Consider the following 62926-nt stretch of genomic DNA (forward strand, 5'->3'; position numbering starts at 1 on the left):
GAAAAGAAGACATTAAATCTGTGAAGATCTCAGCAGAGGAGGATTAAACAACTCCACAAACAGCATTACCAGCTTCACTTATTACTAACCAGACTGACTTTATTTCTGTCAGACGTCTACAGAAGTTTTTATTGAGAATTAACAGAGGTTTAACTCTAATGTGTTTCATTTGAAGTCACCATAACAGTGAATAGTGTTTCCATTAGTTGGGCTCTTAACTCGTATTATATCTTTTATCTTTTCTGGCCGCTGTGACAGTGTGTTTGTCAAACACATTTGCAGCAACAAAGAAAGTTAAAGTGAAATGAGATCAGGTGATGATGGTTACCTGTTGATGGTTTTATAATCATCATGAAGTAACCTGTTTCACTGAGGTAATTTGAATCTAACAATTGTGTTGTACCAATAAAATATTCTCATTACATACCCTGTGTTACTGCAGCATGAGTTCCAGCAATATTATAACAATAAATTAGAAGATTTTAACAAACATGAGCACGAAAAATTACTGTATCGATAACAAACACAGACATCAATAATCAACGTATGAATCTCAACAATGGTGACAATCTAAAGTACCTTTCTGCAATGCATGCTGGGTACCATCATTGTACAAAACTCCCAGCATGCATTGCAACATGAATAAATTATGCAGCTGAATTGTCCTATTATTTTAATTCTAAATATGTGCTTTTATTTTTTGCTGTTGTTTTTTTTTTGTGACATTTAGTAGCTTTTCAGTGATGTTATGAATTAATCTGGTTATCTAAAAAAAATATATATATTGTCACCCTTGTTGAGATTCATGTGCTGATTTTTGATATCTCTGTGTGTCACGGTGGATTCATTTTTCATGTTTGTTAAAATCTTCTAACTGATTGTTATAATATTGTTGGACCTCACGCTGCAGTAACACAGGGTTTGTGATGAGAATATATTATTGGTACAACACAGTTGTTAGATTCAAATTACTTCAGTAAAGCAGTCTATTTCATGATGATTATAAAACCATCAACAGGTAACCATCATCACCTGATCTCGTTTCACTTTAGCTTTCTTTGCTGCTGCAAATGTGTTTGACAAACACACTGTCACAGCTGCCAAAAAATATAATAAGAGTTAAGAGCCCAACTAATGGAAACACTAATCACGGTTATGGTGACTTCAAATGAAACACATTAGAGTTAAACACCTGTTAATTCTCGATAAAAACTTTTGTAGACGTCTGACAGAAATAAAGTCAGTCTGGTTAGTAATAAGTGAAGCTGGTAATGCTGTTTGTGGAGTTGTTTAATGAAGTTGGAGCCTGACATCAAATGTTTAGACGTCAACCTAATTTTCATTTTCAACTAAAATGTTCAAATCCAATAACATTTATAGCTGGGGTGACCTCATATTGTGGCCATAAAATGAGCACACAGCGAGTGCGCTGTGAGGTTATACTTTTAGCTCACTGTGAACTCACATTGTGGTCATATGGAGAGATCACTGTGAGATCAACGTGTTGACTGGGTTGTCTCCTGGCGCGTTCATATGTAAATTGCATTATAGTCCTTCACGTCTATTGCGATCTCAAAATTCCGGCCAGTTGATAATAGCTAGAATATCAAAATCGACTGCTGGCGGTAGATCCTTCTCCTGTTTAGCACCAAAACTCTGGAACAGTCTTCCTAACATTGTCCGGGAAGCAGACACACTCTGTCAGTTCAAAGCTAGACTAAAAACACATCTCTTTGACCTACACAGCAAAAACTCCAGTGTTAAATTAACACTCCTGGGAGTGTATATGAGTCCACACTCAAAAGTGTAAAGTGTTAAAATATGAGTGTTAAATTAACACTCAAGAGTGTTAAAGTTAATGAGATAATTAAGTGATTAATTTAGTGATGATTGAGCATTATTGAAGACACCTGATGTTAACAAGCAGAATCACTGAAGGAGGAAATCACTAATTGTAAGTTACCATTAAGGTGATGGGTGTTTGCTTTAGTTGGGCTCTTGACCCTTATACATTTACTTTAAATTTTGCTTGTCTGCTGTTATTGATTTATAACAGTCAGATGAACAAAGAGACAATGTGATCTGATGGTGTTGGTTATGTTTTGACATAATCATGTTGTGATCTGTAAAACAAAACTTATTGAGATGGCTTAACTTGTTAGTTACAGCAGCTCTGTGATTCTACAGCACGTGATTTTCAGTATTTTTCATATAATCCAAAAATATTTCATAACCATTGTTCTGATCAAAAGACTTTCAAATGAATTTATTTAGAAACACAGACATCAATAATCAGCCTGTAAATCTCAACAATGGTGACAATAATAAAGCATGTTGCAGTCGCTGCCACCAATCACAACTCATTAATGGCTCCCATCATGCATTGCGGTATGAATAAATTATGATCTGAATTGTCTGTGTAATTTACTTTTCCTAATTGAATATTCTGCTCGTCACCATTGTTGAGATGCATAGACTGAATCTTGACGTCTGTGTGTGCCTAAAAGAAAGATTTTTTTTTTTTTTTTAAACAACTTTTAAGAAAGCCTTTGTATTATATCTAAAATTCTGGATATTTATGCAGATTCACAGTTATGCTGTAATCAACAACATAAATCTAAGTCAGAAATAAGGATCTTAATGAGTTCAGTGATCAAGTTCAAATGATGATTGTCATAATATAATCAACACCATCAGATCACTTTTTCTCTTTGTTCATCGGGCAGTTATAAGATACAACAGCCAAACAAAATCTAAAGTAAATGTATAAGGGTCAAGAGCCCGACTAAAGCAAACACCCATCACCATAACGGTGGCTTACAATTTGTGATTTTCTCCTTCAGTGACTCTGCTTGTTAACATCAGGTGTCTTCAATAATGATCAATCATTACTAAATTAATCACTTAATTAGCTCATTAACTTTAACACTCTTGAGTGTTAATTTAACACTCATATTTTAACACTTTACACTCTTGAGTGTGGACTCATATACACTCTCAGGAGTGTTAATTTAACACTGGAGTTTTTGCTGTGTATGCAATGCAACCTTTTTCTCTATTTAACACTTGAATGTCTCCAAAATACACCAAAATGAACATATTCGTGAAATTATAGACCAAAAATAAAAAGCAGCCCCTAGTTGAACAATTAGACATAATAATAAATAAAAAAAACAACAACAAAAAAAAAAAAACACAAATTAAACTAAATAAACAAACTTCCCAGGTCTTTTCGACCACCCTTTATCCCTGAATTTAACTTCACTAGAAACAACACGGGTCCACCGACTCTCTCCCTGAGGAACCGTTCTCCTTATGTCAACTCGCGCCATCACTTCCGTACTTAGCTCTTAGTATGTAGCAAACTATTTACACTGATAGGTTATGCGAAAAAATATCAGTAAAAAAAAAAAAAAAAAAAAAAAAAAAAAAGGGTGGGGGGGCAAAATATAAATTTCCCCACACAGGTGAACATTGTTCAACTGATTGCGTTTGCACTCTTTAGACGCATGCCCATGCAACAATTAAATAAATAAATGAATGAATGATTGACTAATAATAATAATAAAAATGATCAAAACAAGTGTATAAAGTGGGCATTATCAAAGTCTAAAGTCTCTGGCATTATATTTTTAATCCAGTTCATTGCATCAGTGACTCACCCTATTTCTATTGGATTCTACTCTGGTGGATTGTCCAAAAAGGTTTCAACTTCTCCAGGGTTCTCAAAAGTATAAAATGTTCCATTAAAAGACACCTGTAGCCGTGAGGGGAAGAAGAATCTGTAATCCAAACCTTTTGCTCTAAGCTTTTTCTTGACCTCGTTGTAGCGCTGGCGTTTCTTGCTGACCTCGGCTGAAAAATCAGGGAAGAGCATCACTCGCTTGCCTTTGTACAGAACCTCTTTTTTTTCTCTGGCCGCATTCAATACCCGGACTTTGTCTTTGTAATTGAGGAACTTCATTATTAGTGCCCTCGGCGGTGCTTTGTCGTCTGATCTGACACTTGCGATTCTGTGAGCTCGTTCAATAATCAGCGGGATGCGAAGAGGTTCCATCCCCAGTGCGTCAGGAAGCCAATTTTCCAGAAAACCACACGCGTCTCTGCCTTCAGCTTTCTCCGGCAACCCCACCAGCCGTACGTTGGAACGCCGACTGCGATTTTCCAGATCTTCTGTTTTAGCAGACAGCGACTTTATTTTGTCTTCCAACATTTTAGCTGTAGATTGCAGTTTGTTAACGGTGTCCTCGGTCTGAGATATTCTTTCCTCTGCTTCTGTCAGTCTAGCGGAGCAGTCACCTATTTGATTCTTAACGTCAGTCAAAATGGTTAACACCGATTCAAATTTAGCAGAAAACTCGGACTTTAATGAGATGATTGCTTGGAGAATATTATCCAAGTTTGCGGGATTACTTTCCTTCGATGTCTCTGCGTCTGAAGACTCCCGCTAACTTCACCTCCTCGTGGTCTTCGGAGGCGGAGAGCCCTTCATCCCGATCTGATTTAGACGTTTTCCCTCCTTTATTTTTCGACAATTTAGGTGCCATATTTGTTAGGAATATATGAAATATCAGTAAATACTTTCTATTAGTAATGCAAGAGCGATTATTGATGAAATTAGATGAAAGTGGAAGCGACGCAAGATAACGTTACCGCTTATCTCCACGCCATAACCGGAAGTCAAGAGAAAAGGCTTTAGTAGTTAACCAAAGCTAACGACTGTGGTTACATACATCTTCCTAAACTCTATTTTAAAGGTTTAAGAGCTATAAGTGAAGCAGAACAAAAAACGATGAGCTGACTAACGTTAGGCTGTCTAATAGGCGGAAATTAGACCAGTAGACCTACCTTTTTTCTCCCATAAATAAAAACCTTGCTACCCAGCTGGCATTCGACTGACCTTAAACGTTTAAATGTGGTTGAAATAATGTCAGTTTATGGAAAAACATTATTTCAACGTCAAAACAATGTTGAACACCAAATGGTTGAAATGGTGTTGTTAACTCACTGTGGATTCAACATAGACATATAAATCAAATTTGAGTTGTACGTCAAATCAACATTATTTTTACAACCATGACTTTTAAACATTTTGTTGAAATATATCAGTAGAAAAATAACGTTGTTCCAACATCCAAACAATGCTGATCAATTAACTGTTGAAAAAGTGTTGATGCATGAATAATGATACAACGTTGAAAGATCAACTCTGAATTAAACGTTTGTTAAGTAACATTAATTCAACGTCAAAACAACGTTGAACACCAAATGGTTGAAATGGTGTTGTTAACTCGCTACGGATTCAACATAGAAATAAAAATAATTTTTTTAGTTGTACGTCAAATCAACATTATTTTTTTACAACCATGACTTTTAAACATTTTGTTGAAATATATCAGTAGAAAAATAACGTTCCAACATCCAAACAATGCTGATCAATTAACTGTTGAAAAAGTGTTGATACATGAATAATGATACAACGTTGAAAGATCAACTCTGAATTAAACGTTTGTTGAGTCGTGATAAAAGCGCTTTCTAACGTTACATCTTTTTTAATTTTAATTTTTTTTATATTGCATAACACATTTGTTACAATTTGCAGAAAAAAGAAATTGATCTTGTAATACATCATTTAGATACAATTCATGTTTTCATAAGGAAAAAAAATAAAAATAAAATACACATCAGCCAATAGAGAATTGAGAGGCTTTCTACATCTCCTGGCATACTTTAAGAGCAACTCCAGTCTGATTGATCATTTTGGAATATCGTTCAACACAAGAGCTTGATTGGAGGACGGCGGTTGTCCATCACACAACTGTGATTCTATTGGCTCTGACGGTTCCAGACAACACCCGATTGCGCATGCGCGAATTTGGGTCTGTGTCGTCATCGTCAGGCAGATTCTGACCTGGACCGGTTCGGAATGAATTTGGTGGTAACATCTCAAACGGTAAGCAAAGTTTTTGAAGTCACATTTTATAACTAGAAAATTCCTAAATAAATGTTGTGTGTGCCTGACTCTGTCACATTAATACGTATTGTGTTAATTAATATTGTGTGTATGGGCAGAGCCAGAGACTAGTTTTACCGCGAACCGCCGTTGTGTGCTAGCTAACCGCCAACCGCCAACCGCCGTTCTCTCTCTCTCTGTGTGTGTGTGTGTGTGTGTGCGCGCGCGCGCGCAGACTAGTTTAACCGCGAACCGCCGTTGTGTGCGAGGGAGTGTGTGTGCTAGTGTTAGGGATGTCTCTGTTGGTCGAACGCGGCACATTGACACACTTTCCATCCACAAACTTTAAAAAATAAGGTTGAGGTTTCACATTCTTCTTCCTTCTCTTTTCCAGAGATTTGGAAGAACACGACTTGAAAGTCTCCTTCAATGGTGAGTTGTCCCCATACCTAACCCAACCATATATTTGAATCTGAAAGTAATTTAACCCTTAAAACAAAAATCATTTACATTTTTGTAAAATTTAAATACAAGTTGATGTGGAAGATATTATTTAAAAAATGATGAGCACAGCCCTCATTTGATTGAATGTTTTTATGACTTATTTTAAAATTAAATGATTTTCTTTATAAAAAATTTAGGCTTAAAAATATTTAGTTTTTATATTTTACACTCCCAGATGTATCACAAAAAATGGAGATGACAAAATGCAAAATTGAATGAGAATTGAATGTGAAATCTCAAGCTTATTTTTAAAGTTTGTGGATGGAAAGTGTGTCAATGTGCTGCGTTTGACCAACTAGAACAAAATTAAAAATTGCTCCACTGGCAAATTTTTCTATTTATTTTGTGAAAATTTGCATGAAACAAGTGAAAATTGTCTAAATACAAGTTACTTTTTAGTGTATGAGATTATTTTGAATAGAAAATAGACATTTGACTAGAAATATCATAAATATTCTTGGTAAAATTGAGTTTTTGCAGTGCGTTTTTATTGGGCAAATGAAAAAACTTGGATTTTGTGGTGTAGAGCGTACTCAATACATTATAAAAATAATAATCAATCGCTTCTTTTTTTGGCTAGAATTCCAGAAGAGAGTTCTTCAGCTCCTTGTCGAAATCAAGGATACAATTCATGTTGCCACCTCATCTGCTGGAACAAGTTATGAAGTGAAGCCGGCAAAGACTGAAGAAGAGCTTGAAGCTTTAGAGAATCGCTTGGAGGACAAGAATGAGGGAGCAGAACTGGTAAGTTTTAAATAATTCATCTTGTAAAGTGCTGGCAAAGTTTCATTATGACAATTGGCTTGTTCACTTTGGTGACCACTACAAACTCCTCGTCCTCATCATGTGCCTGCTTTGTGGAGGTCTGGACTCTACTGACCACTTTTTCTGGTTATAATTTAAATTTCTTGTTTCTTGTTCTTTTCAGAGTAAACATCTGAAGACGTTGGGAGGCGTTGATGCTGCAGACCATGTGAAGAAGTCAATGGCTGCGTAAGTAACTTTATGTTCCTTTTTTGCATTAGTTTACAGTGATGTTCCCTGTCATATACTGTCATGCACTCCCCCCACACACCCACTTACTCACTCTCTGCTACATTTTCATAATGAACTTGATTGCAATATAATATTCTAATATAAATCTGTTTTACCATGGCAGAACTATCACAAATAAAATGATGGCCATAATGAGCCTCAGAGGAAGAAGTGGGAAGGTTGCCTTCATGAAGACCCGTCTCTACAAGATAATCTGTGGTGAGTTTGCTTTAACATAGTAGTTTTGTAACAGTGTTTTAAATAATTGAATATAGTAAGCAGAATAATAATTCATAAGAAATGAAGAAATCATTTTAGTTGGAGGACTCTACAGAGCATGCTCTAATATTATATACAGTACTCCATTCTGGGCTCTAGACTAACTTCTCTACCGGCAGCACTGGTTACTACCAACTGCCTTTTGTTGCTTGCCCAAGCACATGATTATCAATGACCTTGCACATTGATCAATACTAATTTATATACTTGAAACATTGGCAATTCCACAAAAGTTGATATTTGCAAAATATTTTAATTTGAGAGGTTAACGTTTGCTAATACTGATCTGTTCCCCCCCCCCCCCCCTCATCAGACGCTGTCTTGAGCTCATTTGATACAACTACAACAAAAGTAGACGAATACATGGCCAAATACTTGAAATATGCACCAGAGAGGATAGGTGGCGGTGGCAGAAAGAAGTAACAAGAAGGGAAGATTTAACCAGCCGTGTTCAATGTTGCCCAATGTTTGGGCCGTTTTTCTAAAGGTTAAAGTTCGACACATGTGTAAAATGATGTTGTGTGGAATGTTGGCACACTTGCAGCCATGCAATAAAGCATGTTTCTTACGTCAGTGAAATGTCTTTATTAATCTTCTTCCTGGTCTTGCTTTGACCAATTGGCTTCTTCCTAGCTGACTGTGCGTGTCCGCAAACTTAGTGTTTATGTATCCATTTCAAGGTGTTTAGTGTTATTGTTGAACACATCAATACTTTAGTGAAAACAGTTTTAACAAAAACTATGTTGAAAAGCAGGACTTTACAGTGACGTTGAAATTTCAACGTTGATTAAATTTGCAAAATCTAAACTAAAATCAATATTGATTCAACGTTGGCGAATTCACCTATGTTGAGAAACGTGACGTTGGAATGACGTTGCTATTTCAACGTTGATTAGATTGACGTTGGAATGACGTTGCTATTTCAACGTTGATTAGATATGCAAAATCTAAACAAAATCCAACGGTTATCCAACACTGACACCTGACGTTGATTTAACGCTGACTCTACGTTAAAATGCCAGCTGGGTACTTGGGGTATTTTACATGCACAGTGCCAACTTCGAGTCAGTAAAATAATAAAAAACAATAATTTAATGCTGGTATCCAAAACATTTAATTCAATTCAAGTATTATATTAGATACATTTTAAAACTTCAATGCACACGTATAATAAGCCTAGTAATAAGTAGACATTTAAAATACATCAATAACTGATATCATAGTTTAACACAGATAAAATCAGAGTTAAGGCTTGCTTTACGTGTTGCTCGACGAGGACTTCTTAATCGTTGTGACTTTTCAATCCTGAGGAGACAAAATGCCGCAAGCCTCCCGCCCGCCGCGGAGTGAGGAAGAGGTGGAGTTATGAGGATTCTCAGACAGTTAAGTGTCCCATGGAGTTAAGAGATTTGCTCTCAAGCTATTTTCAACACTTTAGATTGGTTAATAATTTGTAAAAATAACAGTAGGCTACCACGTGGGGACTGACCAATAGCATCGATTTGTGAAAAAATATGAAATTGACCAAATTTGGACATACAAGGTTTCCACCCGACAGGCGACAGCGACGATATGTAGTTAATTATATGTCAGGAATAAGAGGGCACAGTGGAACCGTCACCATGCCTGTTGCTGAGTCTCAACGGATGAAATCGCGCTCCGAGGCAGGGTGGTGTGCTGACCAGAGGTGAGGGGGCACAGTAACCTAGGTGGCCGGGCCAGGCCCCCTGGGGCCCCCTCGTGGCGCCGACCCTGACAACAATGCAGGTTTCTTGCGAGTGATGCGGTCCGAGGACTTTTCTATCGCTTCAGAGGTGTGTGTGTGTGTGTGTGTGTTTGTGTGTCTAAAATGTAACTCTGACTGTTTTACTTGCCTTTTGTTAAATAGTCACTCATTATTATAATTTAGATATTTCGATAATACCTCAAGTGTTTGGAACGTATGCTTAGTTTGTGCAAATTTCTATGTCACTGTCCATCTTTATTATGTGGGTTTAGGGGGCGCGTAGATCTCTAGGCTATGTACGGAACTTTTTTATTTTTAAGCGGAAAATGTATTATTTTCAAATATATGCATTTATAGTGTGTATATAAACAAATATATATTTTATAATGGCATAATTATACATATGCATGTACATTTATATGTTTTAAATAGAATTATGATTACTGTAGTAGGCTAATATGTGTAGCAGGGCATTCAGTTACTTTTGAAAGGACAAAAATAAGGTGTCAGTGTATTACATTAGACTTTAACTTTGCCAGCTATAAAAAAAATATAGCATTTCCTCACGTTTTACCACTTATTTTTTAGTGACAGTCGATATGCATGGGCCACTGGCTTTGACCACACCCACTCCCCTCCCTTCTTATCACAGCCATCCACGCCCATTTAAGTTGCATTTTTCTAAAAGATTGTGAGCTAGACTTGAGCTGAAAGAGGGGGGTTTCATGACCCTTTAAATAGGAGGCACTCTTCACTGATAGGTGATTTCAAGTGTCAATCACCACCATTTACTTCATTCATTCTGTCACATACAGATTGAAAATGAATTATAGAATTATTTATGATAATAATAAGTTTAGGCTGCAGACTAATAACAAACACATAAATGCATTACATTAAAAGTTTATGTAGGGTATGGTCATGAATTAAATTAAGACAAGGCACATTTTGTAAAACAGATGTACACTAAGTGATCCCTGACGGATCCATGACCATGTTTTCACCGAGGGCCGAACGGACCAGGCGACCCGATGAAGGAGCTGGGACAGTGTGCACAGGAGGAACCACACCAGCACAGATTCTTGGTTCTCTGATTGGTGTCTCTGCAGTCTTATAGTACACGCCTACGAACTTAAGACCTCTTTCACTTTTTCTCTAACAGAAAGAGAAGAGAACGTGAGAGGATTGAAATCTCAACTATATGAAAGAGCCTAAATCACAATGGAGAAGTTTTTGAAGAGCCTTTTTTGTGAATACTCTACACCACGAATACTAGTGGTAAAATCCTGTAGAATCGGAATATTTTATCGCCTGTATCAGATGTTAGCGATTACTTTTATTCTCTTGTAAGTTGCAACCTTAGAAAATTCAGAGTCATCAATTTACAGTGTAGTCTTTATCTAATCTAAATGATTTGTAAACAAATGACAATTCACACAGTTAATTTCACAGAACTTCACCATAGTAATGTTTACTTATACTTTTTTACTTGTATGTGATTCTGTTACAGTGGTGTGGTTCTGCGTCGAGAACACCAGACCACTGACAACATCCTCAGCTCTGTCACAACCAAAGTGAAAGGCATTGCTCTAACAAACACCAGCGAGCTCGGTGAACAGATCTGGGATGTGGCTGACTACATCATCCCATCTCAGGTAGTCTGTTGATATGGTGAGAGGTACAGGCTAGATGATTTTAACTGCACAAATGAACCCTTGACAGTGCCAACACATCACCTCAGTGATCACAGAGAAGTTATTGGCTGAAGGATTTTTTGCATGCTCATACACTGCTTTGTGTTTGCTCTATTAACTTACTAAAGTTATTTACAATGTTAGTAAAAGAAAAAAGTATGCTATAATACAGTGGTTCTGATGAGCCTTTTGTGTTATCACTATTTTACCACATTGTGTGTAATTTTGTGTTATCTTGGTTAAGAGGGATAAAAACTTGTTCGGCTAAAAGTAGCCCAAACTGTATTGTTCTTAACTAGACTCACGAATGTGTTAAGAAATAACACAGGATGTGTGGTTTTTAACAGCATGTGTGGTTTTTAACAGGCGTTAGAATTACAAACAATGCATACAGTATTTTTTATTTACAGGCATAAAAACAGTGACTTCGATTGCCATATTAGGATGAAGAGAAGGCGAAACTGTACACAAACTTTATTGGTTCTTGTGTGTATTGTCAGGCAGTGTTGGAGGTAACTCATTACAAGTAACTTGAGTTACATAATCAGATTTTAGATTTTTTTCAAGTAACTAGTGAAGTAACGTATTATTTACAACAAAATATCTGAGTTACTTTTTCAAATAAGTAACGCAAGTTTACTTTGTTTTCCCATTTATTGACTGACAGCTCTCCTGTCCCCATGTTGAGACAAATCAAAGTGCAGAGGCGTTTTGTGTGTGTGTGTGTGTGTTTATGTGTGTGTGTGTGTAAACATGATGGTTATTGTAATAATAGACTAAATGTTAGCGTGCATTTACTCATCTCACTTACACAAAAAAAATAAATAATAATAATTCCTCAAAACCAGTGAAAATGCAGAATCATGTAATATTATGTAACATGCCGGCAGGCTGTGGCATATCATTAACAGCTATCTAGCAGGGGACTCTCTCGAGATGCCAGATTATATTTTTCTGTTGATATAAAAAAATCGGGTAGATTTAGCAATATAGCGGCTGTATATGCGTTTCTGCATTTCTGATGATTGTTAGAAGGCAGATTGAGAGGGCGAATGGGAACATAGTTTGTGAAACATTAGCAACACATTATTAGCTGTTTGAGAACATAGTCAAGCAAAAGGATAATCATATTAATTACTGTTATGTGTCAGACATTGTAAAGACCTGTCACGTTTTGGGTTTGTTCATGTCATGTTTCCATGTCTGTCATGTGATTTCCTGTTTGTCATGTGATCCTGCCATGTGTCTTGTTATTGGTTAGTTGTCTGATCATTGTTCACAGGTGTCTTGTCATTAGTCTGTGTATTTAAGCCCTCATGTTTGCCATGTGTCTTGGTTAAGTATTGTTTCCTGTAACCACTGTTGTAAGTCCTGTTCAGGTTGAGGTTGAGGTTGAGGTTGAGGTTGAGGTTGAGGTTGAGGTTCATGTTCATGTCTTGTTTTGAGTTTTCATGCCATGCCACGCCATGTTTTTGTTTCATGTTTGGTTTTGTTTATAATAAACTGCACATTTACACTTGCCTCCAGTGGATCACTTTACAGAATACTTGACCTCCAACAATGAACCCAGTGGTTGCCCTCCTAAACCTACGCCAGGGGAAATCTTCCCCTGTAAACGTATGTGGAGAAATTTTGTGGACTGTGTTGCCAGGTAAAATTTAATGATGTGGCTCTTAAAGACATTTTTCGTTTTGGGCTGAATGATCCGGTGCGGTCCCAATTGCCAGGGGGAAAAATTTGTTTTTTCCCTGGCCCAGTATATTGACTATGCCCTTTTGTTAAGCGGCTCAACTCTTACTGTGGGTTTAACGGATGAGGAACACCGCAAACCCACAGTATCCTCTCAGCCTGAACCACTTCACGCCATGTCTGCCAAGTCTGAGTCTCTTCACGCCATGTCTGCCAAGTCTGAGTCTCTTCACGCCATGTCTGCCAAGTCTGTGTCTCTTCATGCCATGTCTGCCAAGTCTGAGTCTCTTCACGCCATGTCTGCCAAGTCTGAGTCTCTTCACGCCATGTCTGCCAAGTCTGAGTCTCTTCACGCCATGTCTGCCAAGTCTGTGTCTCTTCACGCCATGTCTGCCAAGTCTGAGTCTCTTCACGCCATGTCTGCCAAGTCTGAGTCTCTTCACGCCATGTCTGCCAAGTCTGAGTCTCTTCACGCCATGTCTGCCAAGTCTGTGTCTCTTCACGTCATGTCTGCCATGTCTGAGTCTGTTCATGCCACGTCTGCTGCCGAGCCAGTGTCTCCGGACAAGATGGCCGCCGCTGAGCCAGTGTCTCCGGACAAGATGGCCGCCGCCACGCCTGAACCTGAGCCCTCAGCAGAGATGGCTGCCACTAATCATGAGCCCTCAGTGACCGCTACACTAACCATTATGGCCACAGCCATATGGTGTGTGTGGTCGGTGCACACATTTAAAGGTCACGTCTGCCGAGCCAGAGACTGTTCATGTCACGTCTGCCGAGCCAGAGACTGAGCCAGAGACTGTTCATGTCACGTCTGCCGAGCCAGAGACTGAGCCAGAGACTGTTCACGTCATGTCTGCCGAGCCAGAGACTGTTCACGTCACGTCTGCCGAGACTTTGCACGTCATATCTGTTCCTGAGCATCTGCCATCTGTTCCATACAGTTCATACACCTGAACTGTATGGTCCACCTTGGCCACCTGCACAGCCTGCTTCGCCCACGCCTTGCCAAGACCCAGGTCCGCCCACGCCTTGACACGACCCAGGTCCGCCCACGCCTTGACATGACCCAGGCCCGCCCACGCCTTGTCACGACCCAGGCCCGCCCACGCCTTGACACGATCCAGGCCCGCCCACGCCTTGACACGACCCAGGCCCGCCCACGCCTTGACACGACCCAGGCCCGCCCACGCCTTGACACGACCCAGGCCCGCCCACGCCTTGACACGACCCAGGTCCGCCCACGCCTTGACACGACCCAGGCCCGCCCACGCCTTGACACGACCCAGGTCCACCCACGCCTTGTCACGACCCAGGCCCGCCCACGCCTTGACACGATCCAGGCCCGCCCACGCCTTGACACGACCCAGGTCCGCCCACGCCATGCCACGACCCAGGTCCGCCCACGCCTTGACACGACCCAGGTCCGCCCACGCCTTGACACGACCCAGGCCCGCCCACGCCTTGACACGACCCAGGCCCGCCCACGCCTTGACACGACCCAGGCCCGCCCACGCCTTGACACGACCCAGGTCCGCCCACGCCTTGTCACGACCCAGGCCCGCCCACGCCTTGACACGATCCAGGCCCGCCCACGCCTTGACACGACCCAGGTCCGCCCACGCCATGCCACGACCCAGGTCCGCCCACGCCTTGACACGACCCAGGTCCGCCCACGCCTTGACACGACCCAGGCCCGCCCACGCCTTGACACGACCCAGGTCCACCCACGCCTTGTCACGACCCAGGCCCGCCCACGCCTTGACACGATCCAGGCCCGCCCACGCCTTGTCACGACCCAGGTCCGCCCACGCCATGCCACGACCCAGGCCCGCCCACGCCTTGACACGACCCAGGTCCGGCCACGCCTTGTCACGACCCAGGTCCACCCACGCCATGCCACGACCCATGTCCTGTCCCCCTGCACGGGCCTGGCCCACCATCCCTCCCCCAAGACCGCCACCGCTCCACCACCCTCCTTGAACATTTTTTCTTTTGTTTGGGTGTCGGGAGCCACCCTTAGAGAGGGGGGATCTGTCACGTTTTGGGTTTGTTCATGTCATGTTTCCATGTCTGTCATCCGATTTCCTGTTTGTCATGTGATCCTGCCATGTGTCTTGTCATTGGTTAATTGTCTGATCATTGTTCACAGGTGTCCCTTGCCTTGTCATTAGTCTGTGTATTTAAGCCCTCATGTTTGCCATGTGTCTTGGTCAAGTATTGTTTCCTGTAACCACTGTTGTAAGTCCTGTTCATGTTCATGTCTGGTTTTGAGTTTTCATGCCACGCAACGTCATGTTTTTGTTTCATGTTTGGTTTTGTTTATAATAAACTGCACTTGGGTTCTCATTTACACTTGCCTCCGGTGGATCACTTTACAAGAGCGATACCATTGTGCAGTTTCTCTCAGTAAGTTGACCGAGTGAATCTGTGAGCTGGTGTGAGTGAGTAGAGGCGGGGCTAATTAGCATATTCATAGATCCACGTAAACTAAATCAAGCAAGGGTGTAGAGTTACATTCAAGCTATTTTAATGCTTGTAGACATTTTTTTTTTTTTCACAGGATAAAACGTTTAAATGTGTCATTTTGGTGATCAAAGATGAGTTTTATGGGATAAAATGTCTTTCTGCTCTTTGTTGGATTCGCATAACATTCTATTGGCCAACATGTATGCAGTCTGGGATAGTCACATTCTATCAACATGCCTTTAGACATCTTATACTCATGAGGAACTATTTCAGGTGTCACTGATCACATTCACATGTTTTGCATGTTGCAGGAGGACAGTTCTTTCTTCCTGATGACCAACATGATCCTCACACCAAACCAAACACTGTCAAAATGTGCAGAGGTGAGACATGAAGAAAATGTGCTCTCTCGTAATCTTTCCTCTTCTTTGAGCTTCCATTTAGACACAGGCACAAACACAACTAAAATTACATCTCAAAACAAATTCCGAATAATGTATAACATTATATCAATGTCATTCAACTTATTGAATGACCATAAAAGATTCGGCTGTTAATTTATTTTAAAACTATATCAACTGATTTGACATTTACCCGTCTTTGGCTTAGTATTACATTTATGATTTTTTTGTATTACATTACTTGGTATTAATTTTAATTTCATTTAGTATCCAACCCTGAAATCCATTTGCACATCTGACATGAACTGCACCAAAGGCTTTAAAGATGCTCGAGGGAATGGTATGGCTCAATCTGTACACTGCATACAAAATATTACTTTTTGTGACTTGAAATGCAGGCAGTATTGACTATTAAGACATGCCTCTGTTTTAGGTGTTCAGACAGGTACACAGCAAAAACTCCAGTGTTAAATTAACACTCCTGAGAGTGTATATGAGTCCACACTCAAGAGTGTAAAGTGTTAAAATATGAGTGTTAAATTAACACTCAAGAGTGTTAAAGTTAATGAGCTAATTAAGTGATTAATTTAGTAATGATTGATCATTATTGAAGACACCTGATGTTAACAAGCAGAGTCACTGAAGGAGAAAATCACAAATTGTAAGCCACCGTTATGGTGATGGGTGTTTGCTTTAGTCGGGCTCTTGACCCTTATACATTTACTTTAGATTTTGTTTGGCTGTTGTATCTTATAACTGCCCGATGAACAAAGAGAAAAAGTGATCTGATGGTGTTGATTATATTATGACAATCATCATTTGAACTTGATCACTGAACTCATTAAGATCCTTATTTCTGACTTAGATTTATGTTGTTGATTACAGCATAACTGTGAATCTGCATAAATATCCAGAATTTTAGATATAATACAAAGGCTTTCTTAAAAGTTGTTTAAAAAAAAAAAAAAAATCTTTCTTTTAGGCACACACAGACGTCAAGATTCAGTCTATGCATCTCAACAATGGTGACGAGCAGAATATTCAATTAGGAAAAGTAAATTACACAGACAATTCAGATCATAATTTATTCATACCGCAATGCATGATGGGAGCCATTAATGAGTTGTGATTGGTGGCAGCGACTGCAACATGCTTTATTATTGTCACCATTGTTGAGATTTACAGGCTGATTATTGATGTCTGTGTTTCTAAATAAATTCATTTGAAAGTCTTTTGATCAGAACAATGGTTATGAAATATTTTTGGATTATATGAAAAATACTGAAAATCACGTGCTGTAGAATCACAGAGCTGCTGTAACTAACAAGTTAAGCCATCTCAATAAGTTTTGTTTTACAGATCACAACATGATTATGTCAAAACATAACCAACACCATCAGATCACATTGTCTCTTTGTTCATCTGACTGTTATAAATCAATAACAGCAGACAAGCAAAATTTAAAGTAAATGTATAAGGGTCAAGAGCCCAACTAAAGCAAACACCCATCACCTTAATGGTAACTTACAATTAGTGATTTCCTCCTTCAGTGATTCTGCTTGTTAACATCAGGTGTCTTCAATAATGCTCAATCATCACTAAATTAATCACTTAATTATCTCATTAACTTTAACACTCTTGAGTGTTAATTTAACACTCATATTTTAACACTTTACACTTTTGAGTGTGGACTCATATACACTCCCAGGAGTGTTAATTTAACACTGGAGTTTTTGCTGTGTAGATGTGTCGATTTCTCAGACTCAGAGAAGACATGTGAGGTGATGGCCTGGTGTCCTGTGGAGAAGAAAGTCGAACCACCGAAGTAAAACTCCCACCACTCACCATCTCGAACAAAACAAAAATAGTTTTAGTAGTAGTAATAGTAGTTTTAGCAGTAAAGTTATTCATAATATTCATGTTTTTTGCCTTGATATTTCAGTCCAGCACTCCTGGCAGATGCTGAAAACTTCACGATATTCATAAAGAATAATATTCAATTCACCAAATTTAACTTCAAAAAGTATGTTCATCTCTAACACATATTTCAGCACCGTTTTTTCTGTATTTTAACTACAAATGTGCAACAGAAGTGCTGCAAATCAAACATATAAATTTTACTTAATAAAGTGAGTTAATGTAGTGTTGCTTATTTCTTTATTTCTTGCAGAAGGAATATCCTACCAAACATGAACCGCTCCTACTTGGCAAACTGTGTGTTCAACAGGAATACTGACCCTAACTGCCCAATTTTCAGAATCAAAGATATTTTTGAAGAGACTCGAGAGGATTTTCAGACCATGGCAGTCTATGTCAGAAACTAATTTTATGTTTATTTGACATTGATCTTATCATGAATAAGCTTTAATCCCCTTATGATACTCTGTTGATGAATATGTGTTTTGTTGGTACACTGCTGTAGAACTGACTGACATCTTTAAGTGTTTTCTGTGCTCAGGGGGGAATAATGGCAGTGCAAATCCAGTGGGATTGTGACCTGGATATTGACTCGTGTGCTCCCCAGTACTCCTTCCGCAGAATAGACAAGAAGGACCCAGAAAGTACTGAAACCCCAGTGCACAACTTACGGTAAAATATGTTTGTACTGTAACTATGTAGTTCAGTCCTGCGTGTTCGGTCTTTTCAGTGTGGCAAAGTAATATAATTCCAATTCAACTTTTATCTGAGTCCATTTTATCACAACCTCGAATTTAGGTTAGAATGCCAATTAGTTATTGAGCATTTATATAATAATTTATCTACACACTTGATTATTCTATTTAACTCTTTAAATCTTTAACTCTTTAAAATGTGAAATCACACTCACATTCGGATTCCTACAACACTTCGAGTCTCACACCAGCCGGATATACGGATCTTATAATCACAAACTAATCGGTCCTGGTCATTAGACAGAGGCAATTGACTTGTACCTTTAGATGCCACACCATGCTTGCTTATTTCTAATAGTGTGCTTTTTAGTGCCCATAGATCTGTACACACGTAATTAAGGTAAGACTATATCTAATGAGATGTCATGACCATTACCATATAAATAAGCTGACCAACTTTAGTTACCTTAGGTTTCATCAAACAAATGTGTTCTATTGACCAACATGTATGCAGTCTGGGATAGTTACATTCTATCAACATGCCTTTAGACATTCTTATACTCATGAGGGAGTATTTCAGGTGTCACTGATAACTATCACATGTTTTTGCATGTTGCAGGAGGACAGTTCTTTCTTTCCGACAAACTCGTCGGTCATGGTCATTAGACAGAGGCAATTGACTTATACCCTTAGATGCCACACCATGCTTGCTTATTTCTAATAGTGTGCTATTTAGTGCTCGTAGATCTGTACACACTCTTCTAAGAGACTTGTTTTCTTCTAAGAGACTTTATATAATCATGCCATGGTTTCCCATGTACACTTAGTTAGAATAATATTAAAATAATACGAGGTTGAGGCTTACCCTATTTAGATTGGTCTAGCAACACTCTGTTGCTCTAAACGGAAATTTCATTTTTAGCCCCTACATCCAATTTTTTAGGCAGAGCTCTAAAACTTAATTCGGCCTGCCCCAGTGCTCCACCTATTCTGAGAGTGTACTTACACTAGACATGGTTGGTTGTTCTTGTATCATGCCCTGGTGTGATTTCTCCCCCTTTCAGTAGCTTAGTCGGTATAGGGTCTAACATACATGTTGTTGATTTAGATGATTTAACGAGTTTAGACAATTCTTCCTCCCCTATAGCAACGAATGAATGGAGTTGTTCCATAGGGACACTACAATGCACTGCCTGATACGATACTGTAGTAGACGTTTGCATAGTTATAATTTTTTCCCTAATATTATCAATCTTGGAAGTAAAGGAGTTCATAAAGTCTTTTCTGCTATACTTTTTGGAAACTTCAGAATTAGAAGCTTTATTTCTCTTTAATTTAGCCACTGTATCAAATAAATACCTAGGGTTGTGTTTGTTTTCTTCTAAGAGCCAAAAAATGCGAAAAAAGTCTAATTTTGTTTTCTTCCAGCTATGCTCCATTTTTCCTCTTGCAACATTTCTTTAAATACTCAGACCAAGACAAAACATCCACCAAAGTGAAACATGAATTACAATAAGAATTTGCATTAATCAAGACCCCAGAGCTTGGTAGTTTAACAGCGTACCCCGCTCCTGTGGCCGGCCAGTCTATAGGCAGGAACAACTTTGTTGTTCGTTTTCTGAAGGTGGCTAGAAGGCTGAACCGGCTTTGTCTCCTTACTATTCCAACATCTACAGTCCTTAGGGCCATTAGGGGCCCACCCTTCGAGCCGCTCCAGTCGGCCGAGCTGTGGCACTTTCCGCTATAGACCGCCGTCCTACTAGCCCCAGCGTCGGTCAAGCAAGTGTGTGACTTGCAAGCACTCTCTGTGAGCGCATCTTGCCTTGATTTTCTGTAAAGTCATCCTCAAACCAAGACACAGCTATGTACCTAACATGCTCTCTACTCCATTCAGAGCACAGGTAATTTTCCCAAAGGTTTTGTTAGTAACAAGTATGTTTCTTTCAGCCAAGACTCCTTGAGTTTGATGCTTTAATACATGATTTCATCTCATCTCGACTAGACTACTGCAACTCAATGTATATAGGTATTAGCCAATCCTATATAAATCGCTTACAATCAGTCCAAAACATAGCTGCTAGACTTCTGACTGGCACTCGCAAATGCGAACAAATCACCCCCGACTTACACTCTTTGCACTAAGGTTTTAAATGGACTAGCACCTTCTTATCAGCTAGATGTTTAAAGTCACCGAAAAAAGTTGACCAGGCTTTTGCCATAGCCGGCCCTAAACTGTGGAACAGCCTTCCACTCTTTTATTAGAATAATCTTGTCAGAATCACATTTTAAAGCAAAATTAAAAACCTCTTTTTGAGAAGGCTTATAATCAAATGGGAGTCCACCCCGAGTCAAATGGGGTTTGTCTAAACATCAATTGTGTGTTTGTCTTATTGTCATATTGTTTTTTGTCTTTTAGTTTTCTTCTAAATTATGTTGTTCAGCGCAATGCTCAACCACTGTTGTTTTTTGGGCTTTATAATTAAATTGAGATTGACTCAGTGACTCAGGATGAGGATGCCCATGTTGAAGAGAGTTTAAAAGCTAATTTCCATAAAAGTCCTTTGTTTTCTAAGAGTGTAGCCCTTTCTGAGTCTAGACAGCTTGGTTCCAGTCTAACAGTAACTAGTAAAGATGATTCTTCAGAAGAAGTGAACAAATGTTGCAAATAAATGGGTGTTTTTGTGTAATCTTTACAGATTTGCTAAATACTACAAGAACAGTGATGGCAAAGACACCAGGACCCTGATCAAGGGATATGGCATTCGTTTAGATGTTCTGGTTTATGGCCAGGTGAGTTTTCCAAATAAGGACAGTTTAACCTTTGTTAATGACATTAAACTTAATAAAATGCAGTTATAACGTTATAAAACGTCTAGGTTACCTATTGTAACCCCCGTTCCCTGAAGGAGGGAACGAAGACATTATGTCAGTGCCTAACAAATTAGGTCTCGCCTGAGAGTCCTATAACCTTCTCGTGTTAACAGAACCAGTCAATGGACATTGGCAAGTGAGATTTGCATCGCAAACCATGCCCTGTACTGCAGGTATATAGAAATCAAGCAGAGAGACACTCATCAAGCTTTCACTGAAGAGCTGAGCAGTGCCCGGTCGCTCAGCGGTGAGCACAGGGATTGTGACGATGGGAAGTAGAGTCTCCGTTTCCTCCTTCAGGGAACAGGGTTACAATAGGTAACATCGACGTTTTCATTCAGTCAGTCACTATGAGTTACGTCAGTGCCTGATGAATTGGGATCCCTAAGAAAAACGCCACAATTGCTGCACCTTCCAGTGCCCCGTATAAGCCGCCTGATCCTCCCGCACCCCTTGGACAGGGCTTACATAAAGAAGTCAATCACTGCTGTTCCTACTTGCTCCAAACACTGGGAAAGCGGGCCTAATCCATCCAGAAAGGGACGCTATCAGAGACCACATCCTGCTCGGAGGGAGGTAGCATGTGGAGTTACACATATGGACTGGTTAGAGGGCAGTACTACATATGGAAGGTCCCTGCAGAGGATCCAACCTAGCTAGGGTGGTGGCAACACCAACAGGGATGGCAGAGCGGCTCTGCCAAGGGAAAGACACGGGCTTGCCAACCAGGAAGCCGCACCATGGAAGAATACACATCTGGGATCACCCGAAGGGTGATTGCGCCGCTGGCAAAACCAGCAATGCAGGTTTGAGAGGTGGCGCCGTGACAAATCTCGCGAGAATCACAACTTACTTTACGGCACGACGTCACATACATCAACAACATATGAAGCAGCCTCTATGGAAGACACTAGCATGCATTTCAGACGTGAATCATGGCCAGTCATTTCAGTCGACGAAGAAAACGCGGTCAGAAGAGAGCAGAGATGGCTCTGCGTGAGTGGTATTTATGAGAGTAACGTTAAATACAAGTACTCCACAGCGACTCTAGGCTGTTTGAGAAAAACGGAAACTGCATAGTGTGCCTTTTACCCATCTTGCAGAAAGGAAAGAATGACTCTGTGCCATATGGCGCAACCAGCAAGACCTGCTCCTCGTCCTCCCTTGCACAGGGACTGTGTGATTAGGCTCACTAGGGGAAATGGATACTTTCCATAGGCCCTGGGGCCAGCTGTGTGCCAGTGCATTCGTACCAAGGGTCCCCTTGGTCAGGCAATAGAACAACTGGCAGTGGGACGTGTCCAGAGCAGCAAACATGTCTACCTGAGTGGCTCCGAAGGGCCTCCAAATTAGCTGGACCACCTGGGGGTGGAGTCTCTACTCTCCGAGGAGTGGGAGCTGTCGTGGGAGTGCGTCGGCTGCAGGATTGAGCTTGCCCGGAATATAACCTGCATCGCCTCTGACTCCAGAGGAGGAGATGGCAGGGCGAGTTGCGTTATGCGACAGGAGTGTAAACCACTTTTACGGTTGATGTACGCAACGGTTGATGTGTTGTCTGTCCGGATCAGTATACGCTTGTGCCGCAGCAACGTAGAAACTGGCGGAGGGCAAGGAACATTGTTAGCAACTCAAGGCAATTGATAAGATACTGCAGTCAAGGTCCTGTCGAGGAACCCAAGGTAGCATGCCTGTTGCACACGTCACCCCAGCCAGTGGTGAAGGCATCTGTTGAGACAACAACAAGCCTGGACACTTGTTCTAGGGGAACTCCGGCCCATAGAAAAGCAAGGTCTGACCACGGGCTGAAAGCTTAGCGGTAGGTTGGAGTGATGGTCACTCGGAGAGTGCCACGCCTATCTCGCTTGGTCGTGTAACTTGGTCGTGTAACCAATGCTGAAGTGGTCTCATATGAAGCAATAAGAGCAGCGTGACCGTGATATGCCATATGCCCCAGGAGCCTTTGAAATAATTTCAGTGGGACCGCTGTCCTGCCTTTGAACAAATTCAAGCAGTTCAGCACTGACTGAGCACTCTTGTTCTTGAGATGAGCCATTCAGGACCGAATCCAACTCCATACCAAGAAAATAGATCCTCTGCTTGGGGGAGAGTTTGCTCTTTTCCCAGTTGACCTGAAGCCCTAGATGGCTGAGGTGTCTAAGCACCAGGTCCCTGTGATTCGCACAACTGATTTCGCGAGTGGGCCAAGATGAACCAGTCGTCGAGATAGTTGAAGATGCGAACACCCACTTCCCGTAGAGGGGTAAGGGTGGCCTCCGCGACCTTCTTAAAGACGTGGGGCGACGGGGACAGCCCGAAGGGGAGGAATTTGTACTGGTATGCCCGTCCCATGATGCGAAGTGTAGGAAAGGTTTGTGTCAAGGGAGAATTGAGACATGAAAGTACGCGTCCTTCAGGTCGATTCCTGCAAACCAATCTTGGGAGCCAACTCTTGTGAGAAGGCATTGCATCTTTGACTGCACGCTGCTGGCGATGGAAGAAGGGACTGAGAGGGGCAAGGCATTGCGCCGCTCACAGTTAACCGCGCCCTTTTGGGGAAATGTATCATTTGTTGAAAATGTGGGTACCACATATCGTGAGACCAGCGGTGGAACATAAAACAAATTCAAACAAGGATTCTCTGCCCGGCCCTTCACCGGGGGAAGGAGCGGTGCCTTCACCATCTCCTGAAGAGCAGGCCTCCACATCTCTGGGTCTCCAGTCTCAGTAACGCCACTTTGCCTAACGCTTGGAGAGTCTGGCGGGGCCGCCCACGTCTCCCATCCAGGGCCTGTGTGAGGGCTTCGGCTGTGGCTGCCCAGGAGCGAAGGTGGAGGCAGCGGGGGGTGTCCTCATCAACGAACAGGCAGAGGGGCTGTCACTGGCAGGTGAGTGGAGGCAGCAGTGGTCCGCCTGGGCAGGATGTAGGTAATCGCCTCCGTCCGCTTTTGTACTGCTGAGAACTGCGGGGCAAAGTTCTCAACGGCGTCGCTGAAGAGGCCAGCCTGGGAAATGGGGGAGTCAAGAAAGCAGACTTTGTCGGCCTACCCCATCTCAGCCAGAGATGTTGCTCCTGGACCACTAGGTGGACACCGTTTGACCAAGGGACTACACAGTGACTTTTGTCGCCCGGAGGGCAAGGTCCGTCGCTGTGAGTAGTTTCTGCATCACACCTTGGTCAAAACTACCCTTGTGCATTTCTTTAAGCACTTTGGCCTGGTAGACCTGCAGGAGCACCAAAACATGCAGGCTGGGAGTGGCCTGTCCAGCTTCGCTGTAAGCCTTGGCCGCGAGACCAGCCGAGAACTTACAGGCCCTGGATGGGAGACGTGGGCGGCCCCGCCAGATGGCAGCACTTTACGGAGAAAGCTGAGTGGGGGGACCGTGGGGATTGGCCTGGCGGGAAAGCCCCCACTGTGTAATCCTCAGAACACCCTGCGCATATTAACCAAAGTACACTTCTGCTGGGCAGAAGAACTAGATCGGGGGATAGCGGAGGGGACCCCACCTCTTACGAGGTATTGGAGTCTCGATCTCTGCATCGAGATAGCTATCTTCCCGCAGAGGGTAAATGACTCATCCACGAACGCTACGTCAGCATGCTTACATCCAAGATACGAGAGACAGTGATCGGGACTGTCAGCCAGGTCCAGGAAACTGCCGCATCCAGAAACGCACGGGTCAAATGACATCTTGAAAAAGATGCAAACACACCCGAGTTACTCTTTCAGAAGAAATGCTCTTTGTGTTAAAGTGCACAGGCAAAGATCGCCTGAGAGTGTGCAGAGAAGGGCTCTTTCAGAGTTCCCCAGGAAGACGATAACCGCTGACGCACAGTCACACCAACACAGGAACACTTCTGGGTTCTGAAGACAACACACATAGATGAAAATCAGAGGTGAATCTAAGAAATGCTCGGCTTTAAAGCAATAGCTTGCTTGGTGAGTGTCTCTCTGCTCGCTTCCTATATGCAAGCAGCACAGGGAGTGGTACGCAATGCAAATCTCACCCGCCAATGTCCATTAACAAGGGTACATTAACACTCAAAGGAGATAGGACTCTCAGGCACGATCCCAAATTGTTAGTCACTGACGCAACTCGTAGTGACTAAATGAATTAGAACCAAAGTTGTTTAAGACGTACATTAAGTGTTTTTTTGTTTTTGTTCTTTGTACAGGCAAAAAAATTCAGCTTTTTAAGAACAATTATCAACGTGGGTGCACTACTGTCGCTTGTAAGATTGGTAAGAGGAGTTTTTGTAGATAGAAATGTAATAATTAGGGTTGTAAAGGGCAGGAACTAGATCTGACATATTTGTTAAAATATATAGAAAAATTATATATAGCCCATCGAAAAAAAACTAATGCTATTCTCTTTTTAATTTATCTGTGGGCCACTGTAGGTGGATTATATCTTTGATTGGATTGCTAGTCATATGAAAGGTTACTCAAGGAAGAAATTTAAATATCTTGATGAACAGGAAATTGTGAGTATTTAATTTCTCACTTTACAAATACAGAATCAATGAATGTCAGTAGATTGTCAATAGGGCTGTCAATAGATTAATTTTTTTTATTGTGATTTAATCGCACACATGTGGTAAAATTAACCATACATCATTTGTCTAGTTTAACATGTTCATTTTATCACCATTTGCTATATCCATCAAAGTAAACCATCAGATTTAGTCAAGTCAAGTCACCTTCATTTATATAGTGCTTTTAACAACATAGATCATTTCAAAGCAGCTTTACAGTGATAATAGGAAATTAAAGTAACAGAGATTGTTTTGGCCTTACAGCAGCTCTAGAAGTAGCTCTAGAACTAGAGAGTAGAAAGTTATTGTCCAGGTAAAGTTAGTTTTGATTGATTCACTTCCGTTGCAAAGATCATTAGTTATTAATTTAGGGGCCGCTGACACGACACCGCTCTAAAGCCTGGAACACACCAAGCCGACGGCCGGCTGTCGGGCAGTTTTTGTGCATCGGCCGACTAAGTTTTCTCAGTGTGTTCCGCACAGTCGGCTGAAATTCATCCTCGTCTGCTTTTTTCGGTCGAATCGGCGTCGGGCCGTTGGTGAGAGAGAGAACTCTGGTTGGCTGTTCAGCTTAGTGAACGAGTCACTGCACGATAATAGCAAAACAGTAAGCAAAGAAGTCAAAACGGTACAGATAGAAGGCTGTTCTAATGTTACGTCATCTTACCTGAGTGTTCTTTGGCGAATATTTCAATATTAACATGAGCGGAGTGGAATAAAGAAAGTGTTTAGCAGGATTGATATTCAAAACGGTAAGCACACACTGCTTTGTTTATGGTTTGTGTATCTACAGCCGGCAGCGTCGGTTTCTCTTTTTGAATGACGAATATAGATGAATATATCTTCAGAAATAGACAGTTGTCTCATTTACACGCAGGCGCAGAACGCGCATTCTTGCTGACAGTTGGCAATAGTTCGCTCGGTGTGTTCAGGTGCAGCTTTTTTCCCCTGACGCAGGACAACAGTCGGCTTTCATCAGCGCTAGTTCTTTGGCGTCGGTTTGGTGTGTTCCAGGCTTAACAGAAAACCCTTAGCGCGCTCCGGCCCGCTCATTCACACAACAACAGTGCAAACAGCAGGTCAAAATCAACTATTGGCGGTAGATCCTTTTCCTATTTAGCACAAAAACTTTGGAACAGTCTTCCTAACATTGTCCGGGAAGCAGACACACTTTGTCAGTTTAAATCTAGACTAAAAACACATCTCTTTGACCTAGTGTGGCAGGGCGGTGTAATTTTTGAAACACAAGAGCAAGTTTTTATTCCCTAATAAAGAAAGTCCGACTACGCCACCCTAGGGATTAGCCCCAGGGAAAATACTCCAACAATGAGTAAAGCACACAGGTTCGGTTCCCTCATAGAATTAGGCAAAAGACGTGAGTAATACAAAAATACAAATGTTCTTTCTTCCTGATGACCAACATGATCCTCACACCAAACCAAACACTGTCAAAATGTGCAGAGGTGAGACATGAAGAAAATGTGCTCTCTCGTAATCTTTCCTCTTCTTTGAGCTTCCATTTAGACACAGGCACAAACACAACTAAAATTACATCTCAAAACAAATTCCGAATAATGTATAACATTATATCAATGTCATTCAACTTATTGAATGACCATAAAAGATTCGGCTGTTAATTTATTTTAAAACTATATCAACTGATTTGACATTTACCCGTCTTTGGCTTAGTATTACATTTATGATTTTTTTGTATTACATTACTTGGTATTAATTTTAATTTCATTTAGTATCCAACCCTGAAATCCATTTGCACATCTGACATGAACTGCACCAAAGGCTTTAAAGATGCTCGAGGGAATGGTATGGCTCAATCTGTACACTGCATACAAAATATTACTTTTTGTGACTTGAAATGCAGGCAGTATTGACTATTAAGACATGCCTCTGTTTTAGGTGTTCAGACAGGTACACAGCAAAAACTCCAGTGTTAAATTAACACTCCTGAGAGTGTATATGAGTCCACACTCAAGAGTGTAAAGTGTTAAAATATGAGTGTTAAATTAACACTCAAGAGTGTTAAAGTTAATGAGCTAATTAAGTGATTAATTTAGTAATGATTGATCATTATTGAAGACACCTGATGTTAACAAGCAGAGTCACTGAAGGAGAAAATCACAAATTGTAAGCCACCGTTATGGTGATGGGTGTTTGCTTTAGTCGGGCTCTTGACCCTTATACATTTACTTTAGATTTTGTTTGGCTGTTGTATCTTATAACTGCCCGATGAACAAAGAGAAAAAGTGATCTGATGGTGTTGATTATATTATGACAATCATCATTTGAACTTGATCACTGAACTCATTAAGATCCTTATTTCTGACTTAGATTTATGTTGTTGATTACAGCATAACTGTGAATCTGCATAAATATCCAGAATTTTAGATATAATACAAAGGCTTTCTTAAAAGTTGTTTAAAAAAAAAAAAAAAATCTTTCTTTTAGGCACACACAGACGTCAAGATTCAGTCTATGCATCTCAACAATGGTGACGAGCAGAATATTCAATTAGGAAAAGTAAATTACACAGACAATTCAGATCATAATTTATTCATACCGCAATGCATGATGGGAGCCATTAATGAGTTGTGATTGGTGGCAGCGACTGCAACATGCTTTATTATTGTCACCATTGTTGAGATTTACAGGCTGATTATTGATGTCTGTGTTTCTAAATAAATTCATTTGAAAGTCTTTTGATCAGAACAATGGTTATGAAATATTTTTGGATTATATGAAAAATACTGAAAATCACGTGCTGTAGAATCACAGAGCTGCTGTAACTAACAAGTTAAGCCATCTCAATAAGTTTTGTTTTACAGATCACAACATGATTATGTCAAAACATAACCAACACCATCAGATCACATTGTCTCTTTGTTCATCTGACTGTTATAAATCAATAACAGCAGACAAGCAAAATTTAAAGTAAATGTATAAGGGTCAAGAGCCCAACTAAAGCAAACACCCATCACCTTAATGGTAACTTACAATTAGTGATTTCCTCCTTCAGTGATTCTGCTTGTTAACATCAGGTGTCTTCAATAATGCTCAATCATCACTAAATTAATCACTTAATTATCTCATTAACTTTAACACTCTTGAGTGTTAATTTAACACTCATATTTTAACACTTTACACTTTTGAGTGTGGACTCATATACACTCCCAGGAGTGTTAATTTAACACTGGAGTTTTTGCTGTGTGAAACCCACTTTAAACTAAACAATAAAACAACATACAGAGACAGAAACTAAATACCGGCAGGCCTGAGGCTCCCAACGGCAGGAAGCAACGTGGGATTTGATTTTACAGAGCACACTTCCACACACACACACACACACACACACACACACACACACACACACACACACACACACACACACACACACACACCCCCCCCGTGTCACTTAATCACACGATCACACACTCCACAGTGTACACTGCACACGATAAAGGACCACCACCAGGAGGAGGAAAAGCAATCCACCCGTGGGAACCCAGCGCCTGCAAAATAAAGATAAGAAACTATAACAATATTCATAAAAATGACCAAATAGACATCAATAAAGCAAATCCTCACAACAATAAATGTCAATGACAAAAATAAAGAGAAAAACCATTCAAGCGCAGGAAAGTCAATTAGTTGGTCACCTGATTAATACAAGACAATTTTAGCTCAGTAGAGGTTCACACACACACACACAAATAGAATTATACTTATAGATAGTTGATCACATGAACCAAGCAATTAACTGGCTTGATTAAATAGTACACGCAGTTAAATGGTTTTACAATAATAAAGATGAAATGAAAATAAAATAAAAATCAAGTTAACTAAACAAACTATACTTCCAAAAGATTAGAAGTAAGTTAGCAGGAAACAAACAAAAAGAGGTATCAAATCAAACAAAACACAGAGGGCAGCTAGCTCGGTGCGGTAAAGTAGGTTTTATGTTGGACATTCGTTAGACATTCGATCTTTTCTGCAGCATTAATTGATATGTAATGGCTTAATAGTCGTGGATGATGCTGTATCTCGTCTAGGTCACATTGTAAAGCATAATGTCAAAAGTGAATTTTAATATTATTCGATGATGTAATTGTTTTAAGAATTGGAAGTGAAAAAGTCCTCACAACTATCCCCACTTGGGCACTTCAAGTTAGGGAGTGTCTCAAAAGTGCCAAATCAGCAACAAAGTTGGTAAAGTATGTGCATTATTCCACAAAAACACTAAAAACGTGATCCTTTTACGTATGTAGTTGATGTTAGTAAATGGATTAAAAATAGATTAAGCCAATTTTTAACTTGTATATGATTTATATATCTGTTATACATATGTAATTAAACTGAATGTTTTAAATTAAATACATCTAGGCTATTTAACTTTGTGGTTGTTTTATGTAAATACCTCAAATGACCAACAATGTATTTATACACACATGCAGCATATAATACACAACTTAGATTGTTGAAAAATGATGATGTCACACCACATGTAATGTATTCACCAACCCTTGGAGCACACCATACACGACTTGGATTTGGAAAATGTCATTTCGTCTATTTTTAATGAATTTTTGAAATACGCAAATCTATATAACTTCCTGGTCATGTGACCTGATGATGTCACACCACATGTAATGTATTCACCAACCCTTGTTGCACACCATACACGACTTGGATTTGGAAAATGTCATTTCGTCTATTTTTAATGAATTTTTGAAATATGCAAATCTATATAACTTCCTGGTCATGTGACCTGATGATGTCACACCACCTGGGATTTATTCACCAACCCTTGGAACATTTTTACAGGTTTTCAATTTTTTATTTTTTTTCTAATTGATATTAAAAGAGGAATTTGACAAAGCTGTGAAATTAGATTGATTTCACAAGTAATGACCATTCACATTAAGAAATACATGTTTTGTCATATTTTCATAGAGAACAAAGAAATTAAGTGCATACAGTTAGCTCATGACATCCCTTTATTGAAGAAAACATACAGAAGTTAAACAATCAAGAGTTTTATTTAATTTTCGTCTGTTTCTTTAAAGGTGCATTAAGCAACTTTTCATGTTAAAAATACCCATTTTTCTAACCCATACATGCTTAAACAATTGCCTGATGGGCTGAATGAGCCCTTCTATGATCACTGCGATTGCCTCTATAATCCTGTACAGTAAAATAAATAAGAGGGATTCGGGACGGAATCGACTGGGCGTGACGTCATGCGCGTTCACGCTCACCTGGCTATGTCTGGCAGGTTTGTGTATTCGCCGCCATTATCCGCATCAGCGAAGACAACTCGAGCGACTTTTGCAAAAGTAGAAGATGGATTCAAAGAGACCGGCTTCTAGGTCATCCCAAACTCCACGTAACCGCGTGCACAACTCTGGTTGCAGTTTCGCGTGTCGCCAGAAGGGGGCATAGTTCTGCAAAAACTCAGAGACTTGCGCAATGCACCTTTAAATATTAACAAATGTGAACTTATGGTATTGGGATTTTGTAATATCACCATTATGTAGGCTAGTATAACAGTGAAAAAAGTAGTTGCATGTCTTATAACTGTAAAACCAAATGCTATATTTCAAAAGGCACCAGAGTTTTTACTAAAATGCAATTTTGATGTTAATAACATACCAATTACACTTATACACTAATAAATAGGTTTTACTTTGTACAATAATAATTTCTTCCTCCACAAAGGATTAATGCACAATTTGGAATAGTAAATAAATCAAGGTTAGAAACAAAAACTTTTTTTAATGACAATTGGTTTGGGAATTTTGGTTGTGGAAATTGATTAAAGATGATGGTATCTTTTAATATTTAATTGTATGCAATTCCCAGAGAACTTTTGAGGCTTATTGGATTAGAGACACTTGGAGTACTTCCCAATTTAGGCTGAATAATAAAAAAAAATTAAGTTACGGATGTAATAATTGCCTATGCTCCATTGTCTAAACAAAATATATTCTTGATGTTACAAATACATTGAACTCTCTGTTCAAGAAACATGTTTTAGATTGGAGTAAATTATAGATGACACCTCATAGATATTCTATAACGAACAAAGTTAATGAGTTTTCATATAAGATACATAACACTGAGTAGTAGGCCTACACTCATTAGACACTTGTGCTTTAAAGTTGATGTGGAAGACAATTGTATATTTTATGCCCATGAGCCACTCATATTGAAGCTGATATTGTTTTGAAGAAAGTGATATTTAAATGTTTTACAATTGATATAGATAAATATTTATATGTGATTTCATAACTATTATGGCTTATTACTAGGCCTATAACCAAAGTGGATTGAAAAATAAATATTTTTAAACAATTTAAAATTGACATTTACATATATTTGGAAACTATTTATAAAAGTAAAACTTTAAAATCAATACGAACCATGCAACTGTTTAGTATTATTATGTATTTAATGTTTAAAAAAAATACATTGCCACTATACATTGTTTTGATGTTTTCTAAAAAAGAGAAAAAAAAAGTCTTTGATACATCAAACAAACAAATAAAATAAATTAATATATAAATAGAAGGACATCTCTATTCATATAAGATGTGACGTGATCTATCATTTTGATATCACAATGGTTATTTATAATGCTTCATTCTCTTTCTCTAAAGTAATGACTAAAAATGTTTGATTTTTTTGTTTTGATAAAAAAAAAAAATATATATATATATATATATAATTATTGAAATATTATTACAATTTAACTGAATTTTCAGCATCATTACTCCAGTCTTCAGTGTCACATGATCCTTCAGAAATCATTCTAATATGATGATTTGATGCTCAAGAAACATTTATGATTATTATCAATGTTGAAAACAGTTTTTTACATTTTTATTTCATGATGCTATGATGAATAGAAAGTTCAAAAGAACAGCATTTATCTGAAATGGAAAGCTTTTGTAACATTAAACACTACCCTTCAAAAGTTTGGGGTCAGTAAGAATTTTAATTTTATTTTTTGGGGAAAGAAATAAAATAAATCAATACTTTTATTCATCAAGGATGAGTTAAACTGATCAAAAGTTACAGTAAAGACATTTATAATGTTAGAAAATATTCTATTTTAAATAAATGCTGTTCTTTTGAACTTTCTATTCATCAAAGAATTTTGGAAAAAAATTGTACACAACAGTTTTCAACATTGAAAATAATAATGAATGTTTTTTGAGCATAAAATCAGCATATCAGAGTGATTTCTGAAGGATCATGTGACACTGCACAGCAAAATCCCCAGAGTTAAATTAACTCTGTTCAGAGAACATTTGGTCCCTCTCTACATAGAGTTAAAATAACTCTGAATCAGAGTTAAAGTTAATGAGATACTTAAGTGATTAATTAAGTGATGATTGGGCATTGATGATGAACACCTGCTGTCAACAAGTTCTCAGCAGAGGAGGATTAAACAACTCCATAAACAGCATTACCAGCTTCACTTATTACTAACCAGACTGACTTTATTTCTGTCTGACGTCTACAGAAGGTCTTATTGAGAATTAACAGAGGTTTAGATGTTGACGATTTATTGAAAATGTCTGATCACCATTATGGTGATGAGTGTTTCCTTCAGTTGGGCAGTTTGACTCTTCTTGTGAGTTTGTGGTTTTTGTAACAGTGTTTACCAAAACACGTAATTTGTTACAAAGAAAACCAAAAACAAAGATGATCAGGTGATATAGATTTAACAGCAGATAGTAAAAAAATGCACGTATCTCATGACTGTCTAAAAGTGATTATTTGATGTTAATAGATTATATTCACTAACAATACTCTCTAGCCACAGATCGGACATTCTGAATTTAGATTTTTAAAATACATTATAGGATTTTTTTTTTTTTTTTAAACAAAGACATCAAGAATCAGCATATGAATCTCAACAATGGTGGCATGCTTCATGCTGCAATGCATGCTGGGAGCCACAATAGTATAAAACTCATGGCTCCCAGGATGCATTGCGGCATGAAACATGTCACCATTGTTGAGATTCATATGCTGATTCTTGATGTCTGTGTCTTAGAAAAAAAAAATTCCCCCATTATGTTTTTAAAAAATTCTAAATGTCCAATCTGTGGCAAGACAGTATTGTTAGTGAATATAATCTATTAACATCAAATGACCATTTTTGGACAGTGATGATATAAGCACATCATTCTACTTTTTGTTGTTGAAAATTAGATCACCTGAACATCTTTGCTTCTGGTATTCTTTGCAACAAATTACATGGTTTGGTAAAAGCTGTTACAAAAACCACAAACACACAAAAAAATAAGTTAAGAGTCAAACTGCCCAACTAAAGGAAACACTCATCACCATAATGGTGACCAAACATTTTCAATAAATCGTCAACATCTAAACCTCTGTTAATTCTCAATAAGAACTTCTGTAAACATATGACAGAAATAAAGTCAATCTGGTTAGTAATAAGTAAAGCTGGTAATGCTGTTTGTGGAGTTGTTTAATCCTCCTCTGCTGAGATCTTGAGAGATTTAATGTCTTATTTTGTCTTCAGTTGATTTCATCGAAGACTGTGTCTGAAGTCAGTTGTAGTTCTTGTGTTTCTCTTTTTTTCTGTTCTTGTTTCTCTTTCCTTCAGCGATTCTGCTTGTTGACAGCAGGTGTTCATCATTAATGCCAAATCATCACTTAATTAATCACTTAAGTATCTCATTAACTTTAACTCTGTTTCAGAGTTATTTTAACTCTCTGTAGAGAGGGACCAAATGTTCTCTGAGCAGAGTTAATTTAACTCTGGGGATTTTGCTGTGTGAAGACTGGAGTAATGATGCTGAAAATTCAGCTTTGATCACAGGAATAAATTACATTTTAAAATATATTAAAATAGAAAACAGTCATTTTAAATTGTCATAATGTTTCACAATAATACTGTTTTTTTTTTCTTGTTTTTTATCAAATAAATGCAGCCTTGGTGAGCAGAAGAGACTTCTTTTAAAAACATAAAAATTCTAACCGATCTAAAACCTTTGACCAGTAGTGTATATATATATATATATATGAACAAAAAGTGTTAATGACAGCAAGCAATTTAAAAATTGTGTTATTGTGCAATAAAAAAAAAAAAAAAAAAAAAAAAAAAAACTATCTAATAAGCCTAAAATTAAATTTCACAAAAAAACAGATATTTAATGGAAAAATTGTGTCTTGGTCAAAGGAGCAACTCAAAATGATGATGGGCCATGTCACATATTTACCATATAGGCTAACTGTTTACCTGTTGTTTGTCCCTTTTTACTGTGTCCTGCACAACACACAGAACCATTCCGTTTCAGAACTACTGCACGGTAGCTGTAGGCCTACACATAAAATGTGAAACAACCTACAACACCTGTCACATTGAATCTGCAAGAGAGCAAAGTCATGATCTAAAACTTCACTGTTTTCCCAAGCCAATTGTCATTAAAAAAAGTTTTTGTTTCTAACCTTGATTTATTTACTATTCCAAATTGTGCATTAATCCTTTGTGGAGGAAGAAATTATTATTGTACAAAGTAAAACCTATTTATGAGTGTATAAGTGTAATTGGTACACTGTAAAAAATTAAATCGTAAAAAAACGGTCAATGACTGTCAGCTACGGCTGCCAAACAAAAACCGTAAAAATAAAGTAAAATATCCTAATTTAAATGAAGTGCAAAAAACTTTTACAGAAATTTTCCTTAAATGTTTTACAGAAAAACACTGTTATTTTACAGCTATTTCCTGAATTATTACAGTCAAACACCTTCACTGTAAAAAAATCCCATAAAATAACAAATGACTGTCAGCTGCGACTGCCATACAAAAACTGTAAAATTAATGTAAAATATCCTATTTAAATAAGTGCAAAATACTTTTACAGAAATCTTCATAAATCTTTTTTAACAGAAACACAGTTATTTCACATTTATTTTCTGATTTTTTTACTGAAAAACATGCAGTTAATTATATGCATGATTTGCTGTGACTATACATCACTACATCAGCAACTACACAGTTACTGTCAGTTAAATAAAGCAACATGCAGCATTTCATCAGTGTTTCTGTGCTCATCCTGGACTGAAGCTCAGGCTCTACTCTTCAACACAATGGTGACACAAGAAACACACCATACAGAAACACTTTAAACCCCAACAGAACATTAAACACTACCAGATCTCTCAGGATCTCAGCATCTTCACTTATTACAATCCAGACTTATTTCTTTCATACTGACATTCTTATTGAGAATTAACAGAGGTTTAGAAGTTGAAGTTTTATTGAAAAGAATAAAGTTTGATGTCACCATGATGGAGATTAGTGTTTGTTTTAGTTGGGCTCTTGACCTTTTAGTGTTTAACTTTAATGTTTCTCTGGCTGCTTTAACTGTGTGTCTTTGATGCATATTAATTATGGTAGGAATCCAAGAGAAACTCAGATCAGATGATGTTGGTCACTTTTTAGTGATACTAATCATCATGTAGTGTCCTGCTTTATTAATACTACCTGAAGTGAAATATCTGATTAAATTGTTAAATATTAGTTGTTCATTTTGCACGATAAAACTGCTATAGAAGATCCTGCAGTGCTGTGATACTCAGATTTTATGAAGTCATTATACAGAAAATGTTTTAACAGGATCATATAGACTCACTCAGACATCAAGAATCAGCGTATGAATCACAACAATGGTGACAACGGAAAAAAAATCACAAAAAGGCTTTGTTGGTTGTCACCATTGTTGAGATTCATATGTTGATTCTTGATGTCTCTATACTACTAAAAAAACAACCTGCTCAAAACGTTTTCTGTACTATAATTATATATTTCACAGTGTTATAATACTGATGCCACAATATTTCATGGATTATGTGAAAAATTATGACATTAATTATAGACTTTGTATAAAACTAAACTCAATCTATATATTATGAAATCTAAGCTAATATAGTCAGAAATTTGACTGACACATCAGTGAATCAGATCATCAAATGATGACTATAACATCATCAATAAACGATCAAGATTATCTGATATTTTCTTCTGCATTTATTGCTATAACAAATGTGTATCAGTTACACAGTTAAAGCAGCCAGAGAAAACTAAAGTTAATAACTCAAGGGTCATGAGCCCAACTAAAGCAGACACTGATCTCAATCATGGTGACATCAAATTTATTTTAAAGTTTTTAGCATATTTTACTTTAATTTTAAGGTTTTTGTTTGGCAGCCGCAGCTGCCAGTCATTTGACCCTTTTTTTACGATTTTTTTTACAATGAAGGTTTATGATCGTGATTATTCAGGAAATACCGGTAAAATAACAGTGTTTTTCAGTTTATTTAATTTAGGATGTTTTACAGTTTTTTGGGGGGCTGACAGTCATTTGACCATTTTATCATTTAACTGTTTTGTTACTGTTAAATTACAGATTATATTTGTAATTTTACATACATTTTTATGTAATTTAAGAAAACAGAAAAAATACTGTATGAAAAATACAATCAATTTTCTGGATAAAAAATGTGAATTACTGTAATTTGTCATTAATGTCACAATACCTAAAATAACAGCTGAATTTTTATTTTACAGATATGATTTGTAATTTTACAGTGTTTTGAGTACAATTTAAAATGAAAGAAAATGATCGTCAAAAAATCACAGTTATTTTCTGTAAAATTAGGATTATGTTAACATCAAAATTGCATTTTAGTAAAAACTCTGGTGCCTTTTGAAATATAGCATTTGGTTTTACAGTAATAAGACATGCAAGACATACTTTTTTCACTGTTATACTAGCCTACATAATGGTGATATTACAAAATCCCAATACCATAAGTTCACATTTGTTAATATTTAAAGAAACAGACGAAAATTAAATAAAACTCTTGATTGTTTAACTTCTGTATGTTTTCTTCAATAAAGGGATGTCATGAGCTAACTGTATGCACTTAATTTCTTTGTTCTCTATGAAAATATGACAAAACATGTATTTCTTAATGTGAATGGTCATTACTTGTGAAATCAATCTAATTTCACAGCTTTGTCAAATTCCTCTTTTAATATCAATTAGGAAAAAATAAAAATAGAAAACTTTAGAAAACCTGTAAAAATGTTCCAAGGGTTGGTGAATAAATCCCAGATGGTGTGACATCATCAGGTCACATGACCAGGAAGTTATAGATTTGTGTATTTCAAAAATTCATTACAAATTTACGAAATGACATTTTCCAAATCCAAGTCGTGTATGGTGTGCTCCAAGGGTTGGTGAATAAATCCCAGGTGGTGTGACATCATCAGGTCACATGACCAGGAAGTTATAAGGCTTGTTCGACTTCATGCAGCTCTGCGCAGACCGATCGGTGGCTGACTTGTGCATGCCGGTTAGAAATTTTGTCCGACTTGATCCAGCGCCGACGCCACGTGACTGTGACGTATGCCATCAAAGTACCACGAGAGTGATTCGAGAGTAGCCAGAGAACTCAGCCAGCGCAGCTTCTCAAGAGCGGCTGCACGAGGGCTGATGACGACACAGCTGTTCCACGATTGGCCGGATTCACTGCATGACAACGATCACGTGTGTTTCGTGTTTATCCGAACACCTTTAGTTCCTCTAACGCTCACAAATCAGTTTTTTATAACAGTAAACACTCTTTTCATGTAGTTGCGATGTTATATTGTGTCATGTTTATTAAATTAAAACTGATTAAAAAACGTAGACTCCACTTCATTGATAGTAACTTATGTTGAACTGTATTCTTGTTCAAACAGACGTTGCATGAAGCAGTACATAAAGTATTGAATGAAAATGTCTCTGAAACATGACATCTGTGTATTATTTGGCAAATATTGCATTTATTTCACTTCAGCTGTGGTAAAGTATGCAAACACCACGTGAGCGGTCACTACGGGAACCAGAAAGTGTCCGACTTCACGTCTCCGTTTGCAGCTCCTCCCCGCCTGCACGCGGCTACTCTCGCCGATCGGTTACATCCAGCCGCAGCCGATGTCGAACACACCTATATAGATGTGCGTATTTCCAAAATTCATTAAAAATAGACAAATTGACATTTTCCAAATCCAAGTCATGTATGGTGTGCTCCAAGGGTTGGTGAATACATTACATGTGGTGTGACATCATCAGGTCACATGACCAGGAAGTTATATAGATTTGCGGATTTCAAAAATTCATTAAAAATAGACAAATTGACATTTTCCAAATCCAGTGCTGCGTTCCAGTCCACTTTTAGACACGCACTTGCGAACTTCCCTAAGCACTTCCCCTTGGGGGAATCCCTGCTGCCATTTTGAAGTGCGTTTCACTTCGTGAAGTGGACGAGGGAAGTTTATATGGACAGACCCTCGTTCCCTCGATTTTGACCGAGGGAGCGAGTCTGCTTCAAATGTACACTTCAGGCACCTATATGTCCCACAATGCAGTACGATTGTGACGTCACTACATAGCTCGTCTAATCACCACCACACAGACAACTCTATGATATATTAATTATATATATATTTTTTAATTTAAAACAACCCAAACACACCTATAAACATTTGGATGCTGCATTAAACAAATTATTAAATGGGAAAAAATGTAAGTAATACATCAACTCAACAGCTGATTCCAAGTGATCAAGGGCTTAGGACGTTCCAGTTCAGACCATTGCAGTTTCCGCCAGTAGTGGGCACTTGCAATGACGTACATCCGAGTGAACGAGACGGAGGGAAGTTAGCAAGTGAAGGGCATGACAATTTTGGACTGGAACGCAGCACAAGTCGTGTATGGTGTGCTCCAAGGGTTGGTGAATAAATCCCAGGTGGTGTGACATCATCAGGTCACATGACCAGGAAGTTATATAGATTTGCGTATTTCCAAAATTCATTAAAAATAGACTAAATGACATTTTCCAAATTCAAGTCAAGTCGTGTATGGTGTGCTCCAAGGGTTGGTGAATACATTACATGTGGTGTGACATCATCAGGTCACATGACCAGGAAGTTATATAGATTTGCGGATTTCAAAAATTCATTAAAAATAGACGAAATGACATTTTCCAAATCCAAGTCGTGTATGGTGTGCTCCAAGGGTTGGTGAACAAATTCCAGGTGGTGTGATATCACCTGTTTCTATAAGATAAAATTAAAATTTTGGGAGTACAATGTAATAACCATGTACCCATTCATAGTGAATATCCCATGCACAGCTTAAAACTATCTAAGCCTATTTGACAAAAAATAGGTTGTCCACTTAATTCACATCTTTACATTTTATTAGTATGCTTTGCGTGGTTTCGCACCTTGGAATGCTTATTTGTGTGTGTGTGTGTGTGTGTGTGTGTGCAGTTGAGACAGTCCCTTAATTTGCTTGGCGAATGTCTAACGAATGTCGAACATAAAACCTACTTTACCGCACCAGCTAGCTCCCCTACAAGTGGAAGGAACCAACTAGTCCCCCACACAATCCAGGAATATGAAACGGGTCAAATATAACGCCACGATAAGAACCAAACGAGCAGTCCCCTTCTCTTTAGTGATGATCGCGTCAGTGCGGCCGTATTAACCGCCGCACTTTAATAGTGTGAAGACAGTAGCAACAATCACGGCATAGAACGAGAGGGAGAATCCTATAACAAACAAACGGAGATGTTACCAATCATAATACTATCCCCACTCCCTGTCATAGTAACGTAAAAACACTTACCATCAGGAGATCACGCTAGATAGCACGCTTAATAGACACGGATTGGTCAGTCATGCCCACCGGTTACACAACGGAATACAGGGAATCACACCTATTTGATATCCGAAAAGAATGTTAACCCCACACAGCCATTTCAGCACCATATCACGAGCTCTTAACAATAAACATTACCTGTGAGGTGAACAGTCATCGGACCCACTAAGCAGCACAAAGGGCACCGCACCAAAGCTGCAGTGATTGATAAAAATGATTTAAAAAGTTATGCATAGGAAAAACCCCAAAATAATCACCCATTAAAACACAGCTCGCTTACACAGCAAAAACTCCAGTGTTAAATTAACACTCCTGGGAGTGTATATGAGTCCACACTCAAGAGTGTAAAGTGTTAAAATATGAGTGTTAAATTAACACTCAAGAGTGTTAAAGTTAATGAGATAATTAAGTGATTAATTGAGTGATGATTGATCATTATTGAAGACACCTGATGTTAACAAGCAGAATCACTGAAGGAGAAAATCACAAATTGTAAGCCACCGTTATGGTGATCAGTGTTTGCTTTAGTTGGGCTCTTGACCCTTATATTGATAACTTTAGTTTTTGTTGGGCTGTTGTATCTGAGTTATAACTGCCAGATGAACAAAGAAAAAAAGTGATCTGATGGTGTTGGTTATATTATGACAATCATCATTTGAACTTGATCACTGAACTCATTAAGATCCTTATTTCTGACTTAGATTTATGTTGTTGATTACAGCATAACTGTGAATCTGCATAAATATCCAGAATTTTAGATACAATACAAAGGATTTCTTAAAAGTTGTTTTGGAAAAAATAAAATAAAAATCTTTCTTTTAGGCACACACAGACGTCAAGATTCAGCCTATGCATCTCAACAATGGTGACGAGCAGAATATTCAATTAGGAAAAGTAAATTACATAGACAATTCAGATCATAATTTATTCATACCGCAATGCATGATGGGAGCCATTAATGAGTTGTGATTGGTGGCAGCCACTGCAACATGCTTCATTACTGTCACCATTGTTGAGATTCACAGGCTCATTATATATGTTTGTGTTTCTAAATAAATTCATTTGAAAGTCTTTTGATCAGAACAATGTTTATTAAATGTTTTAGATTATATGAAAAATACTGAAAATCATATGCTGTAGAATCTCAGAGTTGCTGTAATTAACAAGTTAAACCAAACTATCTCAATAAGTTTAGTTTTTCAGATCACAACATGATTATGTCAAAACATAACCAACACCATCAGACCACATGGTCTCTTTGTTCATCTGACTGTTATAAATCAATAACAGCAGACAAGCAAAATTGAAAGTAAACATAGAAGTGTCAAGAGCCCAACTAAAGTAAACACTGATCACCATAATGGTGACTTACAATTTGTGATTTTCTCCTTCAGTGATTCTGATTGTTAACATCAGGTGTCTTCAATAATGCTCAATCATCTCTAAATTAATCACTTGATTACCTCATTAACTTTAACACTCTTGAGTGTTAATTTAACACTCATATTTTAACACTTTACACTTTTGAGTGTGGACTCATATACACTCCCAGGAGTGTTAATTTAACACTGGAGTTTTTGCTGTGTATAATTAATAACAATGTCTAGAGAAGTAAAGCTTAAAATTACATCCTGGAACTGTAGGGGACTTAACAGTATTACAAAACTCAAGCAGGTCATGCTCCGACTCAAACAATTGCAGTGCAAGATTGTGTTCCTTCAAGAAACACATCTAAGATCTGAAGATATAATAAGGGTTAGAAGGAGATGGCCTGGACAAGTTTTTTCTGCATCTTATAGTAGCCAAGCACGAGGGGTAATTATCTTGATTCATAAATCTATACCATTTCAGATGTCTGAGGTAAAATACGATACTGTGGGGAGGTGTGTCATTATAAAGGGAACCCTTCTGTCAGAAACACTAAACTTAATTAATGTATACGGTCCCAATACAGATAATGCTGCATTCTTTACTAACCTATTCTTAACTATTTCCTCACTTCAGGGTCACTATATAATGGGAGGTGACTTTAATTGCACCCTAGATCCGGGTAAAGATCGATCTTCTGGAGTCGATCGGTCACACAATCAAACAAGAAAAGTACTAAAATCTTTTATAAATGACTTAAATTTAATTGATATATGGAGAAACCAAAAACCCACAGATATCCAATTCTCATGTTACTCAAGTACGCACAAGACTCACTCAAGAATTGACTATTTTCTTATATCAGCACCTCTCCTGTCAAAAATTCAGGACTGTTGGTATGATAGTATGGTACTATCAGATCATGCTTCCATATCTCTGATATACATGGATGCCAATTTAAGAAGTGACCCACCAAACTGGAGATTACATCCAAAGTGGCTAGGAAATTCAAAGTTTATTGAATATATGGAACAACAGATTGACCTATATTTCGATATGAATACTTCAGAAACATCAGCTAGTACAAGGTGGGAAGCATTTAAAGCCTTTATTAGAGGTCAGATAATTAGTTACACTAAAACAAAATCAAAATTATGTAATCAAAAGTTAAATCTTCTGGATTCTAAATTGAAAGACTTAGAAAAAAGACAATTTCAAAATCAAATTAATGATACAAAAATTGATCAGGAAATTTTATTTCTTAGAGCCCAGTATGAAGAGATGTCCGCCTCTAGAGTGGCAAGCAGTATGATGAAACTGAAACAAAGCTATTATGATCAAGGAGAAAAGCCAGGGAAACTTTTAGCATGGAGAATCAAACAGTTGCAGTCCGAAAGTGCTATTAATTCTATTCAGGATGAGGGGGGAGATATTACGACGGATCCTGTTAAAATAAATAATGCGTTTAAAGATTTTTTTAGCTCTTTATACAGCTCAGAATATACAGAAGATAGGAAACAACAAGAAACTTTTTTAAATGAGATTAAAATTCCTAAGATTTCTAATGAGGTAAAATACAATCTTGAAGCAGATTTATCAGAAGAAGAAGTTTTAAGTGCTATTGAGAATCTGAGAGGTGGTCGAACTCCTGGACCGGACGGAATTCCTATAGATTTTTATAAGAAGTTTAAGGAAAAATTAGCCTCTCCTATCTTAAATATGATTAAAGAGTCATATCAACAAGGTGTACTCCCACCATCTTTAAGAGGTGCACTGATTATGCTCCTTCTTAAACCCAACAAATTAAAAACAAAGTGTGAATCCTATCGTCCAATTTCATTACTAAACTCTGATACAAAGATACTTAGTAAGATATTGGCAAAAAGACTAGAAAATGTCTTACCAAATATAGTGGACCGCGATCAGAATGGATTTGTGAAAGGCCGTCAGGGATTTCACAATGTACGGATGTTGTTTCATATTTTACATCACAAAAAGGGTTCTCCAGATACAGCAATTTTATCTTTAGACGCAGAGAAGGCCTTTGATAGGGTGGAGTGGCCTTTCCTCTGGGAGGTTCTACAAAGGTTTGGTTTTGGGGAAGTTTTTTGCTCATGGATTAAGTTATTGTATACACACCCTACAGCAGAGGTTCTGACCAATGGAATAATTTCAAGGCCTTTCAAAGTAAATAGAGGTACCCGGCAGGGATGTCCTCTGTCACCACTTTTGTTTCTCTTGGTAATTGAACCATTTGCTATTGCAGTACGGGATGAAAGCAACATTAGTGGAATTAGGATCGGCTCAATAACACACTGCATATCCCTATATGCAGATGATGTTTTATTATTTCTTACAGAGCTCAGCCAATCTATTCCAGCTTTACTCAGTCTCATAAAAAGGTTTGGGAAATTTTCTGGCTATAAGATAAATCAGTCTAAATCCTCTATTTTATTTCTTAATCAAGAGGAAAAGTCAAAATTATCATACTTAACTTCCAGTCTTAACGTTACAGATTCATTTACATACTTAGGACTCCAGATTGTGGCAGATATAGAAAAAATAACCTCACTGAACTTCAATGCCCTAACAAATTCAATTACTAAGTCTGTAGATAGATGGTCAGGTTTACCAATCTCATTAATCGGTCGCATTAATATATTAAAGATGAATACACTACCCAAAATAATTTATTATTTCCAAAATATCCCTTTGCCCCCCACTACCTCATTTTTCACCACTCTACGAAGAATGTTTATCCAGTTTATTTGGAATAATAAACACCCAAGAGTCCGGACATCTTTGCTTTACCTACCATACGATAGGGGAGGATTGAAACTCCCAAATATTCAAGCATACTATTGGGCATCCCAGTTAAGAGCGATAATGTTTATCAATGTTTATAAACAATGTTTATGTTTTCAGCAAGTGCTCCTCCTAAATGGCTAGAAATAGAAAATTTATTTTGTGAAATCGAAGATTCCTTTTAACTTGTATCTTTATTCAGCCAATATAAAAGTATTACAGAAAAATTTGAGTGGAATATCATTTAATCCAATAGTACTGAACATGATTAATGTCTGGGGGAAAGTACGAATTCATCTAAAGGAAAAAGAGTCTCTATCTGTATTTAGCCCAATATGGGGGAATGATAATTTTGTACCTGGTCGAAAGGATTTAGGCTTTCGACTCTGGGCTCAGAATGGTCTGTGGACAGTTAAAGATTTATACAAAGATGGCGTTCTAATGTCATTTACTGATATTACTGATAAGTTCCAAATCCCTAAAAAACATTATTATAAATATTTGCAAATTAGGAATTTTATACGTACTGCCCGGGGACAAGGACTCGCTGAGCCAGAGCTAACTAATCTGGAGAGATGTGTGTCTAAACCAAGCCTTGGTGGAGGACACATATCTTGTTTATACAGCATGTTATTGCTAGGTTCTCAGGAGTCATCTTCATCCAGATTAGCCATGTGGGAACAAGACCTTGGATTGAAGATAGATAAGGAAAAATGGGAGCAAACATGTGCAAAAGCTCAAACACAGACAGTTAACAGCAGACTAAAACTGTTACAGTACAATTGGCTTATGCGTACTTATATAACTCCGGAAAAACTAAACAAAATTTATAGCAACATACCAGATACTTGTTATAAATGTAACAGTGCAAAAGGCACATTAATTCATTGTATGTGGGAATGTGATAAAATAAAAGAGTTTTGGAAAGAAATTAATAATATGATATGGCATATAGTCTCAGTGAGATTGCCACTGGATCCTGGGCTTTTCATTATTGGTATTCATCCAGATAACTGGAAAATTAAAAAGGACACTCAAGTATTGGTAGACATGTGTATTCTACATGCCAAACGGCTCATCGCCATTTATTGGAAAAAGATAGAAAGGCCTACTATAACTCGATGGTTAAGAGAAATATCTTCATGCATTGCAGTGGAAAAGATAACATATATTCTTAAGGGTAAAGAAGACCAATTTAAGAGGATTTGGAGTCCCTTTTTATTATTTATTGAGCAAGGGGATATGAACAATATAATAGAGGAGGAACAAAATGCTTGATTAGGTATTACATTCATTCGAAAATATATTTTAATTTGCACTAACCCTATTTTATTTTATTTTATTTCTCTTATCTGTGGCTATTACTGATTGCAGTGTATTGTTAACTCTGACTTCCAAAGTACATACTTTATTATCCAATGTTGGTTTGTGCTATTGCACTTTTCATGTAATATGAGCCCCGGTGTGTTTTTTTTGTGGTTTTTTTTTTTTTTTTTTTTTTTTGTACATTATATGTGATGTTACAGACATGTGATGTACATTGTTGTGTAAGTGTTTAAGAAAATGCAATAAAAACAGTATTACGCAAAAAAAGCCTTTTCTCTTGTCAAAAGGCTCAACGCGACCGCTTACTTTGTTTGCATGCAGATTAATTTCCGCCTATTTTAGACAGCCTACACAGCAAAAACTCCAGTGTTAAATTAACACTCCTGGGAGTGTATATGAGTCCACACTCAAAAGTGTAAAGTGTTAAAATATTAGTGTTAAATTAACACTCAAGAGTGTTAAAGTTAATGAGATAATTAAGTGATTAATTTAGTGATGATTGAGCATTATTGAAGACACCTGATGTTAACAAGCAGAATCACTGAAGGAGGAAATCACTAATTGTAAGTTACCATTAAGGTGATGGGTGTTTGCTTTAGTTGGGGTCTTGATACTTATATGTTTACTTTAAATTTTGCTTGTCTGCTGTTATTGATTTATAACAGTCAGATGAATAAAGAGACAGTGTGATCTGATGGTGTTGGTTATGTTTTGACATAATCATGTTGTGATCTGTAAAACCAAACTTATTGAGATGGCTTAACTTGTTAGTTACAGCAGCTCTGTGATTCTACAGCACATGATTTTCAGTTTTTTTCATATAATCCAAAAATATTTCATAACCATTGTTCTGATCAAGAGACTTTCGAATGAATTTTATTTAGAAACACAGACATCAATAATCAGCCTGTGAATCTCAACAATGGTGACAATAATAAAGCATGTTGCAGTCGCTGCCACCAATCACAACTCATTAATGGCTCCCATCATGCATTGCGGTATGAATAAATTATGATCTGAATTGTCTATGTAATTTACTTTTCCTAATTGAATATTCTGCTCGTCACCATTGTTGAGATGCATAGACTGAATCTTGACGTCTGTGTGTGCCTAAAATAAAGATTTTTTTTTTTTTTTAAAAACAACTTTTAAGAAATCCTTTGTATTATATCTAAAATTCTGGATATTTATGCAGATTCACAGTTATGCTGTAATCAACAACATAAATCTAAGTCAGAAATAAGGATCTTAATGAGTTCAGTGATCAAGTTCAAATGATGATTATCATAATATAACAAACACCATCAGATCACTTTTTCTCTTTGTTCATCAGGCAGTTATAAGATACAACAGCCAAACAAAATCTAAAGTAAATGCATAAGGGTCAAGAGCCCGACTAAAGCAAACACCCATCACCATAACGGTGGCTTACAATTTGTGATATTCTCCTTCAGTGATTCTGCTTGTTAACATCAGGTGTCTTCAATAATGATCAATCATTACTAAATTAATCACTTAATTAGCTCATTAACTTTAACACTCTTGAGTGTTAATTTAACACTCATATTTTAACACTTTACACTCTTGAGTGTGGACTCATATACACTCCCAGGAGTGTTAATTTAACACTGGAGTTTTTGCTGTGTAGTATTTTGGTATTGCATGCATCACTCATATCGATTAAACATGATTTTGGGGAAATGTTGTGTTAATGTTGGTACACAACAGTATAGGATAGCAATATAAGGTATAACACCAACTTTAACAATATAATGTTTAATAACTCAAAAAATATGCCGTTTTTTTAATTTAAAAAAAAAAATATATATATATTTTTTTTTTATTAATTTAGTTTTACTAGAATAAAATCAGCTTTGCAACTTTGCATTTTCACTTGCGACAGGCGATTAAATAAATTACGTCACTAGCGTATTTTTTTTTTTCAGTCAACTTCTACTCTTTATTCATAATCTGTATTCGTCTAAAACACCTAACGTGCTTGATCATTCAAGCAATCATGGATTTATAGAGGTTGTTGTTGTTTTAATTAAAAGTGGGTGTATTATAATTATTGAGGGTGGGAGAGGTATGCCCCCCCAGTGACACAGCGAGGCCCCCTCGTTCCGTATGTCCTGGCGCCGACCCTGATTGTTGTACAAGGTCGAAGTCCACCATTCTCCCGTTGAATGGTCGCTACACACGCATAGTTTAGATGTGCCCGTGGTTGATGGCCAACCAACCGCCTGCAGTCAGAGTCCAGCCCTGGCAGCATCGCGGACACTGGAACTTTTGCACCACGAAAACAAACGCGCGTCCCATCATTGCCTCTCTCATCTACTACGCGAAATCACAGTTTGACATGTCTGTGGGAATTTCCACATGGTGTCATGAATAATTAAGAGACAGTGTCTTCTCATTGGATAAGAAAACTCAGTCATGAATAATTATGAGACACTGATGAGTCATCAGAGTACTATAGTCTGTGACGTGGACATGATGAAGATTTTAAACCCGGAAGACGAAAATAGCGGAAAAAAACTAAAATTTAACCATTTTCCCCCTACTATTAAATCTAACAGATGCTAACATTGTCTTCAATGGTGTTCAACACACATACCTCTGTTAAAATCTCAGAAAATTTGGTTTAGGGTTTCATGACCCTTTAAGAGCTGGTTGGCTGTAGCCTGTGATGCATCCCATCCAGCTCCTCCCCTTTCTGTTTGTTGACAGTAGCTGCATGTATGTCATAGACAGTAAAAGAAATGGACACAGCGACCCCATTGATTTCAACAGAGAAAAGTGAAGTCAATTAGAAGCACTCACTTCCTGATGGCTCCTGATGGATTATTTTGTCATTTTGCCTCCACGTCCCCCCGATTGCTCGCGAGCTTCACCTCATGTCCATACGGTAATTTCTCTACTGTGCGACAGAGAGTCGCGTGGTTATGACGCAATCGTTAGGAAGCTTCAGTTTCGGCTGAAAGATTACCCCCTTGATGTATGTGCTTGTTAGCACATAGCAGTTTGCTAACTTTTTAATTACTGTTCATAGTGGTGGGCAGATCGAGGTTTCGTATGGGATTATTTTTGTGCCTTTAATATTGAACATAACTTTTCAAGAAACTAATGAAAATATAAATAGACACTGAATAAAATGTCTTTGAAACCGGAAAAAAATAAATAGCAGGCGAAATGTTTGACTGTGTTTTTAATATAGGCTACTGCATGTTTTGCTAACTGTTTTATCCTTTTTCTTTCGCTGATATGTACTTACAAATGCACTTCCAGAGTTTTCGTTTATGCTCCCTGAGTTTTCGTTCACCAATCTGGTACATTTCTATCGTGGGGGCGGGGCTAACAGCGGTGTGTTCTCATTGGCCACTGAGTTTCTGATTGACAGATTCTTGACCTGGAAGTGAAGACGTCAGTGTTATGTTTACATATGTGGATGTGAGTGTCTGTGAGCAGCTTCCTTTTTCATTTTAGTGATATAAAGTATAAAGATATAAAGTGACACTACATTGTTGAGATGAGTTCCTAGGAAAAGCACAGACGAATAATATAATTATCATCAATCGTCAGGGTTTGTTTTGTTTGTTCTATGAATGGCTTAGCTAAACAGGCCAATAAGAGACGTAACTAGCATTATTCATTTTAATGAAACTAATGTTCTAATTAAAACGTCTACAAATGTATAAAACTCATCAGAGATCAGGTAAAACCAACAAACACTTGTTCATGGTTCTCAGTGACTTCTCATTATTCATGGGTTGACGGAGATCATCGCCCCCAGCGGTGAACGATTGAAATTTCGAAGTGTTTAAAAACTTTTCGAAAAAGTTATTACGTAATGAAGCCTCATTTACTGAAATCATGTGACTCTGGCAGTTTGATACACGCTCCGAACTATTGATCCGGAACAAAAGATTCGTAAAGGTTTTGAAGCTTCATGAAGCAGTGTTTTGAAATTGCCATCACTACCTGTTCGTGTAGCATTTACTATTCGTTTGTTTCATCCTAGCCTGTCTTTTTTATCACTTTCTGTGTTTCCTTCGGCTTGCTTCAGTATTGGATTTGATGACTGCTCATCTCTCAGGAACGAGTTAAAGCTGTTTTGTTGCAAGCAGACTGTCTGGCTTTGCATGGGGATTGGTTGACGTGCTTTTAGTAATGTGCAGTTCCCTTTCGAACGGTCAGTCGTATTATGTAGCTATACGCTATGGGGAAAACTCCTTTTTCTCAGAATACTGAAGCATAATAACGCAGTGCTACTGCATAGCCATACCAGTAACAGTGATCTACTCGCATGCTATTGGCTGGTCAATGGTAACTGCACGAACCTATGGCAGAGTGGCGTAACTGCGCGAACCAATTGGTACACAGCCCGCCGAGCTGAGCGCACAGCCCGCCAGAATGGGCGGGGCAACTGCCTATAAAAGACACTCGTTTCGCCATAGATCCAGATTCAGCTAACAACTCTCGCAGAACAACTCTACTCGAAGCCTTCACCTTCTTCGCCGAGAAACCAGAGCCAGCAGAGGAACAGCGAGCAAGCCAGCAGACTGTAACCAGATCCAGCGCGCTCGTCAGCCAGCTGATCATCCGGCGAGCGCCTAAAAGAGGGCACATTTCTAAAAGAGCAAGCAACATTGATACAAATGTTGCACCACGGCTGTGGCACATGCCTCTGCATGCCGAGGACAAGCACAGTGAGTGTGTAGCCTGCCTGGGCAAAGCCGACGCAGACGCCGCTCTTACCGAGACGAGCTGCTCTGATAAGACTCCGCCCCTCGCGCTCTCCCATTTCCATTTCCTCTCGAGCCTCTAAGGAAGTCATTGGAAGTTACTGTGCTCACTAGGGGTGTGACGATAACGCATCACCGCAATATCGTGTTAATGAGATGCCTACCGCGGTGTGAGGTTATCACCTCACTTTTTTTTCTTTTTTTTTTGCTGAAAGTTACAGGAGTGCATATGGTGTGTGATATGAACTATAAACACATTAATCTTTGCTTATAATTTACTGTATTCCGTGAGTCCTATGTTCAAGGGCTTCTGGAGAAAAACATATGGGGGATTTATTTTTTGTGTGTGTCTGATTATCATTAATTAACTGCTAGGTTTCAGTACTTGTGATGTTTACAGATAATGTTCAATTAAATACACACAAACACAGTAAACAGATTTTAATTGCAAGTAGTGATACTTCTCTTAGGTCCTATGTGGTATAGGCAATAACAGTTGACGGCGCTAGCCGAATGACATTATTCCAAAAATGGCCACGAATCTAGTGTCTAAGCCAAATACTGTGTCGCCTATTTGGGCACATTTTGGCTTTGAGGCAGGTGATAAGGGGCAGCCGGTGAATTTGGACGAGGCAGTATGCCGTATTTGTCGCACAAAAGTATCCGTCTCGCGAGGAAATACAACTAATTTAGGATCACATCTTAGAATTAACCATCCTGTGGCGTTTGCCGGACTTGGGTGCAGCACACCTACCTTAGGTAACGTTAAGCCTACAACCTCAGGCCAGTAGCGACAGTTGGGAGTCTCCGAGGCCTTTGCAAGAGGTGCTAAGTACCAAAGAGGCAGCGATCAGTGGCGAGCACTTACTGACAGCGTGACTCGTTATTTGGTTTAAGAAATGGTGCCATTCCGTACCGTTGAGAAGCCAGCATTCAAAGCCATGCTACATGCATTTGATAAGCAATATGTACTTCCTGACCGAAAGTACTTTTCTCAAACAGCGATCCCTGAAAAGTATCTGTCAGTGAAGGGCAGCATAATACAGGACTTAAAAGACGTTGATCATTTCTCAGTGACAACTGATATGTGGTCAAGCGTAAACATGATGCCATACATAAGCCTGACCATACACTCTCTCAGCACAAACTGGGAACTAAAATCGAAGTGCCTGGAGACCGTGTTCACGCCAGAAAGCCACACGGGTGACAACCTGGCGGAAGCCCTCAGGTCCTCCTTCCAAGAGTGGTCCCTGGACGAGAGGAAACCCAGAAGCTTTTCCTGACTTTTTCAGCTACACAATCTGTGGCGCTGCGGGGGTCACGAAAAGCTTCTGGGTCTGGTCCAGACTTGTCCATGGATTGGAAGAGCTTTGCCTGGAATACTTGGAGGACTGCCATCGAGTAAAGGGCGGAGCCTGCCTGGCCAGAGGACGTGTAAGCCCTGCCTGTGAGGGCTGAAGTTGTCCTGCAGGGTTTGGATGGATGAGCCACCTTGGATTTCCATCCAATAGCAGTGGGTGGGCAATGGTGTACAGCCACGGCTTCCTCAAGCCCAGTTTCAGGGGGCGTGCCACGACTTTGTCAGTTCGTCGTGATCTTCTGGGACGAACGGTGCAGATCGCTGCAGAGGGGCCTGTTGGCGCCCTGGCAGGAACCATTCACCCAGGCGGCTGCGATAGGGCTCCTCGACTGCTTTAGAAAGGACACGGATAAGCTCGGCGTCCATACCAGTGCTGAGACTACTAGCATGCTACTGGCTGGTTAGTGGTAACTGCACAAACCAGTATGGCAGAGCTGCGTAACTGCGTGAACCAATCTATGCACCGATATACAAAAGGCTTCAGTATTCGGAGAAAAAGGAGTTTTCCACATAGCGTATAGCTACACAATACTGGTTCCCTTATCTCAGGGAACCGAGGTTACGTTAACAACCGAGTTGTTCCCTGTACTCTCAGTTTAGCGGCGGGTTATTTGAATGCTGTGTACTTTTGCCTGTGAGAGGATAATAGTGCAGGGCATCGTTCATTTAAGGTAAGTGTTTTCCTGCATGAAGTTACTAACAGGGAATTCTAGCGGGTGATGCGTAATCAGTTGTAACGTTTTTGTTTTTCTTTATGTTTGTTTTTGCAGCAGGATTCTCCATCTCGTTCTTGACGATCATTGTTCTCTGCTGTCGCTATAGTCACAGCCCTGACACTTCTCTTCTGCTCTTCAATCTCGCAACTAAAAGAAAGGGATTGGTTTTATCTGGTTCCATTTGTTTATATTTTACTTTTATTTCGAGGCTCGCATATGTGATTGGGGGGATCCAAGTAGTTCCTGAAAAACACTTTAGAAAACTGTGTCAGACCGAGTAGCAAAACACACTTGTAACCAATCAGCAGTAAGAGGCGTGTCTCCTAATGATGGGGAGGAGAGAGAGCGCTCAGTGCACACAGCACAGACATTAGCCGAACGACTACAGAAAGAGAGAGATGGCAGATAAAAAAACAAAAGAGGAAAATCTCTGGGGAACTTAAAATGAAAAAGAAGGCTTACGATCAGGCAAGAGGCAGAACTTGTGTTAATATCGGAGAAGCTTGAGAGAACTCAAGGAGCGGAAAGGCCTAACATCGGACGCTGAGTTTGCTTTATTTCTTCTCGATAGTTGAGTGACATTGTTTAGCTTTGTTTCACAGAACTAATATATGCTGGCCAATGCTTGAATATGCTCGTGTGTCATCTTTGCTTGTTTTTTTTCATTTGCGATCTTCTTGTCATTCGCTTCAGCTATGAAAAAGACACATTCATTTCCACACCATATAAGCCTGGAGCGTCTAAACCTCCTCCACTGTCTGTTTCAAGCGTAGGCTCCCCAAAGTGTGTCTGAAAAGTACGATAATATACTCCTAATATATGTTTGCTTCCTTTGGTTCCTCATTTAGTGATCGATATAACCCCCTAGTTTTTGAGCGATTAGTGGCTAATCATCTTTCAACTACGTCACTTGATCCTCACCAATTTGCATATAGGGAGAACAGGTCTGTTGAAGATGCAGTTTCTCTTTGTACCCATAATATTTTTCAACATTTGGAGGGGCCAGCTACATATGCTCGGGTTTTATTTATTGATTTTAGTTCTGCTTTTAATAATATTATACCAAAGAGATTGTGTGACAAACTCCTGGGGTTGGGGGTTAAGGAGTCCATATGTAAGTGGATTCTTGACTTTTTAACTGATAGATCTCAAGTGGTTAGGGTTAATAACCTTTTGTCAAATTCAATGTCCACCAGCATTGGCGCCCCCCAGGGGTGTGTTCTGTCTCCCCTTTTATACTCATTTTATACTAATGACTGTTTTTCTCATCATGACTCAGTCAAAATTTTTAAATTTGCAGACGATACCACTGTGGTAGGCCTCATTACTGATGATGATGAATCGGCCTACAGAACAGAAGTGTCCTTGCTGGCTGAGTGGTGCACAATTAACAACTTGTCCCTTAACATCTCCAAAACCAAGGAGATGGTCATTGATTTCAGGAGCAAAAATATTAAGTCGCTTCAACCTCTGGCCATCAAGGACAAAACTGTAGAGTGGGTGGAAAGTTTCAGGTTCCTTGGGACCATTATTTCCTCTAGTCTGAAATGGAACCTCAATGTCAGCCAGATTGTTAAAAAAGCTCAGCAGCGAATTTTCTTTTTGAGACAACTAAGGAAATTTAAAGTGTCCAAGGCTGGAATGCTCCACTTTTACAGGGGTGTGATAGAGAGCATTCTTACTTTCTCCATCACTGTATGGTGGGGTAGCTGCTCGGCGGAGGATAAGTCTGCATTGAACAGGGTAGTTAGCACTGCGTCAAGAATAATTGGGTTGGACCTCCCTAAGATCTGTGACATTTATAACAACCGTCTACTCAAAACTGGTCTGAAAATACTTAAGGATTCATCACACCCTGCTAATTCCCTTTTCATTCCTCTACCATCAGGCAGAAGGTTGGGAAGCATAAGATCTAGAACCACCCGTTTTTCTAATAGCACTTACCCGCAGGCTGTGAGGGCTCTCAACTCACAACAACAATCTCTATCTACTTTACTTATACAGACAAAGCTATGCCCTTCTTCTTCTTAGGGTCACTAAATGCACTAGCACTTTGTCTGATTAGTTTTATTATTATTTATTAGCAGTAATCTAAGTATTTGTTTTTTGTTTAGATTTCATGTTTTTATTGTATATGTTATGTTGTACTGTCTTGTGTGAGCCAATTCACCAAAATGAATTCCAGGCGATGTGGGTCGTTCTGGCAAAATAAAGACTTGAACTTGAACTTGAACTTGAACTAATCTTGTTATAGTTGCAATATATTTGTTACTATGACTGTCGTGCTCTTGCTATCGAGTTGATCATGATAACTGTGTTTTTGGGATGGGTGTTGAGTGTCGTCTTCCACGTGAAACGGAGCTGAATCATTGATGCGTTAAAACACACATTACTACCAAAACACATTCAACATGGACTACCATAGTAACACATTGATTTAACTTATTGATTCCGCCATAGTCCAAAAAAAAGATTCCGCCATATTCATTGCCTGGGTTACGCTCGCGTACGTAAGTGTGGGGTGGAGCTATCAAATTAGGGGCGAGATCCTTTTGGTGTAGTAGGGGTGTGTTTGTTTTGGTGATTTTAAATATCAACATTGGCCAAAAGTGTTTTTCAAAAACTTCTGATTCCACCTGTAAGTGTTTGGTTGTGAGATCTGAGTGCACGGTGGTGTGTCTGGAAGTGTGCTTTTGGATAACTAGCTCTGGTGATCACTCCTGTGGGGATCCTCAGCCCTGTAGTTTAGTGTAGTTTGTTTTGATGTTTTTCTTTTTTGTGTAAACTTCTTTTTGTGTATTGTATTTGTTTCTTCTTTTTTTGTATTGTTGTTTGAGATAGAGAGCTGTGAGCAGTGGCAGTTCTAGCTCATATAACACACACACACACACACACACACACACACACACACACACACACACACACACACACAAAATGCATAACACCATGTTCAGGTTTGACATAATTGCAAAAAAAACATACTTCAATACAAAAAAAATTGCCAAAAAGGTAAATTATTGTTATGATAATTATTTTATAATGTATATACAAATCTAAATGAAAATCATGGGAATGGTAAATGAGCCATTGAGTAATCATCTGCTGCCATCTATTGGTTGTAGTTGAAAATTCATGTTATTATAATTTTGTATATTTCATTTTTTTTTTTTTTCATGCGTTTGTTTTCCAGTAGATGGCAGCAATCTTCCACTAAATCATGGCACACTCTTCTATCACCATGAATGAAATTGAAGGCTCCTGATGCTAACACTGTAGCTGTGTCCCAATGTTGAAGGCTGCATCCATCGAAGGACGCAGACTTCAAGGATGCAGCCTATGCGTCCTCTGAAGGACGCACCATGTAGCCTTCCTAGGATTTCCTAATTGTGCAACCAGGTGTTCCCGATCACCGCTCCTGGCGCCAAGCAACGGTGCGAGAGGACAGCTGCTATCCTGATCATTCATTTTGATAACTGAGTAAACAGCTATGGAGCCAGAATTGGCTATTGTCATTTTTATGTTTTATATTTTACTGGAGGTCATTGTGTAATATGACGGCGCTGCCGGATCATGTATTTTCGGTTTAGCCCTGTTTGAATACAAAACCCAATTTAATATAAAAAGTCCAGTATTTCTCGCGCTCGTCATCTGCAGCTGTCACAGTTGCCAGGCGACAAGAACAATCCTTCGTAGGCTAGACCGGTCCGAGCGCTTCAGATGCGCCCTTTGATATGGGACGCTGCTGTAGTTAGCAACAATTTGTCAATATTGTGACAATAAGCCTACATTTTGTTACTTTAATTTTCGGAACTGCATATTTCGTTTTCGTATTCACTTACAAATGTGAAGTAACCTGAAGTACTTTTTTCCCTCACATCACAATGTGATTACATTACACTACACAAAAGTATATAATGTAACAACCAGATATTACTGTATATTGAAAATATACAGAAGTAAAATGCAACATAGCCTACGCAGTAATGCAGTAGTAGCCTAATATAAATGCAGTAGTTATTAAAAGTACTTTTTTCAGAAAGCCGTCGATTGAATCAGCCCTGCAAACCTGTTGGTAGACAACTTAGTGGATAGTGGAAATATGCACTCAAACGCTCTGGAGACCATCCCAGATGATGTCCCACCAGCAGGAGGCCTTAGGGGCAGCCCATCCCGGTCCAGCAGCTCAGCTCAATAGAGTCTACATCAATTTTTTCTTATTTTATGTATTGTAAAATTAAATGTTTATGTTGATTTTGATATGTTTAACGTATTTTGTAAATAGTTGGAAAAAGTACTTTAATGTAGCCTAAAGAACAAATGATTTTCATTTACCAATTTTATTTGAAAAAATAAAAAGGTATAGAATTTGTTTCATGCAGAAAGTATTACTGTCATTACAAAAATAAATAATGTCCAGAACAATTCATTCTCTTTTATTTACACAATTAAAGTTGCATAAAAATAAATGTACATAATTTTTCTTTTAAAAAATAAAAATGAAAAAAGTTAAACAAGAATATGTAGAAAATATATATATTTTTCAATCATTCTCTCAAGAAGAGAAAACAGCCTGTCCATCCTCTCCCTTCTTTCCTGTGCACTCCTCGCCTCTGCCTCCCTCTGTAGTTGCATTTCTTCTCTGATCAAGTCCAAAAACTCGTCCTGTCTCGCCGCCTTTGTGCTGCTGCTGCCCCTGGCTCCTCCTCACCGTGGGCACCCACTACTGAACTCGGCCCTGGTGTGTCCTCAGGGATTGAGGCGATGAGGACAGGGGGGTTGGTGCAATGCATCTGTCCCAACACCTCATCCATGAGGACAAACCAGGACCACGTTTCAGCAGTGGGTTTCCCACTCACACCCTCTCCTGTCCCAGGACACTTGCAATCCTAAAGGCAGAGCAAATGAACCATGGCTTGTTAACAACAACAGGACAATACATTTCAGCAAAGATGTGTGTATTACTGTTATTTATATATATATGTATATATAGACCCATTTTTTCCTGAATTGTTCTAAAAAAGCAGAAAAGGGTACTTAATACAGAGGAGCAATCTTAAGTGTATTGTTAACAGTGCAAAATATGACACATCAAGACATGCATACAAAATACTTAAGAAATCATATTTCTGTATACTAAAATTTGGTTAAAACCACATAGCTTGCATGACAGCACTACAAAAACACTTAAAAGTGAAACCCCATTGCCTTATCTACTGCTTTTCTTATTGTTTTGGGCTTTATTGGGTGAGTGATATTTCTTATAATACACAAGTGCAAATATTACAAATAGGTCGTTAAACTAATAACGTTATTACCACAAGTTTTGCCTAAAACTACCTGATAAATGAAGCCATGCAATGGTGACGAAGGAGTTAAGAAGTTTATAAGAAAATTTAACTCTGGTTTCGCTAGCTATTTAAGTAAATGAAAACATAATACTTACATTTAAATGTGAATTTGCTGTCCACCACCGATCTCTAGTCTCGGCCGCCTTTAAAAATAAATAAATAAATGCTGTCGTCAACGGCGCGCAATGACTTATGGGGTAGAATAGGCTGCTAAGTGTCCATTTATGTATCCTTCTTTTCACGGGGAAACGAAGGGTGCATTTGGCGTCGCTTTTGAATCAGGGAAGCCTTCGTCGCGGCGCGATGACGCAACCGGCCTTCGAATACGGCCTTCGAAGGATGGAGAATTGAATTGGGACAGCCTTCATCGAGCCGCGGTGACGCAATCGGCCTTCAAATGCAACCTTCCAAGGATGCAGCCTTTGAATTGGGACGTCCTTCGTCGCGCCGCGGTGACGCAATCGGCCTTCAAATACGGCCATCCGGCCTTCAAATACGGCCTTCGAAGGACGCAGCCTTCACTTTGGGACACAGCTTGTGTCTACACCGGACACGACCGTTGTCGCTCGCGTCTCAACAGCTAAAAGCTGTCTACACTGGACGCACCAAAGCGCCCGCTGAAAAGCATTTTGTCCTTCATGTCAGTACGTCATCAATAGAAAGAGGTCAATTTCCTGTCAGAGATATGAGTGGTAAAACCCCGATCGCGCATTCCTTTTAATTTTTTTCGGGGGAGATGCCCCTTCAAGATGCTGCCCATGCCTAAATCTGCCACTGGCTGTGAGAGATGCTATACAGTATCACCGAGGACACTTTTTAAAGTGATTTCTTCCTCCTTTTTAAATGAACTTAACTGAACCCTACACACATGACTACATCAGTTTACCCCACTAACACAATAAGCACATTCACTGATGATACAGCAGTGGTGGGGTGGCTATAGAGATGAGGTATGTAGATTGGATGAGTGCTGTACAGATAACTTGTCTCTCAACATCAAGAAGATGAAGGAGCTAATGATAGACTTCAGGTGACACCGGGAGGAGCTTCAGAGATAAGTGGTAGAGAAAGTGCCCAACTTTAAGTTCCTGGGTGTCCATGTCAGTGAGGACCTCAAGTGGATTGTTTCTGCTCTCTTATTAAAAATGATAGCCAGCAAGAAGATTTGTGATCCAAATTGTCTGTGCGCTGATTTGCAGCAAAAAGGAGAAACAAAAACATCTTATGCAGGAGGAAATGGTTGGGGAGACGAGGGGAGCAAGGATTGTGTGTTCTGCACACAAGACAGTTGGGGGTAAATAAATAATTTTGCAATGTGCTGCTGTTGCTGCGGGTCAAGCACATGTTTGTACTTTGTTTCTGTTTGATATAATTGTAAATATATCTATTCAAATACTGATATCTGGTCTATAACTCCTCCCCAAACATCCCACTGTCCTGTTTCTTGCTCTCTCATTGGCTGTAGGTCTTCGCTGATGTAGTTTTCTGTCAGAACACATTCACACAGCAGGATTTTGAATCGCCGACAGCTCCAGATATTTAACATGCCAAATATCTCACGGATATTTTCTCAGATCGACTCTTTGATAATTCACACTGCTTGATTGTCACTCTTGTGAATGAGCACCGATTTGCCTATGATTTTGGGCATTTGTCAGCGATCTCATAAATACTGTCGGCGAGCGAAAATCGGGCCTAAAATCGTTCAGTGTGAACTCGGCATTAGAGGTTGACCGCGCCTTCTCGATCGCTGCCCTGAAACTGTGCAATTTGTTTCCCGTTCACATCAGATTGGCTCTAGTAGTTTTAAATCATTGTTAAAAACTCATCTATTAACTCAAGATTTTAATTCCTCTGGGTGTTGAGTCATATTTTTGAGACTGCCCTGCTCTTATCCTACTGGATCTGTCTGCTGCCTTTGACACAGTTAACCACCAGATCCTCCTGTCAATCCTAAAGACGAAAGGCATCTTGGGAACCGCACTCCAATGGTTCAAGTCTTACCTCTCAGGTAGGTTGAGGGTGTCGTGGAGGGGTGAGGTGTCTAAGACCCAACATCTAGCTACTGGAGTGCCTCAGGGCTCAGTGCTTGGACCACTTCTCTTCTTCTTCTACATGACATCACTTGGATCTGTGATTCAGAAACATGGCTTTTCCTATCACTGCATAGCTGATGACACACAACTCTACCTCTCATTCCAGCCTGATGATCCGACGGTAGCTGATCGCATCTCAGCTGGCCTGACAGACATGGCTGGATGAAAGAATCTTCTATTCTATATCTATTTATGAAAAAATAAATAAAAAGTACATATACTGTGTTAGATTAAACTGGGAAGGGTCATAACACTTGCATTGTGTTGTCCTGTTGTTAGTTTAACTGCTTCTGTTGTTCTCCTTTGTATGTCGCTTTGGATAAGAAGCATCTGCTAAATTAATAAATGTAAATGTAAATTTTTCTGTTGTTGTTTCATGCTATTTTGTGTTGTCTTTGTATTTTGATATTACATTTATTATCTCCGTACAGCACATTTGGGCAACGGTAGTTGCAATAAATTGTTCTATATAAATACAATAAAGAAATACAATAAAGAAAGAAAAGTGAACACTGCTGCCCTGGTTAAAAAGGTCCAACAGAGACTTTACTTCCCCAGAACTGAGGAAGGCCCATCTCTCTGCCAGACTGCATGGTAGAAAGCACATATTGCATTACAGTCTGGTATGGAAACTGTTCAAGGGTTGAAAGCGCTGCACTGCAGAGATCATCAACTTCCACTGCCCCCCCTTGAGGACATTTACAGGCTTCGCTGTCACAGAAGAGCCTGTACCATCATTAAGGATAGTACTGACCCCTTTCATGATCTGTTTGCACTACTGCCATCTGGAGATATTTTAATCTTTTTTTTATTTTTTTATTTCTCCATATTTAGGGGCCAAGCACCTAAGGTGCGGAGGCACCTATTGTATCTGTTCCATTTCTTCTTCTTCTTATTCTTCCGCCATGGGAGTCTATGGCAGCCCATAGAACCGATTGCGGGAAAGTTGTTTTGGTTTGAAATTCTGATAGAGGACAGTCCCAACATTAAATACACCAATTTTGGTGTTTCTAAGTCTTTCCCTCTAGCGCCACCCCCTGTCCAAAATTTCACTTTTATTTTGCTAATAACTTTTGAACCGTATGGCCAATCAACAAAATATTTTTTCCCTCTGATTCCTGAGCTCATGCCGATTCGATTGCACCCTATGACGTCATTTTCCGGCATATAAATATGGCCGCCATTTAGAATTTTTCCCGAAAAAGCTACTTTTTCGAACTCGTCCTAGACGGTTTGTCCGATTTGCACGAAAATTGAACCAGATCATCTTCAGGTAGTGCTGACAAAAAGTTATGGTATTCAAATTGATTCGTCAAACCGTTTTCAATAAACGCACAAATAAATTTTACGTAGCGCTAGCAAAAACAGTCGTAAGGCTGTATCTCCGCAACGGTTTATCGTATTCAGACCAAACTTGGTACATGTACTCACAAAGCATGACCTGAGGCAACATGCTGTGTTTCGGCGCAGCGCCACCTACTGGTCCGGAGATATGAAAAATGGCTATTTTTGCTTTTAACTTCTGAACGGTTTGTCCAAAAATCATAAAATTGGTCTCGTTAGATTCAGGGCAACATGGCGAGTCGACTGATATCCAATTTTACCATATCGGCCATTTTGACTGTCGGCCATTTTTAATTTTGTGCTAAAATGCTGTATTTTAACAACGCATGAACGGATTGTTACGAAACTTTGTATGGGTCATCAGCACGATGCCCTGAAGGAGCCTGAGAAGTTTCGAAACAGCGCCACCTAGTGGTGAAATTTTTTTTTCAAATGTTAATAACTTTGGGTGTGGTCGACTTATTTTCGTTGCCAAGTCCTACGATACCAAACATGCTAGGTTTCGCCTTACGGTTTGTGTAGCGTTGTGATTTAGCGCTTAAAAAACATTTGGCTATATCTTTGAAACCGCTTGTCCGATCGAGACGAAACCACCTTCAGAAGTTTGGAATGCGAAAATATTGATAGTAAGGGGTAGTAAAATCCAATCAAAGTCATGTGTCAGTCATTTTTTACGTGTTTTTTCATATAAATGTCTATAACTCCGAAGCGAATTGAGATATTTTCACCAAAATTGACACAAATATGCATGGACTCACTCTGAGGACACATTAAAAAAATGGTTGGACTGAGCCTCTTGGTGGCGATATAACAGAACAAAACATGAAATTCCCATTGACTTCAATACAGTTTTGTGAATTAAAATGCTATAGTAAACAAATGCATTGGTGTAATATTACGAAACTCAGAATGTGCCATCAGCACCATCCCCTGAAGGTACCCAAAATATTTTGAGAGAGCGCCACCTAGTGATCAAATGTTATGACAAAATTTCCAAAAAGGCTAATAAATTTTGAATTAATCTAGCTTTTGAAATGCCACTGGTCTTAATAGATTCCTTCGGTCAAGCCGAGAACATAGATACCAAGTTTTCCTTATTTGGCCAAACTTCCTGTCCGCCATCTTGATTTTCAGTCAAAACCTACTTTTTCGAACTCCTCCTAGACCGTTTGTCCAATTTTCACCAAAATCGAATAGTATCATCTCCAGACTATGCTGAATAAAAGTTATGGATTTCGTGTCAATAGACGAAACCGTTTTCATATAGCGTAGCAGCAAAGTTGAG

The 62926-nt window shown here is 38.9% G+C and overlaps 2 protein-coding genes across 3 annotated transcripts; both read left to right on the forward strand.

Moving 5' to 3' along the window:
* Nucleotides 1-5881: 5881 nt before the first annotated feature.
* LOC311296352 (uncharacterized protein) lies at nucleotides 5882-8344 on the forward strand. 2 transcript variants are annotated; one of them, XR_014628570.1, is made up of 6 exons: nucleotides 5882-5953; nucleotides 6348-6385; nucleotides 7038-7201; nucleotides 7386-7450; nucleotides 7617-7711; nucleotides 8085-8344. XR_014628570.1 is itself a non-coding variant. In XM_084418056.1 (4 exons), exons 1-4 carry the CDS (start codon nucleotides 6956-6958, stop codon nucleotides 8192-8194), a joined length of 516 nt encoding a protein of 171 aa, XP_084274182.1. In that variant the 5' UTR covers nucleotides 6303-6955; the 3' UTR covers nucleotides 8195-8344. The 2 variants fall into 2 exon arrangements, 1 of the variants encoding a protein (XP_084274182.1); XM_084418056.1 differs by lacking the exon at nucleotides 5882-5953 and having other exon boundaries at nucleotides 6303-7201.
* Nucleotides 8345-10668: 2324 nt separating this feature from the next.
* Nucleotides 10669-60541, forward strand: LOC311297429 (P2X purinoceptor 4a-like). Its single transcript, XM_084419677.1, has 15 exons — nucleotides 10669-10843; nucleotides 11008-11152; nucleotides 15661-15732; nucleotides 16018-16090; nucleotides 16184-16214; nucleotides 16480-16495; nucleotides 17445-17575; nucleotides 17693-17773; nucleotides 17921-18062; nucleotides 18209-18339; nucleotides 21059-21152; nucleotides 25408-25473; nucleotides 25633-25716; nucleotides 60129-60212; nucleotides 60404-60541. Exons 1-14 carry the CDS (start codon nucleotides 10719-10721, stop codon nucleotides 60156-60158), a joined length of 1221 nt encoding a protein of 406 aa, XP_084275803.1. The 5' UTR covers nucleotides 10669-10718; the 3' UTR covers nucleotides 60159-60212; nucleotides 60404-60541.
* The last annotated feature ends 2385 nt before the right edge of the window (nucleotides 60542-62926 follow it).

This window comes from Rutilus rutilus (assembly GCF_951802725.1).
Source record: "Rutilus rutilus genome assembly, chromosome: 9".
NCBI lineage: Eukaryota > Metazoa > Chordata > Actinopteri > Cypriniformes > Leuciscidae > Rutilus > Rutilus rutilus.

Coding starts and splice junctions, on each gene's coding strand:
- LOC311297429 (XM_084419677.1), top strand. CDS start 10,719: ATGGAGAAGTTTTTGAAGAGCCTTTTTTGTGAATACTCTACACCACGA. Junction 18,063..18,208: donor TTCAGACCATGGCAGTCTAT/GTCAGAAACTAA, acceptor TTCTGTGCTCAG/GGGGGAATAATGGCAGTGCA. Junction 18,340..21,058: donor ACCCCAGTGCACAACTTACG/GTAAAATATGTT, acceptor TAATCTTTACAG/ATTTGCTAAATACTACAAGA.
- LOC311296352 (XM_084418056.1), top strand. CDS start 6,956: ATGAAAAAACTTGGATTTTGTGGTGTAGAGCGTACTCAATACATTATA. Junction 7,202..7,385: donor AGAATGAGGGAGCAGAACTG/GTAAGTTTTAAA, acceptor TGTTCTTTTCAG/AGTAAACATCTGAAGACGTT. Junction 7,712..8,084: donor TCTCTACAAGATAATCTGTG/GTGAGTTTGCTT, acceptor CCCCCTCATCAG/ACGCTGTCTTGAGCTCATTT.